Raw genomic sequence first — 70,690 nt, 5'->3', positions numbered from 1 at the left:
GGAGCCACCGCCTCTGGTCATCCCCTTCTATGAGGCTACACCTGGTAACTAATTTCACAGAATATGGTGGAAGTATTGAGGTTTTGCTTCTGAGATTAAATTCCAAAGGCTCTCAGGCCTTCCCTTCAGCCCACTCATTTGACTGATCTGATGAAACTAGCCGCCATGTTGTGTGGGTTGCCTTACAAAAAACCCATGTGGCTAGGAACTGAGGTGACCTCCAGCCAGTGGCTAGGGAGGCACTGGGCAATAAATCCACGGCAGTGTACATGGGAGCTAGTTCTCTTCCAGCTGGGTTTCTAGATGACAGCTGGGCCTTGACTGACACTTTGGATATAGTCTTGTGAAAGATACTGAGACACAGGCCTAGCTGTGGTTCCCTAACTCAGGGAGATCATTGGTATTGGGGTTTTAAACTGCTCAGTTTTGGGGTAACTTGTTAGACAGCTATGGATAACTCATAGTCCTTCTTATTCCGTGTTTTCTGACAAGTTGTAGAAACTGAAAAGCTAGTAGCCATCCTATAGCTTTGACATACTGACCGCTTTACTCAAATCTGCTCCTTTTATTACTTTGCATTAATTTTCTTTGTTTTTCTAGAAAGGCAGATTTGAGGATATAGAAGAAAAACAAAACCAGTTTCTCTGAGTGCACTCTCACAACACAGAAATGTGAGCACCAAGAGAGACAGCCGTTCTGCAGCGAGGCCTGCTGTCCTCTAGTTCTGATGCTCTCTACCTGGAGGTAGTGTTGGTGCCCACAAGTGGAGGTCTCAGTTGCATGAGACTGTCTCCTGCTTCAAACACCAGCTGAAAGACCGGGGTTCTGCAACTTCTCCCTGTCCAGGCTCTACAACAACAGATTTTCCACGACTCATTCTCACACCACCCTCTAGGAACTTCTACGTGTTCAGCCAGCTGGAAGCCCTCCAAAACCAGTATTGGGGAGGGGGTTCATGGAAGTTTAATTATGTAGACATGACCATCAGCGATCAACTCAACCTTCAGCTTCCCTCCAGGAGATTGGCAGGCGGAGCTGAAAATCAACGTCCATCATGCTAGGTTCTTCCCAGTGATCAGTTCTCATCCTGAAGCTTCCTAAGGGCCCAACCACCAGCAACTCATTATCACACCAAAAACATATCACTTGGGAAATCCTGGGGTTCCTAGGGGTTCTGAGGCAGGAGACATGGAGAGTGACCAAGTAGATATTTCACAGTATCGCAGCAGCCATATTTGCAGATAATTGCCCCCCAGTCTTTTCATTTATGTTCTAATTGCATTAAGTAGGACCTTCTGAACAGTATGTGCATAATTACCTAACAAGATGGCTGAAAGCATCTCGTATTTAACTGGAACCCTTCCTGATTCTCATTCTGTTGGCGTTAGCTATCCATTTGAAATTTATTGTGTTCGTCTGTGTGTATATATGTGTACATGCACATGTCTGTATGTGGAGGTAGAGGTCTGTTTATGTTTAGTGTTTTCCTTGGTCACTCTCCACCTTATTTTTTGTTAAGATTTATGTGTGTTTATTTCATATGTTTGAGTGTTTTGCTAACATGTATGTCTGTGCACTGTGTACATGCAGTGCCTGTGGAGGCCAGAAGAGGGTGTCAGAGCCCCTGGTACTGGAGTTACAGACAGTTGTGAGCCACCAGGTGGGTGCTGGGAATTGAACCTGGGTCCTCTGTAAGAGCAGCCAGTGCTTTTAACTGCCATCTCTACTTTTTCCTTCTTCTTCTTCTTCCTTTTTTGAGACAGGGTCTCATGATATAGCTCTCCCTAGACCAGACTGGCCTTGAACTCACAGAGATCCATGGAATCAACGCCGTGTGCTGCTACTCCCAGCTTTCCACCTTATTTTTTAAGAGAAGATCTCTCACTGAACTTGGAGCTCACAAATTTGGCTAGGTTAGCCAGCCAGCAAGTCCCGGGGCTCCTCCTCTCTCTGTGTCCTCTAGGTACAGGCTCACACTGCTGTGGCTGGCTTCTTTGTGTGAGTTCTAGCAGATCAAACTCATAGCCTCGCACTTGCACGGTAAGCTCTTCACTGACCTAGATGTTGTCTCCCCACCAGAGATTTATTATAGTTCACATTTTGTGAGATAAGTATATTTTGACTGAAAGAGTAGAAATAGTTAAGTTTACCAAACTTGTACTCAGCACGAGAGATCGCCTTTTCTCTTTTGACCTATGGCAGAGATAAATCAGTTTGCCGAAGTCCCCTACGGAAACATTATGCTTCACAGCAATGCTTGCTGAGTGTATTTTTTTCCACGTATTGTTGGATATAGGTTGACCTTAATCTGATTGTGTTCTTACTAGGACTTGGCATTCCAGTGAATGAGACTTGGTGTATGAGATGGATGCATGACTCATTCATTCACTCTGTGCTTTGTGCCACTTATTAGGTTTTAGCATCAGGCTTATTCAGACACTATAGAAAGAACCAACAAATCTTTGAGGCAGGCTTCTGTCAAGAAACACCCACCAACAATGGTTTAACTGACGAGACCTTAACAAAGGGGCAGGTTACACGAGTGCCTTTCAAGATAAGGGAGCAGAGAAGAGATGGCGAGACACTTGGGGATCAGCAACAGTGGGACACATCACAGTGCCTAAGCCTTCAGGGGCCAGAGGAGGGGCCAATGGGAAGCGCTAACTGCAAGCTTGGGGTTCAAGGAAGGGCCAACGCTGTGACAGGACAAAGCTGTTGACTGCCCAGGAGATGGGACACAGCACGGCAGAACACAGCACGCCTTCTCTCCTCCTGCATCAAACTCACCCAAAATTGAGGAACCAGGGCCCCGGGGGACAGATGTGATTCACACATGTCAGCCTCCTGTGGCGCAGGGCTGGCGGCAGAGGATGTGGCTCAGGTGTGGATCTGACCCCCTGACAAACTCATGTGTTTAGCAGGTTTGCAACGTTTATTTCCAGATCTTTTATATAGCCATTTCCCACCGGATTGTTTTTGTTACTATGGTTTTAGTTATTTGGATTCTTCCTTGTTAACTAAGAGCGAAGCTGTATTTTCTCCCCATTAAAGACAGAACTATTCATGACACATACTTTACATTCTGGCATGTAGGAAAGTCCTGTTTTGCTGTTTTTATTCATCAATACGCCTGGCAAATTGTTAACATTTTACATCCCAAAAGTAAACCCTCAAAATTCTGCGCAGAAGGGCTATCGGAGTGCCCTGCCTGCCCTGAGCAATGGTCCTCTTCCCTGAAGTATAAAACCAGATTTTAGAGTTGGCTTAGTCTGGAGGACTGTTCTTCTACACTGGCAATTTAGTAACATGTGGACTGGGGTTTAAAAACCCTGAGAAAGCCTTGGTGTAGAATTTGGTCTTGTTTTGCTTCATTTAGCGTTTCCCAAATTCATTCTGTGGAATCTCTCTCCCAACTATATATTTTAAGAAATGTTGTAGAACCAGGCATGGTGGGGAATGCCTTTAATCCCAGCACTTGGGAAGAGAGAGGTAGATGCATTTCCATGAGTCTGAGGCCAACCTGGTTTACTTATTGAATTTCAGGCCAACCAGGGCTACAGGGTAAGAGAGCCTGCTGCCTCCACCTCCCGCCCCCCCCAAAAAAAGAAAAGAAATGTTGTAGATGTTTTCCCTATGTTACCTGCTACATGGGTACTGACAGAATTATTTCTTTGCCATTAAAATTAGAAGAGATTTTTCTGGTAAGTTCTTCCTCCCCTTCCTCTTCCTTCTCCTGTTTGTAGAGCCAAACTCACTGTGTAGACTAGGCTGGCCTCCAACTTGCAGCAATCCTCCTGCCTCTGCTTTCTGGGCACTGGGATTATGAGCAAGGGCCACTGCGCCTAGCTATTGTTCGTGTCCTTCGATCAGTTTGGCTTGGAAGACAAGGAACTTTTCAATGCTCAGGCCCTAGCTTTTTCCATCAGCTCAGGAATGTTATTTTTTCTCTGGTCTTCCTGGTTCTCGCTTTGTTTATCAGATTTTTCTCTTCGCTTTTTATCCCTTTGGGCTTCTCTTTTGTTTTCTCAGCGAGTTTCTCATATCGGTGCTCCACATTCTCAGATTCAATTTTCTGCCCTTTCCGTTCTGCTCCTCGCCGTCGTGACGGAGTTTTAAATCCCACAGCTGCCTTTGCAGCTTCCTGGCAGGCTCCTGCCGGCCCTGCCCGTGCCCTCGTGCCCATGTCTCTGGTTTTACCTGCCTTTCAGCCGGCAGCAGCCTCCTTTCTCATCTCCAATGCAACATTCAGTCCTCAGTCACAGAACGACTTGAGCAGATGCCATCTGAAAGGTTGCATATTTTCGTGATAAATCATTTGAAATTGTTTTCCTTTGCCTGTTGGTCCCCCATTAGTTGGCAGGGGTCTTCTGCTCCACCCAGACAGAGATTGTGGATAGGCAAGGAGAGTCTCTTCCCCTCTGTCCATCTCTGGTGGGCAAGTACAGTGTCTGTGAGCTTGGCACCAATTGAAGGACTTATACCTCCAAGCCCTGAGAGCTTCAGGCCAGCAGCTCCAGGCTTTGGGAGTCAGAGCCCTCTCTGGCTACGCAAGCTGAAGGCTAATTTAATTGCTAGCAACTATTGGAATGTTGACTGCAATATCTAGGTAGACCCTGCTAGTGTTACAGCTCCTGGTGGGCCTTGGGTGTTGGGACCCTTGGCTCCCACCTCCTCCAATAGAGTTTTCAGGTCAACAGCACTGGGATCTTTGGCCCTTAAGGCTTGGGCAGCTCCTGGGAACTCTTCTGGTGACGGGAGTGTACATCATCTTACCTCTGACCCTTCCCAGTCGTCTCTCTCACTCTTAAAGCTTGGTTCTTTGCCTCTCCTGTTTTCTCTCAGAATTAAATAAAAGTATTTGTTGTATGTGGGCATGAGCAGGGGCACCCACAGAGTGTGGAGGTCCCAGGACAAATGGTTGGAGTCAGTGCTCTCCTTCCTTCTAGCGTGTAAACGGGACTGAACTCAGGTTGGCGGACTTGGTAGCGAGCACCTTTACCCACTGAGTCCTGTTGCCAGCTCTCTCTTCCCTTCTCTGTGCTTCTGTGATCCCTTATCTCTTCTGCCTTCCTGGGCCCACCATGTCTACCACTTCAACCCTGCGGTTGCCTGGGCAGCCACTGCCACCCCCAATGCTGCTGCTGCTCCCCCACTCCCGGTCCCCTGCAGGAGAAGAGCACTGCTATGTCTCCTCTTTGTGTTCTTGTCTCTCCTTTGTGTTCTGGCTCAGCCTGCTCTCCCAGTGATAAAGACAAAAATAAGCAAGGAAAAAAGAAAAAAAAAAAAAAACACGCTTGAGAGAAGCCTTTAATGGGCATAATGTTGCAACTTTGGGGTGGCATGGGAAGTTGTCGCCAGCTGACTAGAAGGCTCAGCCGAGGGGCTGGAGAAATGGTTCTTGATTAATAAGATGGGCTGCTCTTCCCGGAAGACCTGAGTTTGGTTCCCAGCACTCATATCAGGAGATTCCCATCTGCCTGAATTCTAGCTGCAGGGGACCTGACACCCTCTTCTGGTCTCAACTAGCACCTACACACATATGCTCATGCACTCATGGACACGGACACACAGACACACACACACACACACACACACACACACACAAATAAACAAAAATAAATAAAAAAATTTTTTTTTAAATGAACTGAACAAGAACTAGCAAGAAGGAGAGTGTGGCAATGATTTTTTTTTTTTAAAGACAGGGTTTCTCTGTGTAGCTTTGTGCCTTTTCCTGGATCTCGCTCTGTAGACCAGGCTGGCCTTGAACTCACAAAGATCCACCTGGCTCTGCCTCCCGAGTGCTGGGATTAAAGGCATGCGCCACCACCGCCCGGCATGGCAATGATTTTTGTACCAATCATGGCACAGCTCTTCATGGAAATACAGGGTTTTAAAGTGCACCAATCACAAGCCTTCTTGCTGGACCTCCGGGGAAGGTGTACCCCCTTCTAACTTAGGTGAATATGGCTGCAGGGCCATTCAGAGTTCACAGACCTTCGTCTTAAAGTGCTGCCTTTCAAAGCCTATAGAGACTGTCTGGAGTGGTCAGGACTGGAGCATGTCTTCAGTGGTCCTTGTAGCTGTTAGAGCAACCTCGGAGTGACTGTAAATGGCCCAAGCCGCTAGGCTGCCTTTATGGTAGTCTGGCTGGTTGCCAGTAAAGCTGCTTGACTGATAGCTCCCCATTCAAGGCTACCAGGCGTAATGGAAGGCCCTGTCAAGCGTCTGCTCTTGACTGTTTTAGCCGTTCTTAAAAAGCTTAAAAGTGTGTTGCAATAAAGACGTAATGGAAATCCAAAACAGAACTAACATTTCTAATAGTATTTCACAGTACTTAACAGTATTCAACTAACTCCCTGACCAGGGAGGAGAGGTGGGTCCCTTTGGTCTGCCTCACTTTGAAAGACACACCTATCTCCTTTCATGATAAAGAATCTTTTCAAAGGCTCCCAGCATTTGTGTGTGTGTGTGTGTGTGTGTGTGTGTGTGTGTGTGTGTGTGTATGTATGTTTATATGTGCAGGTGTATGTTTGCTCTTCTATACAATCCTCCTTTAAAGATAAGCACTTATAACATTCTATGATTTTTTTTTTTCAGGGCTGGAGAGATGGCTCAGCAGTTAAGAGCACTTGCTGCTCTTGCAGAGGACTCAGGTTCAGTTCCCAGCACCCACCTGGCATGGATGTAATTGTCTGCAACTTCAGTTCCAGAGGATCCAGTGTTCTCTCTGACCTCCAAGAGTACCAGGCATGCAATGCACTTACATGCAGGCAACACACACACACACACACACACACACACACACACACACTGAAAATAAAAAAAAATCTTTAAAAAATTTTTACAATTTCCCCCCAAAGCTCAGGGTCTGTGCAAAACTATGAGGAGGGGGCGGCTGTTGAAGTTTGGGAGAGAGAGAGCTCTGCAGAATCCCATCCATCCAGTGCTTTTTCAAGTTGTCCTGTTGTGTTTTAAGCTAAAGGACCGGTGACAGAACCACATAGCACCAGATGGCTGTGACATACAAGACATATGTCTTCAGCTCTTCACCAGCACTGACCTGTGGGGTGTGTGTGTGTGTGTGTGTGTGTGTGTGTGTGTGTGTGTGCAGGTGGCAGGGGCCTGTTCAGCAAGGCCTCTTACCTGTTAGCAGGGCCAGTTCCGTGTGCCCAGTGTCCCAAGCTGCCAGGCTATTCCTCCAGGTACAGTCCCTCTAGAATTGTGCTCTCTCTTTCGGGGAAGGAGGAACATAGTATCTGGAAGGAACCCATCTCAGGAGTGGTCTAGAGTGTTCATGACTGGAGCATGTCTTCAGCCATGGTTACAGTGATATATCAGCCATGTGGGTCCTCACTCTCAGACTTCCCAGTCAGCGCCTTCAAAACACTGAACTCAGTCCCAAGAGACACTGCCAGCCAGAAGATGTGGTCTCAGCAAGCACAGTCTTCCACCACCTGGCTCCCACCTCAGGGACAGTAAATTCTACCAGGATCTCACCTATGACTCATGACACAGTTCTTCTGTCTCAGAAACAGGAACCACGCCTCCATCCTAGAGGACAATGGAAAGCATCCTCCAGTCCAGACCTTGCCCATCTTGTAGAATCTTCACAGTCCTGGCATGGGAATGCTCACCCCTGGCTTCCAAGCCCACTGGCTCCCCCTGCTGGTGCAGGCTTCTCACCAGCACCAGCGGGGTCTAGAGGAGGGGGTCTCTGCAGATCTGGAGAGGGCTTTGTGGGGTTGGACTGTGGCATAAGGAATGTCTTTGTGCTGGACTTTTCCTCCTGTTCTAGAACTGCAGCTGGGAACCAAAGCTGAGTGCTGAAGCTGCAAAACAAACAAACAAACAAACAAACAAACACACACACACTGTGGCGCCATGCCCTGGGCATTCAGAGGTACCTGTAGGCTACTAGAGGGTCCCTAGTATCACTTCTGAAAGGACAAGGAAGGGTGCAGGCATGGGAAGCAGCCCAACAGTATTTTACAGTACTTAATAGGATTTAGCATTTAGTTAACAGTATTTAGTATTTACACATGGAGAGTGCAGAACAAGGGTTGGGCACTGGCCGCTTGCTCCCCTTGCTGTGTAAGGAGGACTGGGTCCCTGTAGTCACAGAGCATTTCCAATAGGGAGGGACATGTTCCTCTTTCCCTGGGTGGGGCTGCTAAATTAGGGACTTGGTGCTAGACCTCTGAGCTTGCTGAGCAGGAGCAAGAGGAAATAGGGCACTGATGACCAGGGGAAAGAGAGTGCTTTGTGAAGTAGTTGGCTGGAGTCGCTGATGTCCTCACCTCTTTCAGGGGCTCTACATGAAAGTCACAAGTCACAGAGAGCATGAAGGGCAACAGCCAGAGAAACAGGGACCCTCTACCCAAAACAAGACAGCCATATGGCTCTGTTTCCTCCCCAGTCTCAGAGAAGCCTAGAAGGAGAGGAAGGATGGTCTAGATCAGAATTCCGTGGCTTTGGGCTGTGCATCTGGGGTGGGGGTTAACCAGCTCCAGTGTGAGCAAGGGTAGAGGTCGTGGTTTGAATAAGAATGGCCCCTACAGGCTCATATAGTTGATTACTTAGTCATCTGGGAGTGGAACTATTTGAAGAGGATTAGAAGGATTAGGAGGTGTGGCCTTATTGGAGGAAATGTGTCACCCCCACCGTGATAATGAACTAAACCACTGAAACTGTAGGCCAGCCCTCAATGAAATGCTTTCTTTTCTAAGAGTTGCCTTGGTCATGGTGTTTCTTCACAGTAAGGGTGACAATGGTGGGTGAAGAGGTTTGGGGAGTGAGAGGGGACTCTTGCAACAGCCGAAGGTGACAACAGAGTTATGTCAGTGTCAGATGTCACCTGGATCCCCACCACCCAACGAGAAAGACTAAGTAAGGGAACTGAGCCTATCCTGCTGGCTTCTTGGTTTTGCTCCTTGCTGCTTTTCTTCACAGACTGAGTTAATCCATGGCCGCCGGCTGTTTCCAGTAACTTCAGGTCCTGTCAAGGGGAAGAAGTGCCTCTTTGGGACCACCCCTTGGTGGAGTCTGGGCCAGATGCACAGACCCGGGTGAGCAGAGCAGCCCAGGCAGCAACCTCAACTGAGAGAGAGAGAGAAGAGCCCTGCACAGGAGCTGTGTTAGCCAGCCATGGCTGGCACTCCCAGCAGAATTCTCGACATGTGACACTGTCCACCCCAGCCATCACCCACCTCCCAGGTGTCATGCCACTTGCAGGGCCTGGGACAAAACTCCACCCTTCACCTTTGGTGCAGCCCATGGCCAAGGCAACATGATCATAATAATAGCCACACTTATGGTAGAACTACTGTTATTTCACTCTTGTGGCAACCACGTGCTTCCTGATCTTTACAGATACACAGGTTAGAAACCCAATCACGTAGCTAGTGGTGGGCAGGGAGGTCCCTGTGTCTGTCTGGCTCCTTGTCCATATGTTCTATCAGGACTGACAGTCTGGCCAGGGTTTGGCTTTCCTGGAAGAAGCGGGAAGGTGCTTGGACCAGGATACAGTTCTGCTGTTTGAGTTTGCAGCCTGAGGCCTGAGTCTGTCATACTGTGCACTGTGACCCCCAGAAATCTCCAGAAGGCCATTTTGAGCTCCTGAGGAGTTAATAGGTGTAAGTGGACCTTAATCCTGGTGCCTTTGGGAACAAAGTGTTCCCACGTTCTCTTCTCATTCCTCACCCCCTTTCTGTCCTCTCTCTCCCTATCCTAGGCATCTTCAACTTGCAGTCTTGGGTTTCTTTCTCCCCACGGTTGATGTAGGCTGCAGGCAACATTGTCGTCAGCAGAGGGCGCCAAAGCCTCTTCACACACCAGAGTCCAAGCCTGGCCCAGGATGGGAGAGCAGGACCCAAGCTAAGGCTCTGTGCTTCAGGCATTCCTGCTAGGGCTCAGTGTTCCATGGACCTAGGCCTCCATGCCTCAGGCTTCTGTCACCCAATGGGACAGTGTACCTGCACAGAGCCAGCCATTATGCGTGTATTCTTGCATGTAGATGACTGCCTGTGTGTTTGTGCACTTGTGTCTCTGTGAGTCCACACAGCGTATGTATCAGGGGCCTCATTTGTATCCATTCTGGTATGCTGCAGGTGTGAGTCTGCGTGTGCAGTTTTGAACAGCTGGATGTACCTGACCTCTGTGTTGGTGAGCATCTGGGAATGCTTGTGTGTGAATTGGCATGGTAAGAATTTGTATGTTGCACGTATCAACTATCTCTCTGTGAGCTTGCTTGGCTTCATATGCGTGTGGATGGTGGGGATGGAGATGGGGTATCTGGTTCCCCAGGAAGCACATATGACAGCTGCGTAGCGTCAGAGAGTAAAGTCAGGGGCAGAAACTATGTGTGTAACTGATCTGAGATCTCAATGAAACCACTATGAGACAGCCTAATTCTAGATTCTATCCTGTTGTGGGGCAGGCATGAATCGCTTTCCATAAAGGCAAGTGAACAAACAGCTGTTCATCCCTGCCCCACACCCAGCCTCGGCTAGATTCCCTGTATCTATTATGGTGATCGGCCATCCGAACAGTCTTACGAGTGATGCGAGGCTAGCCCCACCATATAGACGCAGACAACAGGGCTCAGAGAGATCTGGCGGCTTACCTAAGGATGAACAGCTAGAACATGGCAAAGCTAAAGCTCAAGCTCTAGTCTCTGGTTGCGAAGTCTACGCTGGTTTCACACTCCCGAAGGCTGCCCCTTCAAGCTGTACTTTCTCCGCCCCAGCAAAGATGGGCCAGAGTTCAGCTCAGAGCAGCATTCCAGGAGCAGCAGCTGCTATTGGCGAGAATGACTGAGCTGAGAAATTAATGTTGATGGACAGTTCTTAGGAGTGAAAGAATAAGGGACTATATTTAGCTGTTTGCTGTGGGCTAGTTAGCTGGTGGGGGGGTAGGGAGGGAGGAAAAGAGAGAGGAAGGGAGGGAGAGGGAGGGAGAGAGGAAAAGAGAGAGGAAGGGAGGGAGGGGGAGGGAGGGAGGAAAAGAGAGAGAAAGGGAGGGAGGGGGAGGGAGGGAGAGGAGATTAGATAGATGGATAGATAGGTAGGTAGGTAGGTAGGTAGGTAGATAGATAGATAGATAGATAGATAGATAGATAGATAGATAGATAGATGGGAGAGGGGGAGAGAGAGTGAGATCCAGTTGTCTTCTGCCTGGCTGAGTGGATAAGGCCCTAGCTCTCAGAGTTCTGTCTCTGCCTCGTGGAACAATAATGGACAGGGGCCATCTGATGAGGGACATACCTGATCATGTCGCCAGGCTAGTCTGGGGGGCTCCTCTTCACATGTCTGACATTGGTATATGATCCATTCTGAATGTGGAGGCCAACACTTAGTAGAGCTAGGGCCCAAGGAACGATTTCTCAGCACTACAAGTCTATCCTCAAGGGGACTCAGGGTTGGATTTGTCCCTCTGATTACCTTATCTCAGTTTCCCCTCCCTGTGGGCCAGGATATCCTTCTCTGACCTCACAAGTGGAGAGTGTATGAACTGGGGCATGTTGGCCCAATCAGGCACTTGCCTAGGGAACGGAGTCGAGGGAGCCTTCTCTCCCATTGAGTCTTGGTTCCCCAACTCTCACTCGCTTTTCTCCTCACCAGACTTCGTCTCTCCTCCGTAACTTGGGGAGCTGGCCCCTCACTCTCTTTTCAAGCTGTCACATCTCTTCCCTCCACATTCCATCCATTGGAGACTTGAGTGAGAAGGCCAACAACCTGGGCAGTGGTTCTGGAGGACCCGACATCCTTTGCAAACGTTTTTCTCGAGCGCTTCCCTCCACCCCTCACCTGGGTCTCCCTGGCCCCTCTTCTTGTCACAGGGGATTTCAGTCCAGAGGGCAGCTGTGGGAGTGTGATAGTCACAGGACAGGAGGTAGTGTCTAGAGAAATACAGAGGAGTATGGAGGTATGTGAGGCCTGGCCTGGGCTCTGGCTCTTAAGAGAGAGGGCCAGGGGAAGGGCTGCATAACTTTGTGAGGGTCATTTACGTAGTACCCATCTAGTGAATTCGTGAGGGCTTTTTGAGCATGCTCCCTTGCCTGAATCAAGCCCAGGTAGGCTAATGGTTTCCAGTTGTTCCTCCTCCTCTACGTTTTCTCTAGAATCTCTTCTGTGCATTGGGTTGAAAGCATTAATAATACACTCAGTGTCACCAATAATGCATCAGTGTGTGTGTGTGTGTGTGTGTGTGTGTGTGAGAGAGAGAGAGAGAGAGAGAGAGAGAGAGAGAGAGAGAGAGAGGGAGAGCAGCTTCGTAGCTTAATATGAATGGCCCGGAGTCAGGCCTCAAAGTAGTTGGAGGAATGGTTTTGGTCCCAGTCAGGAGTATGTGGTGGATACTTGTTGTGGGAGGACTTTAGGGAAGTTTAAGATGTGTAGAGGAGATTGTGGACCGGTTTGGTTTTGGGAGAAGTGGGGGTCTTCACTAGAGGTCAAGGGGGCTTGGCGTCAGATTTGTTGCTGCAGTTGCGCGCTGTCTCTCTCAAGCGCTCTCTCCAGCTTCTTGTCACTCCAGCATCTGCAGCTCTTTCGTCGTGTGTGTTTTAGCCACGCTTCGCTTGCCTGTGGTGGGAGCGAGGGACAGGTAAAAGCGCTCTTTCAGGCCTACCGGTTGTGGGTTTATGGTGTGCTGTTTGAGTAGGTCACCATTGAGTCGAGCGGCCTCGGAGTGTGCCCTACGCTTAGCTTCCGAACCCACAGTGGTCGCGTCGGGGGATGGTCGTTCAGCGCCTTTATAAGTCTGGGTTGAGAGGTTGGGGAGGATGGTGGCTCGGGATATTTATGAGTCCTGTGTGGTTGTGCGCTGTTGGATCTGTATTATTTATTTAGAGTTGTGTGAGATGTTGTTTGGAGTACGACGTTTGGGCTATTGGTTAGTAGGGGTGGCTCGGATGTCATCTCGGTCACGCAGGAAGGTGGTTTGGGGGAGTACTCGGAAGCAGGGTTGCTGCTGGGAGGATGTGGGTTGGTGGGGTGACGGGACGTGTTTAAGGTGAGAAGGATAAATCACAACGGGCTTTCTGCCGTCGGGGTGTTGGGTGTATTTTTTAGACACTCAATGAGATGAGAAGCGGCATTATATCGATGTGACGTTCAGCGCTTGGGCTTTGAGGATTCATGTTGTCTTCTCGGTCAGTGCTGGTTATGTTTTCTCTAGAATTCGTAGTGATCTGTTGCTTTGTCGCCTGCAAGTCAGGCCATAATCGTGTTGAATACTTGGTCCCCGGTCGCCAGGTAGGTAGGTTGGTCTGTCCTTGTCACGGAGAGGCTTTTGCTGCTATTCTTGTGTTATTGTGAATCAGCACAAGAAAATAGTCCAACATGGGGCAGAAGGAAGTGAGGGGTGTAGGTGGGTGTAGCAGAAAGTCTGGTGAGCGCATAGAGTTTGTAGCGAAGGGATTGAGAGTTGTCACGTGCACTGACTAAGCTCTGAGAAACTACCACGAAAATGAGCCTAGGAATAAGTAAAGATCAAACACTCGATGATCTGAAGCAATTGATCAAAATGGCTGCTTTCTAACAGTATTTATGTTGGGTATGGTATCTTCGAGTATAAGGGTTCCTATTGCTGCTTGTGGGATCTGAGACAGGCAACCGATTGATCATGGCAACTCTGTAAGAAATACATTTATTAGGTGCAGTGCTCTGCTTCAGTTTCAGTGGAGGCTCATCCATTTTCAGTCAGCGGTGGGATGCATGGTGTTATGGCCAGGCAGACTGTGAGTTGCTGGTGCTACATCGTGATCAGAAAGCAATCAGGAAAGGCTGGACTGGGACGTGTCACAACGTGGGGTTCTGGAGTGAGAAAGCTGGGAGTCAAAGGCCAGAGCGAGAGGAGCCAGGCGGCCACCGTATGTGACTAACATGAGTGCGCACGTTCGTCTACCATGTGAGGCGGAAAGGCCACACGATCCGTGCGAGGGCGTGGTAGCTAGTGCCAGGATCTGTGAATCTTTCGCGTAAGTACTCTTTGGGGGGTAGTTCATTTCGCTTCAAACTCACGCACAATAATTGGTTAGATTATTCATTTTCTGACCTAACTTGCTGTTTCCATTAAATGATTATCATAACTCACATGCCAACGACAGCATGCTTGTTACTTTTGGGTCGAGGGAGTGCATGGTAGAAGTACTACATATATATAAGAACTAAAGCTAATACATTGTCGAGCTTGAGGTATACAGGCTGATTAACATGGGAAATCCAAGGCAAGAAAGGCTTGGGGTTTGTTACATGGTTTCTTGTCTTAAAAGCGCAGGGTTTAATGGTCAATACAGGTTGGAAGAGGTATGCGCGACAACTGGTAGGATAGTGTCTTTAAGTGACTCAAGGGTGGGAGGCTTCCAGCAAAACTTCCAAGTGCTGTTTAGAATGTGAGAAATGTTTTCATAAGTATTGCATTGATTCAACTTACACCCCGATCGATGCTGTTCACCCTAGTCTCTATCTGCACCGTCGCAATTTACCTGATGAGTTATAGCTCCCCAGAAATCTTGATTGGGTACAGCCAAGAGAAAGTGTAGATTTCCATCTTTCCCTATAGGTTAAATGAGCGTCATTATCATGGGTAGGATAGAGACATGTGCCGGTAAAGGGATAACAGACTCCCTAGTCGAAATTGCGTCACCTCTTTTCGCTGTCTTGTTTGAAGGGAGGCTCCATTTCACACGTTCTGGTCTTTTGTACAGCACACATGATCTTCAAAAATGTCATTGTGGATTCGCAGCGAAAACACAAGTTCAGATTTATTTGGCTGTTTAGAGTAGCAAGGTCTGAAGCCGTAAAAGCACAAGCTAAAAATGAAGAGTACTGAAAAAGAAGTCAGACAGTGGAGGTGCACACCTTTGACCCAAGGCACTCAGGAGCAGAGGCAGGGGATGCTGTGTGAAGTTCCAGGTACAGCCAGATGCTTACCAGAGAAACCGCGAAACAAAGAAAGAAGAAGTTCAAAAGCCTCCATGGTGATTTTATTACCCATTAGTCGACCGCTCCTCAATGGAGATCAACAAGAGAGTCCTAGACTGTTGAGCTCTCAATAGAATAATTAAGCAGTTAGGTTTGAGTGATACAATGAAATTATACGCTTCGAATTTTCAGTAAGCCGTCTTTCCTCTGTTTATTAATCCGAAAACCACAGTCTCTGTATAAGCGTTTCACAAACTCCTCTGCAAAACTATCTGCCCAGAACCATTGTGTGAGAGCACCAAGGCCTTTCATTGTACTTTCAACTAGCACATAGCGCCTCTAATGTCTTTATATAGTGAACAGCGGCAGGTTTTGACACAGTCCCTGCAATGTAGAAGCTCATTATGTGATGGAGAAAAGCTCTCAAACCATTAACTCGCCAACCAGGCGGAGCAGCGCGAGAGCGAACTGGGATTGAATGACTAATGCTCAGGAATGTCTGAGCTACCCCAGTGGCCAGTTATGATAGGCCCCTTTTTCTATAAGAGGGTTAACAGGAAGATCTTGAAGAAAAGCCCCAAGTAGTAGTGAGAGAGGAGGAGAGATCTGCTCTTAGGTATATCTTTAATTAGTGTTTTTGCGAAGGGTGGATACAAGGTACATCGACCTGTGCCATCTCTGAGGCGGAGGAAAATATTCTTTGTCCAGCAGTAAGACACATTCAGTGTTCTATATAAGCTTTACAGGCAGGTAGTTGACCGCCCTGACCCAAATAGTTTGTATATGCCATGATATAGAGAAAGGTTTAAAAAGAGACGAGAGATTAGAGACGTCTCATGCTTCCCAAAGACCACAGAAGGGACCAGGTTATCTCCAAAAGAGAAATATGACCGCCATGTTGCATACTGGTATGACGAAGAGGGCTATCATGGGCGGAATTGTCAGCCCAACATCAGGTTGACTGAAGGTGCAGTTTTGAAATATTTTGGAATGTGGAGAAGATACGCTGGGGTAGCCCGTCGCTAATGACTGTATGATAACAACAACAAACAATAACAGAGCAAAACAAACACACAAAAAGAAACCATTCGTTCTTGACAGGCATGCAAAAGCATCCAATACTTGCCATTAACTATGGCAGAATCAGCATGGTTTACTAAGAGAAGATACGGAGGACACGAGAGAAGATTAGATTTACGGAGTTGAGCGCAGCGCGAGAGCGGCACTGTGTGTCCTCACTATGCCTGGTGTAATACACGTGACAGTTGAACAGAGAGACATTGTAGACATCTTCTATGAGTAGGCTGCTTATGTCGAAAAGGAAGAAAACAGAATTTTGCCCCTTTCTTGAGGTGATTTTATGTAGCCCTACATGGAGGTCCAAAGATTGGCCAAGGAAGCAGCTTGCCGGCCACGTGAAATGCCTTCGGGATTGGGTGGCTGATCTCCCTACTCCATGGTTAGAGTGTTATCATTCTACAGGGTGTATGGACCGCAACTGAACGCTGTGGCCTGCACTCACCACGGCCTGAGGTGGGCAGTCTCTGAGAAGGTAGTTTACTCTGGAGTAACAGTCAATTTAGGACAGAGAGCCAGTAATCAGAGATCAGTAAACTCAGCCATTGTAAATGGAACAGGAGATGTCTTGTTAAGTTGTAGAAATCGGAGGAGAAGAAGATGTAAATAGCAGGGTCAAGTTGAGTTGTACCTTGGTTATTATGGGGCAGGGCAGGTCTTCGTCGTATGGCAGACAGATGCTGTAGGGGACAGGCACTCGCAGAGAGAAAGCAGGTAGGAGTGCCTGAGAAGGAAATGTTTTAAAAACAGTCCAGTCAGAATGAGCATACACACAGGTGTTGCGTTTATTTTTGAATTTTGAAGATGGAGAGACCTTTGAGATCTCCCATGGGTCATTCGCCAGGAGTTAGGTGTTTTTCCTAATAGATCTTCATATTTTGAAGTCATGGTTTTGTCCTTGGAAATGTGAACTCAGCTGGAGTCCAAACCCCCACCCTGACATCCCACAGTCATGTGCGTCTATTGAGCTCATTCCGTGGATTAAGGGTCCGTCCTCGCTGAGGGACCCTACTCGTATTTAATGGGGTCCTCTCTTAGTTCCATTTAAAGGAGGACCGAGTCTCCAGATCTAACAGAGTGCTTTGTGGTCCCATCCCATTGGACTGGGGCATGTAGCCCTACTTGTGGGGTTTTTCTTTGTGGTTCCCCTGTGTTTCCTGAAGTGCAGCTTGCAGGTTAGCGACTCTTGCCGATGAGGTAAATCACTAATGTATTTAGAGTCACATGGTCTGACCTCACCCGATCGTAAGGAGCCAGCATTTGTAGAGTGTGCAGGGAAGGCTACTTCATAGTATGGTTGCAGCGACGGAATTAGCTTGTGGATGATTTCCAGCAGAGTATAGTCCTATGGGCTCATGAGTGGGATGGGTGGGGCGATAATAAGTTTTTTTTCGGCATTAAACTATTGGTTCGGAGGTTTCCCTGGATGGAAAAATGAGCTTAGGGATCCTGTTAATTTCGAGGTCATGTTAGGTCCTTTTCCACATTGGACTAATGGATATTGTGGCGTCTAAAAAAAGTGGTAATCTTTAAGAATTGGTCTTATCTATGAGTCCTAAGGTATTGAGAGCTAAGTCACGCTGTTAATTTAAAGAATGGTCAGTATCACTAGACCGTAATGAAGAATGAGACAGAAGGACGCTGGGATTATTTCCAATCTGCTTTAGGGTGGTGGAGAGGGTTTACCACTTTAGGGGACTTTTGACATCCCGTAGTTGGGGGAGAAGACTGTTGAAGTGAAGTGTCTCCAATACTAACCAGGATCGACTCTGAAAGTTGGACAAGAGGGGGCACGTAAGTAAAAGCGCTTGTCAGAGCGTCACGGCGGCTAAAAATGCTACCTCTGGGTTTCTTTAAGAGCAGAGGAAGGATAGAGAATGGACCAGTGTGATAGAGACGATGAACAAGAGTGACAAATATTTTAACCCGCGGTACTTTACCATGGAGGATGCAAGGCCTGCCCTGCCGGTCTAGGAACATGTTTGGAGATTAGCACTCGGACGTCCAAACAATTAGCATTTCCCAACCAGAGTGAACGTATAGAAGTTTGTGTGTGATTCCGCGTGTGACCATGATGTAGTATCCACTGTATATGCTGGGTGAATGGGAGAAGTCGTAGCGTAATGCTCTACCACCGAGTCCATGATCTCTTGTGTGTGCCCGGCGCTAAATAGCTCGTGTTGGCCTTTTAGATTGGAGCGCGCTCCCGTTCTCATCTCCCAGCGAAAGGAAATTGAAATATTGTTGTGGAGTGCTACGAAGTCGCAAATCTGGTTCTTGCAGAGGGACGTGCGGGGGATAAGGTACTGCGGACGTCGTTAAGCGTGGCAGTTTGAGAAGAATCTGTCTGCTTGTCTCGTTGTCTGCCAGCCTGCTTTTTTTTTTAGACACCATGGTCCCTCATGAGTAGGACCGATCAGCCTGACTAGTAAGGTTATTGGCGACGTAATATGGAAGGAACATGTCTCCTGGTACTTACGCGCCAAGTTACGGTATTCCGCCAGTTTGCAGGGACAATGGAGGGATAGTCTTGGCTGCCGGAGAGGCCGAGCTACGAATAAGACTTGGTATGATTAGTCTGTGAAGTAGGTACCGAGATTTCATATGTTAGGTAGATCTCGAGTATACTCAGGGGGCTTCAGAGGGTTTATATGGGTGTGACAGCTCTTGCGCTCGGTGTTTATATCAGCTCCTCCGACTGCTTTAGAGCTAGGGAAAATGTATTATCAGAGTGGCTCAGGGCAGAGTGTATCAGACGGAATTGAGGAGTCAGACGTGATGGGAGGCTCGGGAGGGCATCTTGCTGCCAACCTTAAATTATTTACTGGAGGTCAATTTCGAGAACCAACCGGAAGAAGGGGGAAAGCTGGACTTCCATCAATTCGGTCGTGGCGCTCATCTTATGCGTCTGTACATGGCCATGGGTGTGTGCAAACACGAAAATAGACAAAAATAAATCACATATTTTAAAAGAAAATCTACTCCTCATGTTCTTAATAACGACGGTATGGTAGATGACATGCAAAACCATAAAGGCACAACATGTCGACTTCAAACCAAAAGATGTGAGATCTTTCAGCTTTTCCCCGAGTCAGAATGGAATGAAGCGCGTTCAACTTGATGCTAGAAGACATTTAATTTGGCCTTATATGCTAGGGTAGAAGGGGTTGGATGAAGCACTTCAATCATTGTTCTCGTTTCACGTTGACCACTGAGAGTAAGTCAGGGTAACTCTGGAATTATCACAGGGGCCTAGTCACTTATGTCACGGGCCTGGCACTGGGTGATGAAATGTCTCATATCAATGAAAGTGTGCCAGATCCAAAAGTGTCCCAATGGGAGCCCCAAGTAGATAAGCAGAAGGGAGTGAGTGTGAACATAGAATTTTGCTTAGTTGTAACCGCTTTGGTGACGTCTGAGGAAGAATGGCTCATGAGACAAGATTTTGCTCGTCGGGTGTCTATGACCTCCGCCACATGCTAAAGCGGGGCTGCAGTGGAGTTCGAGAGATGTATGGTCAGGATCATTAGGTGGTGGTGCGCAGTTATGACGGCTGTTTGAGGTACCCTTACTTGAGGCATGTTCTACGACTGCTGTGATATAGTTATGTCAAATGTGCTGTTCGGAGCTGCTTAACTTGTGCTCACATCTATAACCGGAGATTAGCGGGGTTAACCTTAAAGAGACGACGGCTTCTAAATTGGAATAGCCGCTTCTAAAAGATAAGAGCGTGCGGTCAACAGTTTTTTTCAACATCACTAGCGTTGCTTGTGGGCTTTAGGCAGGCTTCAACTATGTCTAGGAGAGCTCATGCACGCACGGGGGGCTGCGAAGTTCCCTGATTGCACACGCTAAAACCCATAGCGCTCAGAAGCACATCGCAACTGACGACTTTATCTTTTGAAACATATGCTATTAGACTCAGGTTCTGGTCCTTAGATTGAAAGGATAGATACGGTGGTATGGTAGGAAGATTTCTAGCTAAACCCCACCCTAAGGTAGCAGGGCCGTAGTGTTTCTACTACAAATTAACAAACAAAAAGTGCTTTAGGAGAGGGGGCGATGGTCGTATGGAACTGCGGGCTTCTGTGAGAAATCGCACTTTATATCGTGTTAGGTGGATAGTTAGAAGGATAGACATGATCTGAGCTAGCTCAGTTTGGGATCTTTGATGACCTAGTTCAGTTAAATGACTCAGGAAGTTGGGGGATAGACGGCAGTCCGCAGAGTCAAAATAAATCCATAATTTTGGGTACTGCCAGATGAGTATCTCAGCGCGTTCTGGGATGACTTGGTAGCTTCCGTTGAAGGTGGGTAGGAAGTGCTAGGGAATTGTAATGGTACCTAGGGGGGGGAGAGGGGCGGAGGGGAGAGCGGGCCTGTAGGCTACTTGTCATATATAGTCAAAAATACGATCGGTCCAGATTCAGAAATGGTTACCCTGACTGGAAAAAGCTGCGACGTCCCGTAAGATGGGACGTTGGCGGGATTGCCATCTAAGCCCACGCACTATTAAATCAGGAGGAAAGAAGTTCCAGAGAAAGGCAAAAGATTCACGTGTAAGGTGGTCCCAGTCATCGTATAAACAGATTAATTTCTTACCTCTGGGTAGCTTGAGTGCGTTGCAGCGAATAGGTCAAAATATCAGACTGGAACCAGCCCGCTCTCCGCGGACGCGCCTCTGTCACTATAAGGTGCTGTGGATATGTTTGTGATATGACACCACTATTATAACGTTTTAAAACGAGGGTGGATCTAGCTCCTGTCCGTGCCTGAGAGGCCACTTAAATCTTTTCTCAATTGAACAGGCTATAAAGGCGACATCGACAGTCACATGGTTCAGGGTGGATGGCTTTGTGAGTATTTCGTGAAGCAAGGCCTGAGGTGGGATCTTCTGGTCTATGAAGGAATCAACTTACGGGGGTCGCCTTATGCGAGGACAGATATCTATGGCAATAAGGCTCGCTCCGATATGAGGCGAAGCATTGAAGTATGGCATTATTCGCAGGGTCCTGTGGCTCCTTTTGTAGCTACCAATTTCCGTGGTCTTCTTGTCCCCAGCCAGAGCTTTGGTTTGTGTGAAATGAGAGCACAGGGGTAGATGTAAGTTCTAGAAGAACTGCTGAAGAGAGAAATTGAGATCCAGTGGAGTGTGCAGGTTGCTATGCGTGGCACTTCGTAATGATAAGAATACCGCCTATACAAGTGAGGAGGGGGCTTCGTGAGTTCTGTGTGGGGAGGAAGGTGAGGAGATCTTTGTGGGTGGAACTTCCTTGAGAGGGAGGGCGTGCAGAGTAAGCGTGTATGAGAAATATAGAAGCAGGTATTTGGGTGATCGCGCGTTCCTTGAGGTGACTGGGTTGCTCTGGATGCGTGTGGTGATATGGTGAAGCTAGGACGATCTAAGGTTCCGCGAATATTTGATATTTCGTGCGAGGTAAGCGCCTTTTGATCGTGGCATGTTCTTTTCGATACTTGCGTGGAGTTCTGCTTGCAGTGGAGGAGAGGTTATACTGTAATCTGATGCAGTTGTGATTTTGCCTGTAGAGTCTGTGCGTAGGAGAAGTGGGAGAGCGAGAGCTGGATGGGCCATTAGGTACTGAGGAGAAGCTCGATGGCTGCATGCTTTTTAGGATTCGCTTGTTCATGGATGCTCCTTTTCCCTCAGTGGGTACAGCCAAGATAAGTCAAGGATCTGGGGTACAGATGGTCTTTCTGTTTAAGTGCGCGCAAAGCTAGAGTTAAGGTCGTGGTAAGGGTTAACTGGGTAAGTGTCTGGATGAGGTTCCACTTCAAAGGACTCTTCAGTCTTTGTTACTGTTTTAGAATGTTGTGACATGGAAAAAGATTGTGGAACTTGGACTTGAGGCGACAGCGACAGCCAGGGCGCGCTTAGCCTTCAGGGGCCTGAGACAACTGGGGTGAGGGAGGAGAGTCCTGCTAGTATCACGACATCTCGTGAGGGGATATTTCTCTTCGTGTCTAGTGTAGAATAGCAATCTCTAGTAGGTGAGAGTAGAAGCTTCTGTTGAGGACAGGGAACAAAAAGCAAAAAACGAAACAGAGCAACCTCAGCCCAGAAAGTAGGTAATAGGCATAGAAATACAAAAACATATGGCCGTGGGGCTAGGTGAGAGCCTGAGTTACTAGCTTTTTGACGGCTGGGGCGACAGCTTCGAGCTGTAGTGTGAATTGCTTTGGCTCTTTGGTGTGTGAGATATTGGCCCTCTAGGGAATGCAACTAGCTGTATAGGGTATGAGGCTATACCGGCCAGAAGAAGAACAATCAGGAGGTTGATGCCAAGCAGCCAGTCTTACAGTGGCAGGCTGCTAGAACCTGGCAGGGATCGTAGACTCCACTTCCAGGGGCGATCTGAGTGCCGGATGAGAAGTTCTGACGCTGCCAATTAGGTGAGCCCAGGCCTGCACACAAGCATGGTAACACACATGAAGCGTATGGCATGCAAAATACTCAGTACACATAAAGAATAACTAAATTTAAATTAAAAAAAACATGGCAAGTGGGTGGCCCTTTCCGTAACTTGGGTCTCTGAATGGTGTGTATCGGTCGCCTGGGAGGAAGTTAATGTCGGTCTCATGGGGATAAGACTGCGGTACAGTAAAGATGAACGAAGGCCAGGAATTAGAGAGGAAGGATTAGGATATAGCAGGTCGTCAGAAGTAAATACGACATGGACTGTAATAGGGGTCTCGTAGATAGCCACAACAAGCACCTATTGTTGTGTAGCTGGACTTGAGTTGCTGTGACTGTCCCAAGAAGGGAGTTAGCGCTTCAGGGCCAGGAGGGAACAGGGACGGCACTCAGATCGCTGGGAGTGGTTGCTGAGTTGTCCCTGGTAATCTATCGTGTTGTCCACGTCTTTGAAAGCATGTTTACAGGCTGCATGAAGGTAATGGACTGTTCAAGATTCTCAAATGCGCTCTGTCCCATGGTAGGCGGATTATCCCCATGGGAGAAGAGAAATGGAACCCTGGGGTGCACCAGGAGGTGTAGCATGAGGAACTGGTGGGCAGGGAAGGAATTCTTGCCAGGGTAAATTGGGCTAGTTGCTGTCGCGAATTATGAGAACGTTGGGTACAGAACATTCTCTTCTGCCGAGCCCCTTGGAACCTCAGGCGAGGGGCGATGGTCAGTCGATGGGTGGAGGGGCTGTCCCTTCAGGTGTGAGAGGAAGGCAGGTGAAAGGAGGCTTGTGTGATGGTGACGCGTTCATTGGAGATCTGCTTTCTGGTGGCCCAGCCTGTTTCTGGTCGTAGTCGGTGAGTGGCGGCGATACTGGAAGGTGAAAGTGAGAGTAAAGAGGGGAACAGAAGGAGGACAGAAGATTAGTAAATGGATGCCAGCTTAAGCAGCAGGGGTTAATCTTTAGGGTGTAGGTGATCATCATCGGACTGCAGTGTCCTCACGTGAGTGAAGAGGGAATGTAATGGCAGGGTTTGTGGTGAGCTCTCCACTGGTCCATCTTGTTTGTCTATTGCATGTGATGCGTTAACTAATCTTCGCACTTTACGCTGATCATTGCCATCTTTAGTTGATCGGTTGGTTAATGAGTGCCGCATTTCTATGGGATGAGAATAATTACCCAACAGTTTTGAGCGCCAATTGTGGAGAAGCTTTATTTAAATTATATGAATACCGCCGCACAGGATGATGAGACTTCTGGCAGGACTGTCCATTCCTGAGGTTCGTACCAGGAATAGCAACCGAGGTTAACCTTTGGCAGGTGAGGCGGTTGTATAGAGGGAGGGCACACCCGTAAGGCCGACTGGGTGTGAATTGTATTTCATCATAGGCTCACATGCTAGGGTCAAGTGCATATATGGCTGCCTGACATAGCTTCCAGTGGCCGATCGTACGTCCGCAAACCATACATGTGATTCGGACGAGGGCTCGTTACCAGTGAAAATGATGGGCTCAAACAGAGCTTGTTAGGAGATGTGGAAAAGCATGGACCTTATTATCTATGGCCATAAACAAAAAGCCTTCCAGGGATGTTCAGGGAGTGTCGTGTGGCTTGGGCAAAGGGCTGTACAGGTTTAGTGGGGGTCAAATTTTTGGTGTTTGTGGTCTTGTATGGTCGATAATTAATAAACTTAAAACAATAACTTTGTACTCTCTACTTGTGCACTAGCGGCAAGATTGAGAGCATATGCGTGTGTTAGATGGGTTAACTGTCTGAAGGCGGTTGGTGATTATACTGGGCAATGTGGATAGTGTCAGACGCGTGGTGTGATATGCTTGGGCGGCGGTGACGACCCGTGGAGATGGTCAGCCGTCCATGATAAACGATGAGCCATCTAACCCACCAACGCCGCATGGTGGAAGATCCAGATGTCACAGATTAAATATGGGACAGCCACCTTGGCAGCTGGCCCTCCTACTGCTTCAAGTCTGGGCCTCAGCAAGGGGCTGCTGTCAATGGATGCACTTTTCTCAAGTAAGGTCGCTCATGGAAGCCGGATCGGCTTGGGTCCCATTCGCTTGAGCCGAAGCCATTAGAGCGAAGGCTGGGAGGAAGGAAAAGGGAGGAGCAGGAGAAGACAATGTTGTGGAATGGCGTGCTGAGATTCGCGACAAGGAGAGCCATGATGTAAGTAATTCACCTTCAGGTAAAGTCTGCCTCTCAGTGTGTCCAAGTGCTGTGTCAGCTGAAAAGGGGAAAGTTAGGGTTGAGGCAGCGTGGGCGCCGGGTGTTGAGGTGTGCGTGAGAGAAAGGAGGTCCATGGGGTACATGGGCTATTACGTGGTGGCCATTCTGGGTTCGGAGTGTCTGGCGTGTATCTAAGATATCCAACAGGGTGGTTGGATACTGAGTCTGGTCTCTACGAGAACGTAACTTCGCCTGAAGGTACGTTCAGCTGTTCGGGAGGGTCCGCGTGGAGATCACTCGGGAGACGACCCTAGAACTGCCCCTGTGGCTGGGCTGCGATTCATAAAAAAATGGGGTGCATCCTGGTCTACCTGTGTCACTTATGTTCCGTTTCTTTTGCGTCCTGTACCGTATACCAAGAGTCCAAGTGTTCTCGAGTATGCCCAGGTTTACGAAGAACGAGATCATTTTGTCATGCCTAGGAGACAGGACTGAATGTATAACGAGATATCGTGTAAGCTGAGGAAGCAAGGGAAAGATAGTTATCTACAACAGGAGAAGAGTATTGGGAACTGAGACTGTAGTGGAAGTGGAGGCAGGCCCTCAGTCCCATTCTTGGCCCTTGCTGTCGCAAGGAGTAGGGAGGGAGAAGAGGTAAGGGGTTAGGAGTGAAGGCGCGATTAACCTTATGTGTCATTTACAGGAGCGGAACTTGGGTGAAGTCCGTCTCGCAAGTTAGTCTTAGAATGTGCTCGGTAGGGAGCTTTTTGAAGCAGTGTGGCGCGTGATGCCGGTTGGTTGAGTTTGTGATGAAGCCCAGGTTGGGCTTAGGGAGTTTCCAGGCGCTTTGGCATGTTGACGTGTCCACCTGTCGACATGGTTAATCGGTGAAATCTCCATGCTTACTATTGTCCCTATTCGTCCAGCCGCACGCCTCGGTCGGTTGGCTGTGTCATTCTGACTTGATGGCGAAAGTGGCATACAGGAGGGCGCTAAGGGACTGGCGGGTGTTGGGGATATGTTTGATGACGGCGTGACGGGGCATGAGTGAGAGATCGCTGTATCTGCGCGTTGGGGGCTGGTTAGGGAGGTTGCCTGTAGGTGGATGGGTGATCTAGCGAGGCGTGTTTAGTGGGGGGTAGCGTGGGATCGGAGCGCTGAGAGTCGCGTTTCGGCTTGGGCGCAGTGCAGAGGCTGCGGGCGCAGGCACTCTAGAGAAGTGGTGGGGATGATTGATAAAGTTTAGCATTACAACTTTCCTATCGTATAGAAGAGTGCGTGTGCAGCTGGGGGGCCGGGCATCACAAGCTCCCTGGGCTTCTGATCTGATGGGTGGCTTAGATTGGCTTCAGGTCAGGAGCTCACTGGGTCCTTGAGGAGAAAAGCGTGGCTACTCATACACCAAGTGGCCAGATCTAGGAGGCTTCCTAGACGATAAGTTGCCACAGGGCCAGACCTAGGTAGCTGCCTAGCACCAAGCCACACAGGTGTCGAAGAAGACACGCGACTAAAAGAGGACTAACTAGACCACCTCAACAACTGCGATCCTGGGTAGGCATGCCTATCAAACACCAAACTCGAGGGTTGGGTGAACCCGAATAGGCATTCGGGAGATGGTCCCAGAATCATAAAGAACGTGAACAAGGAAGTGAGAGAGAGGATGAAGAGTGGTCGGATGGACGAGTGTGTTTATACACGGGGCGAGTGCAGCCACGCGGGGGCGGGAGCGGGCAGTCTGGAATGGTCACCGGGGGTTTTCAAACCGCAGAAGCAGGGCCCAGAACCGGACCGTATCAGCATTTAGGTGAGCAACCCATGGAGATTTATCCATCTCAGCACTCCCATCCTCGCCAGTCACAGGTAGCTGCTCTGGGTGTTTCCCCAATCTGTACATTTGTTCCAGTCCAAACTTTCACTGTGGGCTCACTAGGTTCAAGGAACCAAGACCGAGAGCAATGCCCGTGCCTGGAGAAATTAGGTTTGGGCCTACGGAGAGGCTGGGGAGCTGCAGAGGATTGGCCAGGGTGGAAAACGGCAAGAGCTGTGGTTTACTAGATCAGGGTAGTGTCTTTGTGTGGTAGCTTCTTGGGGAGGACTGATAGGGACACGAAGTCAGGAAAAGCCTTGGATAGTGGAGAGAATAAAAGGGAGCCTACCAGAACCCCGCCCGGCCACTCTGAAAGAGAAACAGGAGAAGAAGACGTGCTCGGCCGAGAGAGGGTATGCACACCCACACTGGGGAGAGGGGAGCCTGGGGCAAGACTGATGGGTGTCTGAATAGGGCGGGGAGCCGAGAGAGCTAGAAGTTAGGCCTAGGCCCTGCCAGGAGCAACCTCAAGATCGCCCACACCATCCGCAGCCACCTGCTTTGGCTTGGCCACTCAGGAGGCCCAGCAACTCGCAATGGGATAGGAGACGAGCAAGTGCGAGAGCCCTCAGCTGCCACCTTTAGCATTGCACGTTGTTGTCCACTTTGCCTTGGGAATGGCCTGGAAGGGCTCTTGGACACCTGACCCGTATCTGTAAAGCATGTGTTTTCGATGACTTGGACTAGCTCAAGAGCGGAGGAGACCCGTCTAGCCTTCCGAGGAGCAAGAGACTCACATGGTGGCGCATAGGAATCACCAGCTGCGGAGGTGGGAAAGGACAGGGTGTGTAGGTGGTGAGAAGACCTAAACAAGATGTAGTAGAGGTGAGTTGCATGCAAGGGTTGTGAAAAGATAAAGTGAATTACACATGGTCGAGGCAGGTGCTGAGTGGGTGAGTGAGACCCAGACAGAGGGGATACAGCGGGGTGGGAGAGGTGGGTGGGGTCAGGCGCGGGCCGCTGAGGGGGAGCGGGCAGCACTGTATTCTGTACTGTGCACGGAGGAAAGCATGAGTGAACGCAAAGGTCGAAGGCCACTATGATGGAGTGGTAAAATAAAAAGGAGGCAGGCTTTGTTTAAACGCTTCCGTAGGGTACGGGATCGGGTGCCACACACAGCGCAGGATCAAAGGGGGTTGATCGAGTGTAGACGCGCAGGCGTTCAAGGTACGTACGTGTCAAGACCAATACCCCTCATCTATCCTGTATAAAGATGCAGGACGGGAGGGGCTAGTATTAACAGTGGGCAGGAGATGAGTAAAAGCCATAGCAAGGAGGGCAACTATTCCGTACCCAGAAACTGTTGTTATTGGCTGAAAGTATTTTGAGGCCACTAGTCCCGACTGCAGTTAAAAGAATAGTTATTTTAGAATGGTAGGTAACTCGCAATTAATCTAATAGGTAGGGGTCGCGAGGTCTGGGAAGTGGGTATCGCAGTCCATGTATTCATCTGGACCGGCTCGGTCAAGGCCTTTCCACCGTTCAGGCTGTCCCCGCAGCAGGAGAGAGCAGTCTCTTCGCCTACACAGGGTCTTCGTGGTTGGATACTCCGCAAGGGGGCGGTCGTCAGTGCTCCCTGGCTCCTCCGAATGCGCCATCAATAGGCAAGAGGACAGTGTGCAGAGTTCTCTAATGGGGGTTGAACTTCCAGATCCAAGCGGAATGGCTTGACCCCGCACTATCACTCGTTTGCTGGAGGGTTGGTAGCAGAGGAACAGTCTCAGGTGGGGTTTTGGGTTCAGAGAGATCTCAGAACGGGTGTGCTTGTCCTGTGTAATTGCTAGGTGAGGAACCCATGAAAGGTGCAACTCCAACAAGAGACTTCGCACCATAGAGGGGCAAAAGGTGAGAGAGAAGAGAGGAGGCTGAGGAATGCAGTAAAGCGAGGTTGAGAGAAGAAGGAAATCGATGCCGGGGCCAAATGACGCACCGGCTGCAGAAGTGCGGGCATGCTAAATAGAAGAGCGAGGAGGAAGGACCAGGACAGGGCAGTGGGAGAGACATTGCTGATGTGGAAGCGTGGAGGACGCCTAGTGCCAGACCCCAAACTTCAATTCCTTCACGAAGATATAGAGAGCTAACATGATGATGGAGATTTTTGACTTGGTCTGGGAGCTGGCCTGCCTGGACCATCCATTGGCCCAGCATGAACGGTGTGGTTGTGCCCCGCATCTATCATACGGAGCTCTCGTGTGAGAGTTCAGCCGCTCCACAACTAGTGGATGGACTTGAGAGTGACTTAGTACCATTGCCGGGTAACAGGCCGCGCCTCGAAGGCCGCGTGGGAAGCTGAAGGGAAGCGACCGGGGATGCTTGAGTGCGTCGAGGGCCTCCACCAGAGAGCGAACGGTGAGAATCGACGATCTAGACCCCACTGTGGGCATCTGGGTTAGTGGCTTGGACACGAGTGGGCACGGTCTGGGTTCAAGAAGGCTCAAGGTCCAACAGAGAGCGGGCCGAGACTTGTTCTCCCGACACGAAGCATAGCGAAGCCTAATCGCCAGTAGTGGTGGGATGCAGAGTCGTGAATTGTTATAGCTGGTTGCCAGGGCGAGATCAGGCTTTCTCGAGCACAGCACCTCAGCTAGGCACCGTCGGGCAGCCAAGCGAAGAAAGGACAGGAAATGATGCTGATAGGTGGGGATACGGAAAAGCAGGAACGGCCACATCTGGATCTCAGCTGGTCAACCGGCAGAAGAAGCCCACCTCAATGGGAGGAAACTTTCCAGGATAGGGCCTGGACGTGGCGCACCCTGAGGCACAGCAGAGGAGGAAGCCCTTGCCGAGTGAGGCTCCTAGGCGACTGGTCCACCTCCAAAAGTCCGTTGAGCCTCTCTGTCTTGCTATCACGATCGAGACTGCGGTCGTTGCAACAAAGGCGATCGACCGTGGACTTAAGCCCGCGCTTCAAGGCCAACTGTCAGAAGGTTGGCGGTGCGCGCATTATCATCTTCACGGACGAGGCATAGGCGAGTAGGCACACTGATCCCGACGAGACATGTGTCCCTCGGCCCAGGCTGTCCTGGTCCTCGTCCTGCGTCTCGTAGGGCCCAATCACACACGCTCTCACCGATCTTCCCCATCCGAGTGATAGAGCAGATCGAGGCGGGGGAATGTCGGCTTTGGGGGCCGAGGTATGGCCTCGGGGGGACGGGGGCCTGGTACCACCCTGGGCATCGGAGGGGGTGTTTGGTGTCGGTGTATGCTGTGTGTGTGTGGGGTGTGTGTGTGATGACTCCTCACGCAGTCTAAATAATCCCCTCTCCCTCAGACTCGACTCAATGCCCTGCTGTCACTTCCTGTCCCACTACCCAGTCCCGACACTACTACTTGCCATGTGCTCGACCAGATATCGATTTCTTCCCGCATTTAAGCGCTTCTCCCTGCCAGGGCCTGAGCCTCCCGCCCATCGAGGGAGGGTGTTGGTCCAGGCAGGGGGCCGGAGGTAGCAGATGGTCACAATCTACCACCTGCACGTAGACGTGTGCGCACTCCTAAGCAGAACTCAAGACGAGCCACTGTGGACGTATCCTTTCCACTGTGATCTAGGCCTAGAGCGCCGGCACAATGGGCTTCCATCAGGAGGTGAGCGGGAGAAAGCCTACTATGGAATGAAAACAGAAGGGCTGCACATCTTAGGGTTCCAGCAAACCTTTTGATGGCTTACGAAAGCTGCCTTGACCCTTTGCCACAACGCTACAGGAACTTTACTGTGACAGGAATTGTGTATTTACGTTTTACGATGTACTCTCATTTGTTATGCAAAAAACACTAGAAGGAATTGGACTAGGCTTCATGATCTTTAGAGTTGGGTGAGTCAAGGTTTCTGTTTGATCACGGTCGCCGAATGTTGATTATATGTGTTACAGCATTGGTTGCGAGATTTTTGTTCGTTTTCTTTCTCTGGTTCTTTTCTGTCTTTTCTTTCTTCTCTCTCGTCTCTCTCTGGCGTGGTCTGTCGATCGCGTTCTTGCTCGTTCTCTCATCTCTCTCGTCTTCTCAGCGGTTCTGTCTGAAGTCACAATCAACTGTGAGCTAAGTCACTACAGGCTACTGTGAGACTAAACGTCATGGCCGGTATAGGTGCCCGCAAGTTAGGGCTGTAGCATTAGCAGGGACTTCTAACCAACAGCCTGGCGAATGTTTTAGACGTATTTTGGTTTTCTTCTAAATAGGGCTCTTCCTAAGCTGTGGGCGCCTTAAAGCTGTGAGTAGCATGAATGTGTAAGGAAGGTAGATGTCATGTTTCTGTTTATAATGGGACTGTGTCCAAGCATAGTGCTACTCCACAAGCCTGAAGAGTGTGTCATCAGTTCCTTGTCTGGGGTAGCAGTAGAGAGGCATTTGTTTCGGCCTCCCTAGGAACACCCCAAGTTAAGATCTGTTTGCAATCAGTGCAGTTCCTTCTATCTGCGTGAGTGTTGAGTAGGGTGTTGTATGTTCCCGTATGGAATAGTGGTCACAGCAACAGTGTCAGCCATGTTTAAACTGAACCTTCAGAACCAGGACCCTCATCGAAAAAGCATCCTCGCCAGGGGTGATTAGACGCACCCAGAACTTCTTCAGTAGCAGTAGGGGTAGGCCGAGAGCCTGGTGTCTGAAATGATCCCCTCCGACCCGTGAAGAGCCTAGACGACTGTCCTCAGGGGATGCTATCTACAGGAGAGGATTCATTCAGATCAGTCTGTCAGCCAACTCTTATCGCCTTTGAAAGAGAGGCCAGCTGCTGCCGTGTGGTTGAAGGTATGGGGGGCGCATGTGAATCACATGGGAGTTGGGTCGGCGATTGTGTTTGCATTAGATGACTGGTTGGCATACTATTTGCACTCTGATTCTCTCCGACATGCCCCGTGAATATGGTGCAGCGTGTGGCTGTTCGGGTACTCGTATTTTGCATATCAGCTGCGCGAGGAGTGGTAGGGCAGGCTAGAGACTTGGGGTTACTATATTAGAATTCCCCGACCGAATCCAGTAGATCTTTGATGTTTGCTTAATGTTCAGCAAAAAAATAGAAGCGTGTGCTGATGCTTAATTTCTGAGAGAGAGAGAGCGCGAGAGCGAGGTAGTGGAAGGGTGTATTGGGAAGCGCGAGCGCTGCCAAGTGTGATTCCATCGGCTGAACGTCGCGCAATATCTCGACCGTGACAGGTATGGTGTTCTGTCACAGCCTGCGCTTCCCCATCTTGTCCGCGTCGTAGCCATGGGGCAGTTTAGCGCGCAGCTGCTAGTTTCCTGACGGAGCCCTAAGGCCTTGGCCCCTTCAGAGTCCATGTGTTCACTTCTCAGCCACCTCATTGTGGGGAGCTTCTCGTCTGCTCCACCCTGCAAGGACTTGACTGGTCTGTAGTATGTACCGGCCTAGAGAGCCCGCAGCCGCTAAACATGCTTTCAGGCAATACGAGTTGCATCAGCTTGGGCAGTCCTCCCCTCCCATGCGCTGAAGAATGAATGTGGCAGAGAGCTTGGAACGTTGATATAATGGGTGTGTTACATGTGTGGGACTACGTAGGGGTCCTTTCCGTCAATGATGACTAGTCTGATAAGCTGGAAGTACTTGCCTGATGAGAAGGGATGAGGAAGGATGTAGGATGGAACTTGACCTCCCTTGCATTCCACCCTAGTGTACCTTCGGTAGTGATCAGAGCTAGGCTCTTTTCAGGAGCCGTGCCTCATTCTAGCCGCAGCGTTATGGATGTTTGGGTCCGGTTTAGTTGTTGATAGCATAGGGGGCACGGTGTGAGATCCGGAGGGGTGTAGTCGAGAATGGCCCTGAGGAGGAAAGTACCAGGGATCTCGTGGTGTAAGGGAGGAAGAGTATAGCGAGATTCCTCTGAGGTTGAGAGTCTGCCAGGGAAGGGAAGGCTGGTTAGAGGAGCTATCATGGTTGGTAGTGGGAGATGACCTGTACGTGCCGATTCGAAGCCATAATGGTCTGTGCCAGTGGGCAACAGTACTTGGTGTGTCTTGCGAGTCCAATATAACAGCTTGAGAAAGTCCTCGGTGACGAGTGCCTCAGAGGCGCTCAACATATCCGAGATTAAGTTACTATCAGAGCGTTATCAGGGAGGGCGCTCTACGCTGTCTGATGTAGTGTGGCTTTAGTAGCCTGGGGGTTTGGCAGGGATTGTGTCTGATCGCAGGAGTGTGAAGGATGGGTGGGGCTTGGGGGAATAGTTAGCTGGACATTGGGTAGACGGGCTCTGCCTGCAATATATTGCATGACGGCCCCTGTGCGTTTGAGTGTCTTCAGGCACTGAGAGAAAGGTCAGGCTGTGGTTGGCATACAACCTGATTCACGGTCGCAACGAGCACTGAGGTGCTAGCAGCGGAACTGAGAGGTTAATGAAGTGTTTGGAGGTCAGAATCCTAAATAGCTAGTGTAAATGGGTAGTATTCAGGGCCATGGAGCCGGTGGGCTGACATGAGGTCGAGGCTGTCGTAGAACAATAATAGAGAGAGAGCTTAAACTAGTTGGTTTGAAGAGGAGCTGCTTGTATCCCTTTGTGCTGAGTCATGTGATACTAATGTAGACACCATCAGGGAAAGAGAACGATGCACGCTACCGCAGTGGTCGATTCAAAGACAAGGCCAAGATGTATAATGTAATGAGCAAGAACAGTGAATCTCAATAAGCCAGTTTTTTTATTCATGTACACAGGCTGCCTCTACCTGCTCAAAAGGGTTTGAGAGTTCAGCCTTGGGATGAGGAAGATAAGAGCTTTTATAGCTCATGGGTAGGGTGTTTCCAAGTGGGGGATTTGGCAGGCAAATAGACAGGGTATAGAACAGAATACAACAAAGTGGTCGTAACAAGGTAGTCATAACAACAAGTGGTTATAATAACCTTTTGAAACCAAGGTAGGTTTGCAAGATGGTCATAACAACATTTTGGAACAAAGACATGGTTGCTGGTTTCTGGAACGGGCAGTACAGAACCATTTGTAGTTAAGCTTACAGGTAGGGTAGTGCCCAGTCCTTGAGAAACAGATTTAGTCACAAACCGGAATGAGCCTAGCTTGCCTTCACTGTAAGATGGCTTTCAAGCCTAAGATGGAGGCAGGCTGGTTCATCAGGAACAGCCCAGCTTTGGCTGAGGTATTTTGTTATTGAAGTATGGACACATTAAGATAGTACTCAATATATATTGAAATAACCTTTTATACCAAACAGGCCCTTTAATGATACTGACTTTAGGTGTGATGACTCTGGGGCTTTTCCTAGGGAAAGCTCATAGGGAATATAATTGATCCTAGACTAGGCCTTCCTAGGAAAAGCCCACTGGGTGATAAAATTAATCCAGTGAGCAGAAACCTGGCTGGGGTTATATAGAACAAGAAAAGAGGAAAGTCTCAGTCACGGCCTGCTGGGAGTGTGGCAGGTGAGTGGGGTCTCCAAAGATCTCTATGTCCCACTCCCAGTCTTAGGCTTGACCTATCTGCACCTGGATTGTTCAGTGTCTAGGCTCAAACCACCTCATCTTTAAGACCTCACAGAGATTTCAAACATGTTCTCCACTAGGCCAGAGGATCTTTGAAAGGACTGTCAGGAAAGATGTGAAATTCAAGGGGGATCGTAGCAAGATGGGCTTTGGAATCACCACCCCAGCTTCAGCCAAAGGCGGAAAGACTGTAACCATGAGGCTCCAGTGATGTTTTTTAAAATATTTTGTTTATATATTTAAAATATTTGTGCATGTGCGTGTGCATACGTGTACGTGTGTATGCACACGTGCATATGTGGTGAATGTATCCACACCACAGCACATATGTGGCAAGGACAGCCATTGGGGTTCAGTTGTGTCCTTCTATCATGTGAGTCCCAGGGATCAACCTCAAGTCGTCAGGCTGGAAGGTAAGTGCTCTACCCACTGAGCCATCTTACCAACCTCTCTAGTGACTTTCAAAACAGATTAGTGGGGTTGGAGAGGTGGCTCAGTGGCTAAGAGCACATTATGCTTTTCCAGAGGATCTGTTTAAGACCCTGTTGGGTGGCCCACAACTGCTGGTAATTCCAGCTCCAGCAGATCTGATGTGCTTTTTTCGCCCCTCGGGCACTTGACTCACATACGTGTACCCTCACACACAAACACATATAATTCAAAATAAAAGTAAATATGAAAAAAGAACAGGTTGGGAGTCATGTCTCAGAAATGCTGAGATTTTCTTTCATTCTTGAGCTGGGTAATATTGTGTGCATTACCAATATGTATGTATTACCATGAAAGTCATGGGCTAACTTATGCCACCAAGCCAAGGGACCATGAAAGAGTACCCATCTGCTGCTCCGATGCCAAGGTTAAGTCAGGAAAATGTTTTACTCTGTGTGGTTATTTGGGAAAATAAAAAATATGGTTTCCTTCTTGGAGAACCGTTTTCCATGCAAGAACGCTCATCTGCGTTGTCTTGTCTTGAGAACACAGAGCCGAGGAGAGCACACACAGTACATGCATTCACCCATATGCTTTGCTGCTTAGCAAACACTTTCTTCTTAACTATGCAAAGAAAACCCTGTTGACGGGACAGGGCTCCATCATTCAGCACCTCCACCTCCATCAAAAACAACAGCAAAGAGACTCGGAGTCAGCTATGGGTGGGAGACTGTCGCTTGAGAAGAGAAGACCAGAAAATACAGAGAGGCATAATACCTTCTGAGAGGTGGTCAATGAGACTGACATTTTGAAAACAGGAAAGAGGGGTTGTTGGCTGGAGAGTGGGAAAGATGGTTGTGCCTTACCCTTGGGGGCCAGGGTCTGTAGCAAAACCAACGGACCCACCGGACCTCCTGAAAACTGCAGCACCTGGAAGTGTGCGCATGCACACGTGTGTGTGTGTGTGTGTGTGTGTGTGTGTGTGTGTGTGTGTATGTGTGTGCCGATGTGCACCCAGCCAACCCCAACCCCTCTATAGGTCCATCTCCTTCTTCATGCCTACTGGCAAGATGACTCACCAGAGCCTTGGGAGGCTGGGCATGGAGCTTGAGGGCTATGGCATGGCCTGGGAGACCTGAGCCAATTGCCCCAGGAGAGAATAGTTCCCTGGGCAAGGGCAGAATGAAGTCTCAGGGGAGGATGAGGAAGGCTGGGAAGCCCAACTTCAATCAAGGAGACACGTGGAGGTGGAGGAATAAAGGTAGAGTCATGAGGAAGACTTTGAGACCAGGAGGGGACAGCCTGATGGCCAGAGATTTCGGTTGGTTCTTCCAGAGTTGGTGGGAAGTCTAGGGTGCAGGAGAGAATGTGAGGACTATGTTGAGAGTAAGGGGGTGGTGGGGACAGATGCAAAGGCCAGAGCTCATCTCCCCTTAGAACTTGAGTCCAGATGTAGTCATTTCTGTGTGTTCACTCTTGTCTGTGGCAAGTGTCTGGGAGGCTTCAAAGCTGGTCCTACCCTACCCATTTGCTTTTAGGTGTGGACCTCTGAAGACCCATCAGTCAGGAAGGGTCCCACGCCGTCCTGTCCCAGTATGCCTTCTCCATAGTCTCACAGTGGTCTGTTCACTTACTATATGGCCTCAACTATCATGCACTCCAAGGTCAAAAAAGACTCGTGACCACCACAAACCAAAACTTCAAAGACTGTTTCCATGTGTTGTATTGTCTATGCCCTCATCCCAATACTCATTGAACTTGACCCTGACCGCATGGTTGAAGAATTGCCTTCATCCAGTCCATTGAGGGCATGTGTCCATTGTGAGTGTTGGCGTTCTCAGAGAAAGAAATCCTTTAATGGCTGAGGAACCTGGGGGTGAGGAGAGTCATGAAGGTGTGATATAGACAGACACTATCTGATTTGGCTCTCACCCTTCAGTCTGTCCAGCCAGTGACATTCTCCTGAGCCCCTGGGGGTCCAGGTTTGTACTTGGACCCTTTGGGAAGGACACAGTGAATGAGAGATGAAGGCTGTGAGCCCAGGGATCAGACTGCCCGTGAGGATATCAGCAATGAGGAAACAAAGCAGAACAGCTTCTGTAAGCTGGTGGGAGGGAGCGCAGCACAGACTGTCTCTGAAGCCAAGTGTGGCTGGTAGAGGGCAGGCACGAGAAACCAGGGAAGACTTCTTGGAGGAGGAATACAGGAAGAGGAACAGAGGAGGAGAAGGAAGAGGAAGAAGATGACAGGAGAGGAGGAGGCCAAATCACTGGGCAACTTACCTCCTTTTGCATGAGCTCGGCATAAACCATGCAAGCAGCAGAGATCAGCTCATCAGCATCAAGGTCAATGAGGCTGTTGCAGGCCTGGAGGGAGACACATGTGCTTGGGATGTGTGTGTGTGTGTGTGTGTGTGTGTGTGTGTGTGTGTGTGCATGTGCGTGTGTGTGCATATGCGTGTATTGCGTGTGTGCTTGTGTGTGTGTGAGTGTGTGTGCCTGTGTGTGCGTGCGCACACGCGTGTGCATGCATGTGTGTGTGTGTGTGTAAGCAAACACCTCTCCTGTGCTTTTGGGCAGAGGCAACACAAAGGTAAGAAAGCTACTACTCCCAGCAGTTACTGGGGGCACCTCGATGTCGCCACAACCCACCACAGTGCCTACAGATCATTTGGAGGTATGACAAACACAGCCTTCACATGGGGCATCTAGGAAGCCCGGGCACTCTGCTACATGCCTCAAGCTCCTAAGGAAGACCTGGTTTATAACTGGCATACCACCCAAGATTTTTTTTTCTGGTACTTCGGCTGGCCTTTAGGCACCTCTGAAAACCTTAGGCCCTTCTGCCGCATGGCCAAGGGTTCACTTCAAGGCAGTAGAATCTAATGGTTAGACCTTTGGTGTCCTCACACGCTTACTGGGATGACAGACCAACACAGCCTCTGTCACGGTCGCAGGGCCTTTAGAGCTGGTCTATTAAGAGCCATCAGCATGGAGTCCCACACTTCAGCACTCCTCATTTGTTCCTCTCCGGAGGCAAAAGCAGCCATAAGCTAGCACACCATGGGTCTCTGCACTCTTCTACGAAATGGGTACAGGCACTTGGCTCTGGAGGCTGGAGAGGGATCCGGCCCAAGGCACTCACCAGGAGGATGGCATCACCGCTCATGCTCTCCACCAGGGCCTGCTCACGCACCATCTGTAGCATGCTGTAGGCCACCAGCACCTGGAAATTCCTGCAGGGCTTCCCTGTCAGCAAGACCTGTGGGCAGCCAGCAGGCCTCAGCCCTGTGGTCTGAGACCGGGATGCCCTGAGGGTAGCAAGCTGTCAGAAACTACACACTCAGAACGGGGTAGAGAGAAACTAGAATTTGAGTGGGAGCTCGGCAATCCAGGGCTCCCCCAAACGTCGGTGTCGGGGGGGGGGAGGTGGCCATTTGAGATTTGGGAGTAGAATGGCTGGCCAAGATGATAACGTGGGGGAGGTGGAAGCTGGATGGTGGGACGGTACATGCCAGGCTGCAGCCGGGCTGGATCTTCCATTTAGAAACAGCCGTGAGGCGAGGCAGGACAGCGAGAGGTGGTAGGCTCCTTCCTAAGGAGGATCATGTCCTAGGAACTGTGGTTGGAAGACTACAGGTGTCCTCAGGGCCTGCTTTGGGGGAAATCAGGTTCTAAGAGAAGCTAGCATTCTAGGGGAAAGGGAAGACCAAGGAAAGGCAGCAAAAGAGAGCAGAGAGCAGGGTGCTGAGCTGCAGGCCAGCCCAGGCACATCAGCAGGTGCCCTGTGCTAACTGCCCTGTAGATGGTCAGTGGGGTCTGGCATCAGAATTGATGCACAGATGCTCTAGCCCTCTACAGCAAGGCAGGAGTGGGGATGCTGACCTAATTAAACCCCAGACCACTGAGCGCCATCGGAAGCCAGGAAGAAAGGGATGCAGGAGAACTTGTAGCTTCTCCTCCTGAGGGGAGAACAGTCCACAGGAGGGGTACAGTCCACATCAAGTGTCCCCAGCTGCACGCGCCTCACCTCCCAGAGCCTCCAGACATCGTCGAAGGATTTGAAGGCACGCTGGAAGCAGAGGCAGAACCAGGGGAAGAGAGACTGTACAGCTCCTGAGCCCTTCCCTTCTGTGAGGAGAGAAGCAGGCGTGTAAGCCGCCACACAGGCAAGGCCACACAACCGATCATGCGGGACATGGGAGACATGAGCATTCCGGCTGCTACTTTCCCAACAGGCCATGGAGTCTGTTTGGAGCAGATGTTCAACATCAGAGACCCAGGCTCCTTCACATAGGCCTGAGTATGTCGGCCATGGGCCTTGGCCCTCCCGTAGTCTCCCTGCTGGTGTGGGAAGTAGTAGTGACTGTGGACCACTCACTGAGGTGTTCAGCAAATTCAGGGTCCAGCAAAGTGATCACACTGTTAAGCATGTCCAGGTTCTTGCCCACCCCGATGTTGATGACACAGCTGTGTTCCTGTACAAGATGGGACCAGAGAACAGTCCTCCTCAGTTCAACTTGAGGGCGTCACAGAATCAAGCCCACCTCACAGTCCCAATTCTGTGTGTGTGTGTGTGTGTGTGTGTGTGTGTGTGTGTGTTGTTGTTGTTGTTGTTGTATCTGGTCCCTGTGTGCAGCTGTGCCTGTTTGCCTATGTGTGTGTACATCTCGGGCAGCCATGTATTCATGTGCATCTTAACATATGGGGGTGGGGGTGGAGCTGCGAAGATGTCCCACATGTGACCATGACCCTAGTTATTAGGTCAGAGCCAAGAAAGAAAGTTTAGCAAGCATATTTTTGCAGAGGTGCAGAGAGAGGTAGAGGTTGTGGGAACCTTCTAGAAGGTGACAAAGAAAACCTTCCCAGATGGTAAACCCCTCATCCTGGGTGCAGAGTAGGGCACACCCTGGATACTGCTGAGTCCTCCAGGGTGTCTGGACTATGGGTCATGTGGAGGAAACAGGGGGAGGTGGGAACAAAGAGGCAGCCCTGGAGGCCTGACAAAGGCTGCTGGGTTTTACTCTGGAGGCCTGGGAAGCCACAAGAGATCTGCAGGGAGATTTGTGTGTAAGGAGTGAGAGGCCAGCAGAGGGTCCCACCACGGGGCTGGTGAGAGTGGGACTCTGAATAGTCCTTCTGAATTCTAATGCTTCCACTACCCACCCCCTGACCTACAGATGTTTGGGGGCCGGGGGAAGTGACTGAGGCTGGTGGTGCCTTGGTTTGCTGGGCGCTGGGGAGTAGGAGATTTGAGCTTGGCTTGGTCCTCACTGTTTTCTGCAGGAAGAACTGGAAGAGCCAGAAGGTCTCATGTTCGTGCCCCACCATCAGCTGGAAGAGCATCACCATCTCATGGAAGCCTCGCTGGTACTCTGTGGGGGAAGGCGCCGGGGAGGAAAAGCCAGTGGATGCTGGCCCAGGTTCTAGGAAGGAGCTGGCAAGCCCGGGCTGGGGCCCTACCCTCAGCTCACCAGCCTTCGTGTTGCAGACATAACTCAGCAGCAGGGTCTTCTCCAGTTTCTTCTTGTCCACAAGCACATTGCCCAGGGGATCTTTGTCATAGAGTCTCTGGATGTCATATGCTAGATTAGAGCAAGGGACGGGAGGTGACATTAGACCATCTCCAGCGCAGAAAGCATGGGTGAATTCATCACACATCCTTAGAGGACAGATCCTAAAAAAAATCCTAGCTGGGAGGGGGGCTACAGCCCCACCAAGCTCAACTCATCACCATACCCTGCTGCTCTGGGCTCCTCTTTGCCTCCAAATCTCTGACTAGACCACACCTTTTGTCAAGGAATGCCCCCTCCCGATCCAGTTCAGATCCAGTCTACGTCAAAGTCATGGCTTGGGGGGAGGAAGACAAAGCAACAGGGGTGGCATGTGGCAGGGAAGCCTCTAGCAGCACCTGTGGCCAGGGGTGGGTGGATTGACCCAGGTCCGGCTAGGAAAATTTCCGGGCCAAAGTCAAGACCGTTGTCAGGCCCCAGGGGTCAACCTGTGCCTAGAAATGACCAAGAAAAGACCCTAATGGCATCTACCCTCTCCTCCGCCCTGCCCTCCCCCCCCCTCGCCCTCTGCTCACCGATGTTGTTCCTAGTCTCTGTGAAGTTCCCATGCAAGTTTTCCAGCAGGGGCTGGATTTTCTCGTACATCTGGCACAAGGCTTTGTAGTTCCTCCTGAGAGAACACATCGGGGCTGGGTAAGGTGGCCTTCCCCTCCCAAGAAGGGACAATCAGAGCGGCAGCAGCTGCTGAGCTGGGGGGGTGGGGGACCGGGTAGCCTCGCCTACCTGGTCCCCACCTGGTCCCTGAGCAGCCTGAAGTGCTCTCCGGCATGCAGCTGGCACCCAGTGTGGAGACAACCTAATGTGGGGTGGGCTCTGTGCTCCAACTGTAGCACCCAAACCCCGGAGCCACCGCTTAACAACCGAGTGTCTGCAAAGGGATGTCACCCTCCCTCTCTAAGCCTCAGTTTCCCCACCTGCAGAGTGGGGACAGTCTTCTGCGGACCACTGCAATTTGATTAGCTGGTGCGGTAACTGACTGGCGGGCTCTAAAAGTCGTCCTCGTCGTGTCCTAGAAGTAACCCCTAGATCCTGTAATGTGGGCTTCTTTGTAGACGGGGTCTCTTCCAGTGTGATTAAGGGTCGCAAGATGCGACCGTTCTGGGTTTTCCAGGGGACCCTAAATCAGATGACAACTGTCTATATAAGAGACACACAGAGAGGTGAGAGGCCTTGTGTCCACTGAGACAGAACGTGAATGGATGTAGCCTCAAGCCAGGGAAGCGTTGGTGGGAGGTGTGGAGAAGGACTTCTGTCTCTCAGAGAATTTCCCAGGAGGCCAGCATGCTGCAGCCTTGTCCTGTGCCTCCGGAATGCCAAAGGAAAAAAATCTGATATTGTCAACCACCCTGTTCATGGCACTTTGCTCATTTATGGCTTTTTGCCTTAACAATGATGTGTAACACACACGAGGCCTGTTCCCTGGCTTGGCACCTAGTCCGACATTCACATCCCTACCGTTCCAGACTATTCTCTGCTGGTCCCTGTGTGGGTTGTCTTTTCCACATCTTGGCTGGGAGCTGCTTTGGGGCTGAGCTCAGCTGCTCAGGCCCTAAGACTTGGCCAGGCAGCCCAAGACAAACCCCTCTAAGAAGGAAGCAATCCACTGTGGGGTCATTCAGACCCAGTCCACCCTGAGCACTCATGTGGACAGGTGAGGCCTGCACTGAGCTAAAGAAAGGTGATTTGGGGAGGACTCGAACTCTGCCCTGGTGTGTGCTCCACCTGAGAGAGATGAGGCAGGCCCAAGTCCCAGGGTCACAGAGGCGAAAGTCCACAGTCTCCAGTTTGGGGGAGCATCCCTACTGACATGAGCCCTAGCTGCTCCTCCCCTGGGCATGGTGACGTGCCTGCTTCTATAATTAGATCTCTGTAACCACTCTGTGAACTGTATTGTGACCGCATTGGACAGAGGAGGAGACTGAGCCTTCAGCAGGGGAGTTCGTGGGCAAGTTCACTCGGAGTGTGATGTTAATACTAGAATTTGAATTGAACTCACTCCCAAACTTAAGACTGTTCCAAGTTCAAAACCTGTGTATACTTACCTACAAAAATCCTCCAATCAGGAGGAAGTACCCTGTGTGGTCCTGGCCTTGAAGCAAGGATGGAGTTTTATTTATTTGTTTGTTTGTTTATTCACTGTGTGTGTGTGTGTGTGTGTGTGTGTGTGTGTGTGTGTGTGTGCCACACACTTGTGGAGGTCAGAGGACAAATTGTGAGAGTGAGTCCCTTCTCTCCACCCACCATGGGTTTGGACACAGATTGTCAGGCTTGGTGGCAAGCCCCTTTATCCCCTGAGCAATCCCACTGGCCCAAAGTTGGGGTTTTGGGAGACAGCTAATAGGGAGACCAGTGTGGGTGGAGGGAGAAAGAGTGAACCAAGAGCAGAGACAGTAGGAAAGAACATGCAGCTCTGCTGGAGTGGGGTGGCCGAGCTGATGGGGAGGGAGTCCCTGTGCTGGTCAGTTTTACATCACCTTGGCATAAGCTAGAGTCATTTCAGAAGAAGGAACCTCAGTTAAGAAAATGCTCCCACAAGATTAGCCTGTGGGTAAGCCTGCTATGAATTTTCTAGATTAATGATTGATGTGGGAGGGCCCAGCTCACTGTGGGAGGTGCCACCTCTGGGCTGGTCCTGGGTGCCACAAAGAAATTAGATTGAGCAAGCCATGAGGAGCAAGCCAGTAAGCAGCATTCCTCCATGGCCTCTGTATCAGCTCCTGCCTCGAGGTTCCTGCCCCAGCTTCCCTCAGTGATGGACTGCAATGTGGAGCTGTAAGCTACGAAACAAATCCTCTCCTCCACCCCCAAGCTGCTGTGGGGCACGACGTTTCCTCACAGCAATAGAAACCCTAACTCTAAGGTTGTCCCCCAGGAACGGTCAGATGGAGGGTGTTGGGATAGGAGAGCTAGGATTAAGAGAAAATAGGCTATTTGAAATGTCAGCAGATGCCTGAAATGTCACACCTCTGGGACTGTTTAACCCGAGCAGCCCACAGTGGGCACTCGGAGGAGATGTGGGCAGGACAGAGAGGTGGAACCTAGCCTCAGGAGACACTTTGGCCATAGGGTTTGGGGGTAACAGTTGGCAGGAAAGGGGATTAAGCCCAGGAAAGAAAATTCCTAGGGCCCTTCACAGGAAGGCTAGGCAGGTAAGGATGAGGTTGGGAGCAAGGCGATAAGGGAGTTTGGGGACAAGCCTGTGCCTGCAACTGCTTACTTGGTCGGTGAACTGGAGAGGAGATGCCAGCTTAAACTTAAACCTGGCTAGACCCACTGCATGTGGGTCCTGTGTGGGAAGCATCAGAGTCTTCTCAGAATAAGGAGTCCATATGAAGAAGAAACCCGAATTTCTAGGTTGAGAGGGTGCCGCCGGCCCCCACTCCCCCCACATCCCTGACAACTCTCCACAGAAAGAGGTTCTGGAACGTTCTACCTTCTGTTGCTGTCCACCATGAGCCGCTCATCCCGGGAACTCTGCCATGAGTAGTAGCCTGTGAGGAATTTCCAGGCTTCCGTCCTCACGAAGGGGTGTAGGCCCTGGGCACGGGAGGTCATGAACTCTCAAGATACCCAATGGCATGCCTGGTCCCTGCCATCTGTGCCGCCCCCTAGTGCCAGGGCAAGGCTGAGGATAGCCTGGGAATCATACCCTTTCCAGGATGTTAACACAAATGAAGTCCCTAGACTTGGCCAAGTGACCATTCTCATCGAAGAAGCTGTCCCATTCCGTCTTGTCAATTGGGGGTTTTCTCTTCTCCTGGCAAGGATCAACAGATTAGTCCTCTGCTAGAGGCTTTGGGCTTTCCTTCTAATTCGTGGTGATTTTCAAATGCTAGGCTCTGGACTCTGTGAGGGATCGAAACTCACAGCTGCTGGCTCACAGCTAGGATACTTTATCCTGAGGAAATTGCTGAAAATAAGTAGAAAACAAAAATCCAGGGTGGACAATAATGTTCACTGCACAAAAACTTGCCCAAATTAAAAATGTAGGCGCTCTGAACGCGCTGCAATAAGGGAATAGTTAAGTAAACTGTTTTATACACACCGCGCAATACTGGCAGGCATATAAATAGATGTTTACAAGGCCCGAATAACGATCTGGAAAGATACAAATGTTACAGGAAAAAGCAGAACACATAGTTTGTTACTTGACATTCTCCCTATGTACTGGTGCTACCTCTCCGTGAGTCTGTAGTCCCACAGTGACACTGCCCATCTACACGCTGTCTCTCCATGAGTCTGTAGTCTTACAGTAGAACTACCCAGCTACACGCTGTCTCTCTGTGAGTCTGTAGTCCTACAGTAGAACTACCCATCTACACGCTGTCTCTCCGGGAGTCTGTAGTCCTACAGTGACACTACCCAGCTACACGCTGTCTCTCCATGAGTCTGTAGTCCTACACTACCCATTTACACACTGTCTCTCTGTGAGTCTGTAGTCCCACAGCGACACTATCCATCTACACGCTGTCTCTCCGGGAGTCTGTAGTCCTACAGTAGAACTACCCAGCTACACGCTGTCTCTCCGTGAGTCTGTAGTCCCACAGTGACACTGCCCATCTACACGCTGTCTCTCCATGAGTCTGTAGTTCTACAGTGACACTACCCATCTACACACTGTCTCTCCGTGAGTCTGTAGTCCTACAGTAGAACTACCCAGCTACACGCTGTCTCTCCGGGAGTCTGTAGTCCTACAGTAGAACTACCCAGCTACACGCTGTCTCTCCGGGAGTCTGTAGTCCCACAGTGACACTATCCATCTACACGCTGGGCCCTCCAGTGCAGTCCCATCAGTGTTCTCCACACTACTGTTTGGATACTGTGTCTGTTATATATTACAAAAGCTGTACCTCGTAAACTCGGAGTGTACAGGCATTCTTATAAAAAAGACTGAAGGCTGGGTGGATTGGCACATGCTTGTAAATCCATCCAGCACCTGGGAGGCAGAGACAGACAAACCTCCAGTGTGAGGCCAGCCTGGTCTACAGAGTGAGTTCCAAGCTATGTGAAGCTATACAGTGAGACCCCGCCTCAACAACAAGTAAACAATAGGAAAAATACTGAAGAAAATCCCAAGAAGACATTCTCCATTAAAAACAACAGTGGGAGCCAGGTGCTGGTGGCATTCGACTTGAATCCCAGCACTTGGGAGGCAGAGCCAGGCGGATCTCTGTGAGTTTGAGCTGAGCCTGGTCTACAGAGTGAGTTCCAGGACAGCCAGGGCTACACAGAGAAACCCTGTTTCAAAAAACCAAAACCAAAAAAACAACCAACAAAACAAAACAAACAGTAGGACTGAGGAGATGACTCATCAGCTAAAAACACTGGTTGCTCTTCCAGGGCACTCAGTTCAATCCCTAGCATCCAGATGGCAGTTCACAACTGGCTATAACTCCTATTCCAGGGTGCCTGATTCCCTTTTCTGGCCTCCTTGGGCACAAGGCGCATGTGTGGTACACAGACACACATACAGGCAAAACATCCATACTCATAAAACTGAAAGAAAATGAAACAATAGTGATTGGCGATAAGGATGTGGCTCAGTTGGCAGAGTGCTTGCCTGGCACACAGGACTCCGGTTTGATCCCCAGCACCACAGACTGGGCATGATGACACACACCTGTGGAGGCAGGAGGCCCACAAGTTCAAGGTTATTCTCAGCTATACAGTGAATTTGAGGCTAACCTGGGATGCACAGGGCCCTGTCCCAAAATAAAACAAAAAGCTACAGTGGTTATCTTTGAGTAAGCTGGGGAAATAGAAATATTATTTCCTTTTTCATGTATTTTATGTTTTTCTGTGATTGTGCTGCCTTGATAATGGAAAGATATAAGATAAGCACAAATTAAACAATTCTTGTGCTCTACTTTATCTTCCCTGAAAATGTAAAACAGCCTGTCACAGGACCATTCGAATGAGGAGATGTGTGTGTGTGTGTGTGTGTGTGTGTGTGTGTGTGTGTGTGTGGTGTGCATACTTCTGTGCCATATACTCGTGCGTGAGTGGTGAGTACAATGCCTGCCAAGTGTTTATAAAATGACAACTAAGAGTGAGGCTGTGGGGTGAGCATCCTTTCCTGCTGAAGAGAAGGGGACCTTGAAGTGGCACATCGGAGAGAGAGATTTGTGCTGATGGACAGAACCCAACAGCTGGCCAGAGGTGTCCCCATCTTTCTCTTAATACCTGAATGCGTAAACACAGGACTCTAAATTAAAATTGTATACAAGTCATTGAGGGTCTTCTGGTTCAGAAAGTTTGGGGAACAGCCTACAGAGATGCAGTTTCCTGGGCAACTGATGCTGTGGTTCACAGACTGAGAGAGGAGCCAGGCTTCAGGCAGTAGAAAAACCCTTGACACCAAAAGTAGCAGCTGCCTCACTGACTGCAGGTGGGGTAGCTTCACTACCTGCATATCAGGCAGGCTTGAGAGCTCCCTTTTTGTTATTGTTGTTGTTGTTGTTGTTGTTGTTGTTGGTGGTGGTGGTGGTGGTGTGTGTGTGTGTGTGTGTGTGTGTGTGTGTATTGGCACATATGTGAGCACATGTGTATGAGTACCCATGGAAGCCTGAGGTTGATGCCAGGAGCCATCTTTGATTGTCCTTCCACCTTGTTCAGTGAGTCAGGGTCTCTCACTCAAACCTAGAGCTCACTGATATGGCTAGATCTAGTCAGCTTGGTCTGGAGATCCCCTGTCTCTGCCTTCTGAGGCTGGAATTACATCACACCCACCCAACATTTCACCTGACTTCTGGGATATGAACTCCAGTCTTCATGTTTAGTACTGAGCCATCCCCCTAGCCTGAAAATCCTTTTCTTGATAACTCACACATGCTTCATCTACAGGGCCATGAGACATGGGGCACAAGAAGGTGCCGGGAACTTGAACACCGGTCTGCCCTTGGGAAGCAAGTCCTCCCTGATGCTGGCAATCAGCTCCACACTTGGGAGTTCGTGAGTTGAGGAGAAGGACTTGTCAGCCCACAGTCTGGGTCTGGAGAGAAGCTCTGCCACTGACTGGATACCTGATTGTCAGGATGCTAAGTCTCTAGGATCCATTTTCTCACTCATCAAAAGATAATAGCCCCCATCACATCCCATCTCAGAGGGCTGGGAGGAGAAGGAACGACTATAAACAAAACATTTACGACTTCATTTGCACACACCAGCTGCTGTATGGAAGCTTATTCATTATTATTATTATTAGCCTTCTCAAAGTTTGAAGAACAGAAGAAACAGAATATTCAAGGCTTGGTGATCACAGGCAATAAAATCATAACATTTAAATTTCAGGTGCTCATTTTGAATTTTGAATGTATCATTCTGTTAATCACATGATAAATGGATCTTGAGATTGGTTAAGGTCATAATAATTAGTTATGATTTTGAAAAATAGTGCATGGAAATTTTTCATGGCTCAAGGGGATTAAGGAATTGTTTATTAACTGTGCTTGGGACCCAGTAACAGAAGCACTACTGCCACCTGGTGGCAATATACCAAAATTGTTGGCAAAAAGCACCGAAGAAAACTCATCAATGTCTGCGCAACTCTAAGAAACGCAGAAAATTTAGAATATCACCTTTGGGGAGGAAGCCATGCTGGGTTCTAAGATCTGCCAATAAGGTAAAAAGGGATGTAGGTATCCGTTCTGTGGTTGGGTTGATGGTGAGACCAGCTAGCCTTGCTCCACCTTCCATGCCCAGCCTTCCCACTCAGCAGGGACCAAGAGCCCCAGTGTAAACCAGAGGTTGTGGGGGGAGGCACCTGGGACTGATGAAGAACATGTGTCAGTCAGGTCTGGTGGCATATACTTGTAATCCAGCACTCAGAAGGCTGAGGCCAAAGGATCCCGAGTCAAGGCCAGGCTGAGCAGCACAGTGAGACCCTCCCTGAAAAGAAATCAAAGAGCGTACCAGGATGAAGGTGGCTGACTGCCTTGCAGAGAGGCTGTTTTCCGGAGAAAGGGTGGTCATGGTTCCCTTCAGCTGTCTTTGGAGTTGCCTGTGTCCAGATCTCCTGGGGAGCCCTAGTGATGCTGAGGGAGCCAGGGAAGGGGATCTTCCTTGCATTCCCTAAAGGAACAGAGCCTCTCTTGGCTTCCCCACTTGAACAGATCCAGCCAGGTGTGTCACAAGGGCCCGGAACCCTCATCACAATGGCCTTGGAAGACTCACAGAAGTCAAAGGAACAAACCTACTGGTCACCCCCCAAAATTACAGCGCACACAGGCTTTGCTCTGGAGGTTGGGTTAAGAGAGTACCAGGATCCGGTGGGTTGGACCAGCCAGGGAAGCCTTCCTGAAAGAGGTGGGCCACAAGTCCCTTCTCCATGTCGCTGGCTCTTCATCTGTTGTTTTACCAGACGGGTACCAGAGGCAAGTGGTAACTACAGTCAGAGCCTCAGGTATAGGGAGGACTTTACAAAACATCAAATCAGTGTGGCTGTTCTGGAGGTCAGGAGTGGATTTTTTTAAGTTTATTTAGGGGGCTAAGGTTTAGCATTTGAATAGTGGTTCCTGGTGTGTGTGTGTGTGTGTGTGTGTGTGTGTGTGTGTGTGTGTGTATGTTATGTACTGTGTGGGGTATTGGGTGGTGTGTGTGGGGTAAATGTATATGGTGTACATATGTGTGGTATGTGGGTGGTATGTGTGTGTGGTATGTATGTGTGTGCTGTGTGTGTATTGTGTGTTGTGTGTGTATGGTATGTGGGTATGGTGTGTATATGTGTGTAGTGTGTGGTCTGTGTGTGGTATATGCATGGATGTGGTGTGCATGTATGATGTGTGTGTGGTATGTGTGTATGTGTGTGTTGTGTGTGTATTGTGTAGGTATGGGGTGTGTGTGTGTGTGTGTGTGTGTGTGTGTGTGTGTGTGGTGCACTTCTGGACACCAGAGGTTGGCCTGGGGTGTTCTCTTCAGTCTCTGCACCTTATTTTTTGAAGCAGGTTTCTCACTCAATCTGGCTAGACTGGCTGGTCAGTGAGCTCCAGGGATCCACCTGTGTCTGTCCTCAGCCCTGGGGTTACAGATGCACACAGCTGTGCTGGAGACCCAAACTCAGGGCACCGTGCTGCACAGCCAGCACTTCATCCACCGAGTCACAGCTCCAACCCTCTGTTTTATTTACTTGTATACCCAGAGCATGGTCTAAGACAGTTGGTGTGACTACCAACTGAATAAATGATTTAATGGAATAAGAATAACTGATACCGCCAAGTGTGGTGGCGAGCACCTTTAACCCCAGCGCCTGGGAGGCAGAGGCGGGTTCCAGGCTAGCCTGGTCCACAGAGTGAGTTCTAGGACAGCCAGGGCTACACAGAGAAACCCTGTCTCAAAGGAAACAAACAAGCAGAATGGCCGACACCCTCTTGGATTTCCCACTGATTTCTGTGCCTTGCACACATCCCTTTCCCCTCTCACCCCGATTTCCTTTAGACAGGGTCACATCATTATTTTGTGTTCACTCCTCTGATGCCCCCTGGTGCCTGGTAAATGCTGCTTCAATCGGATCTGAACCAGTGGTGCCTCTTGGCTCCACAGTCATGCTCTCTACCTCTGACATTGCTTGCCTTTCTGTTTAGGTCCATTCTGACAGGAAAGCACTTTCAGCCATTACACAAACACAGATTACATGATTGCAGTCAGGAGATCCAGGGTGGAAGTTGGAGTCTGACCTCAAATGTGGATGCTACCGATCTCCTGGATTCCCCAGCCATGAAAACAAAACACAATCAAGTCCTGCCTTTGTAGCCTTATTAACTGAATTGTCCAGATGGAAGTCTTGGGTGGACACAATTCATTGTCTTCTTGCTTGCTACTGTTCTACTGGCTGGAGGCACCACAGAAAGACTCTGCAAGCCCAGCACCCATCCTTTCATCCCTCTGCTTCCTAACCACATATAGGAAGATACCGAGGGCCTCTTCACCTTAGCCTGCTGCCCCAAGTCTTCACAGAGCTGGAGAGGTGGCCAGCACCAGCAGGGACTGAGTGGAATAGGAATCAACTCCTTGCACATCAGAGCAGCTTCCTTTGGAGGTCTGTGAGGTTTCCAAGTCAAATGCGGGGAGCAGGAGACACAGCGTGGGCGTTCCGAGGGAGCACAAGGATGACGGATGCCTCTGTTCCTCCACATTAGCAATGCACATTGCGTAGAATTAACTGCAAGCTTCCCTGAGAAGAGGGGGACTGGGCAGAGAAGAGTTGGAACGATCTGAATGCTAAATGCAACTTGGTTTCTAAAATGAGTGTGGTGGACATAGATCATCTGCTGAACTTCCTTTAACCTTCGGCTCCCTGGGTGCAAATGCTGGGTCGTAACTCTTCAAATTAGCCAGCCCAGTCTACTCATGTTACTGAAACCTCAGAGAAACGATGCAGGGGTTTAGTATTCAAACAGAGTCCAAGGATCTGCACAGGGCATAAAGGGCCTGAATCTGACCCACACCTTCTTTTCAGATACTTTCAAAACAATGTATTTATTCATGTATGTGAGTGTATGTTCATGCACGCATGCGCACACGAGCACACACGTGTGTGTGTGTGTGTGTGTGTGTGTGTGTGTGTGTGTGTGTGTGTGTGTGTACACATGTGCACACAATAGTGTATGTATGCACAGAGACAGAATAAGGCATGGGAGGTCCTCTATCACCACCCATCTATTCCCTTAAGGGAGGCTCTCTCCTTAAACCTGGGGCTCCCACTTTCTCCCTTAGCCTAAAATCCAGCAAACCCCAGCTCTTTCTCCTCCACTTCAGAGCTGGGGTTACAGGTGTGCCCCAGAAGCCCAGCTTGTTACGTGGGTGCTGGGATCCGAATCCCACTGGACTGCTGAGCCATCTCTCCAGTATCCTTTGCAGTCTTACCAGCACGTCACATCTCCCGGGGCTAAACAGGCCTTGCGTCCGTTTTTGTATATAATTGAAAAAAAAATTGGATGCCAGGTATTTATTTTTCTTTTATGCATCTCTCTTCTCTCTCTCTCTCTCCTTTCTCTCTCCTCACTCTCTCTCCTTTCTCTCTTTCTCTCTCTCTCCTTGCTCTCTCCTCACTCTCTCCTTTCTCTCTCCTCACTCTCTTTCTCCTCTCTCTCCCCTCTCTCTCTCTGGAATCCAGCTTTCTGCTTTAAACCTCTGTGCATGGAGATGCTTCAGGGCACGAGAGCCACATTTTCTGAAATGCCATTCTTGAGGTCAGGATTACAGACGCTCACCTAAGCCATCTTTTCCCTTAGGAATCTGTTAGCTGATGGGCTGTGTTGGTGAGGAGAGGGGGGGCCTTCCAGGGGTCAGGGTACTCTCACCTTCAGACATTTCAGACTTTTCACCTCTTATTTTTTGCTGTTGTTTTTTGTTTTGCTTTGAAATAGTATGTCATTGACCTGGAATTCTGTAAGCAGCCTGGGCTTACTGGCCAGCAAGCCCAGGCGTCTGCCTGTCTCTGCCCCCCACCCCCAGCACAGGGAATGTAGGTATGTGTCAGCATACACAGATCGTGTCACCTGGGTTTAGGGAGGAGTGACTGAGCTCAGGTAAGAAAGCTCTTGGGTTGTGGTGCCAGGGAGACCTTTGTCCAAATCCAGAGGCAGCTTCACCAACGACTTGACCTTGGTCCCAGCAGTGGGGCATACTGACCGGGTACAAGCAGCCTTTGACTCCTGCTTAGCTTCGGGAAAGTGGCCTGGGCCTACAACCCTTTCTTTCCAAGAGATAAGGTACATTGAGGCTGAGTGGAGCTCATCACTTTCCTGCAACCATCCTTCCCCTGTTCCAGGCTCGAAGTGTGCTCCTTTGTTCTGCTTAAGCTTGTGCGTCATGTGGCTCCTAGCCCGCCCGCCCTGCTAGATCTCTTCCAGGTGGAGAGGGAAGGAGGCCTTTATCTGCAGCACGAAGGCTGCTTTGTGAAGGTCATCATCCTGGGTTGGTGGCCGACTGAGACCCCTGGTCTCAGGGGGACAGACACCCGCTATTGAAATAGCTCTTGCTCCGTCTCTTCTCCGTGTGACTAAAGCGTGATTCCATCTGGTGCTGGGTGACTTGTGTGTTTCTTGGCGACACCTGCCAGCCGTGGAGTGGGTTGACACGCCGAGCCTGCTGCTCCTGGCAGCAGGCATTGTTGTGCCATTTGCCATCTTCCACACAATGAGACTCCTCCCGGGAGGCGGAACAGAAGTCATTTGTTTGACACTCTCTCCTCTTACCCTGTATGAATCTCGGTATCCTCCGGGCGCCTGGGGGGAGGTGGGGGATGGTAATGCCTGTTGGGCCTGAAGGATAAATGAAGCGGTGTCTGTCAAGAGCCCCGTGTGGCTGGCAAGCACTGTGGCACCAGCCACCGGTTCTCACTGCACCTCCGGCTTCACCGCGGCTGTTCCCTATGCCCATGGCTTGTTCATGAAAATCACCGTGATCAAGACTCAGTCAAGATGCCACCTGACTCCATGAGGCTTATAGTGACATCTGTGCCCATGTTCAGAAATCCCACAAACCTGTCAGTTTCTGTTCTTCTGCTCATATCCAGGAACCTAAGACCGAAAAAGCAGTAAGGTCAACGTAAGGAACCGAGGTGGCTGGCATTCCCCTCACGCCAATGCCACGTGACACAATTCCGAAATGCCACTCAGCTGGTTCTCTGTGAATAGTACCTGCCCCTTCAAAGTGTACGTCCCAGGACGGACCCTCGGGGTCTGGGACAATCGAATTCTCCATGTAAGTCATGCACACCGAAGATGTTTTACTTGTACTTTTCGCCCCTCTTTGTGGAGAGCCAGGATAAGTTTAGATTTTGGGTGTCAGGCTTTCTGCCCTCACTCCCACAGAGCGGGGTATTTCTGACAGTGCTAGAGACGGCTGCATGTCATGTGTCACCTGTGTGATAGGAACAGGGGCGAGGGTGGAGCGGGTGGCAGCTCTTCTGAGCACTGAGATTGTTGGAGTCTCCCCAGAACCAGAACAACCCATCCGCACTGTGAATCTACTGTACGACTTGGGGTGCCTAGGAGTGATTTGTTGTATTTTGGGTCACCAGCCAGTTCTTGGGGAGCCCACCTGCCAGCCTACTGCCTACGGACACTAAAAATGACCCACAGGAACCATTCCAGATAAGAGCAAGTTGGGGTGACAAATTCTTTGAATCCCCTGCCGTCTCAGAGGACTTTGCTCCCACAGCCCCATGGGGAGGGAAGTTAGCACATTCCTCTGGAAGTTGCACGTGGTAATGATGGGGTTGGGGGTGGGGTGGTGGATGCTGCAACCCAAATTGTAACAAGGATGGAAAGAGTGAAATGGAGAGGAAAAAGGACAAGACATTCCTGAGAACACTAGGGACAGCTAATGGAGGGAAATAACGTGGCTAATTACATCTCTGAAGGCTATCCATTCCAAAATAAATTTTTAATGAAAAAATAATGCATTTTCCCTGCAACTTAAATCTGGTAGAGAAGGGAACGAGCTGAGCCTCTCAGTGCAGGCAAGAGCAATGATGTGTGTCTAGAAGCAACAGTGACCTCCTCGCTGGCCATTTCCCTGGTGTCCTGGGCATGCAAGTTGGGGTTTCATGGAAGCCATAGGAATGGGCCAAGGGAGACGCACATGCCGGCCAGGCATGACTCTCTCCTGCCATGCAAGCTCAGTCTGTCTGCTCATCTGCTGCAGAGGCCTCCTCCAGGAAAGGACCCTTCCGTTTTCCTCTTCTATTTTCTCTGCCGGGGAGTGCTGGATCTTAAATCGAGGGTATAAAGGTGAACTCTTTCAAGATGATAGCTATTACCCAACAAGCTTTTTTTTTTGTTTCGTAAGTGGGCCTTAGAGGAAATGGGCTCCCTTCCCTTCCCTAAGACAATCTGTAGATCAGAACATGGAGAGACATGCTCCAGGTTCAGGGTCTTACAATGGGACGCACACTCTAGTCTTAGAATTTACTTGTCATATGGTCCAGGGCGATTTGCTGTGTGGTGTAAGTCATATCTCCATAAAGCCTTCAGCCCGCAGCACTGTGCCCACAGCACTGTGCCCTACCACACCCCAAGCATGCAGTAAGCAGCGGCTCTTTGGGGGTAGTGTGTTTTCTAGAACACACTGAAGCAAATCTTGAACCCCGTCAGGAAACTTGTGAGATTTCCAGCCTGTCCGTGGCTACCTGGACGGGGGACAACAAAGAACACTGGACCAGCTAGGGGGTTGCTGAGGCTGCTGCTGGCCCTTGGCCTCGGATAGGCTCTATGATCAAGGGCTCAGCTCCCATTCTAGTACATAGAAGGCCAAAGACTGGAGCCATCGGGAAGCCCTGCGAGCAAAGGGTAGCTGATGTACCCAGGAGCTCACAGAAATCCAAACACACTAGCCTCAGGCATTCTATCACTTTGTGGCATTCTGCAAATGTAGGAGCACCCCTAAAAGTCAGGACACTCTGCTTCCTCTTCATACCTCAGCATCTTCAGACCCACAGACAACCTGTGCATCACACATCGCAACGTGCCTGCACTTCCACATTTCCCCAGACAGACACTTCCCTCCACAGACAGCTTGCACTCCACAGCGTGTCGAGCATACATGCCCACAGCATGCACACATACCACATTTGTGTGTGCACACGCTCAACACACAATAACTCACAGGTACCCCCACAATGTGCCCTTTACGAGGACAGCACCTCTGGACCTTGATGGTCATGGTGGCAATTTCCAAGAGAGGTCGTCTTCCCTAAGTGGCCAAGGAGGGAGTGGGCAGGAGAAGGGCTCCTGAGGGACACAGCAAAGGGATCCCAGGACTACTGTGCTGTGGCTGGGATAGGTGAAGGAGGATGCTGAAGGTCAACAATGACACCTTGGGGACCTGAAGGCAAAGAGAAATTTCCAGAACTGTCCTGGCTCACTTTGGCACATTGCAGAAGCTTAGGAAAGGGAGATATTTCTTTCCTGCTTCATTCTCCATTCTTTCCTTTCTTCTGGAAATATTCTACTCTTCACACCCTGGGCAGCTTTGGGAGAGTACTTCTCTGGCCTAAGGAGACCTATCAAGCTTCACCACAAGCTATAAAGTCCCCACCTTCCCACTAGGGACTCAGCAGCTCCTGGGACCTGGGGTTCTAATTCCCATCAGCCTTGTCTTCATGTAGCTCATCTCAAGCCAAGGCCTGCTCAGTGGATACTGAGATCACTCCGTTGCCCATACACAGCAACTGTGTTGCCGGGACTCTCAGCCATTCATGGGGTCTGTCTGAGAGACAGGAGGTAAGCAGGGCACCTGACTTGATTTCTGAGTTTGAAATGCTTTCCCTCTGCAGCTTGGAGAGTGAAAAACCCCACCACACCCGTGTCCGTGAAAAGACATTTGTCCTTCCCCTCCTGACACCCAGCGCCTCCCCACCTGCCTGTTCCCTCCTTCACGTTCTCTCCCTAGCCTTTCAGGACACAGTGATCCTGTAAACCTCTGGTCCACAGTCCCTGAACCAGCTAGAGGCAGTGCTGATGAGAAATGTTCCTGCCATTCCCCAAAGGACAGAGCCTACAGATTTGGGGTGCAGCCTAGCCTGTGGAACAGCCCTCTGCACTAGGGAGATTATGCAGGAAACTGTTCCGTGGAGACACAAAGGAGCCAGGGAGGTCAAGATTACAGGAGCAATTCCTCTACAGCAGCATCAGAGGAAGACAGTTCTACAGCCCAAACCTACCCTGAGCCCCAGCCCTGTCCGCAGGCTGGCCTGGACCTTGGAGTTTTAAACTGGGTCCTAAAGCATTCACAGCAACTGTACTGAATGGAGAAAAGAAACCCCAGAGAAGGGCAGTAACTTGCTCAAGGTCACACAGCCTATCAAAGGCAGACCTGTAACTAGAATCCAGTCTCCTGCCTCCTGGCCTAGCATCTTTAGATCTCAGCAAAAGGTGAGGTTTGAAAGCAGCCTTTGAAGAGAAGAGAGGGAGTGCCTGGGCGAGGCGGGGGCGGGAGGGGGCTGACAGGAGACTCTCAGAGGACCTAGTTTCTTGGCACTTAGCATTCATTACCTTCTCTTCCTTGTGTCTGGCACTGATCCAAGCGGAGGTCAGAAAGTGGCAAATACCACACATGCCCCTGGCCCCAGGGGTGGCAGGGAGGCAGGGCAGGGCTGGTTGGGTACTGCCCGCTCTGCTCCGAGTTTCTTGGCCTGCAGCAGCACATGACACACTGCACTATGCAGAGGCTGAGATAAGAAGGAGGATTGATCTTCCCGCTGCTTCAAAGACAACTGAAGCCAGCCCTGTCCTTGCTCTGGATCAAAGTTCTTCAGAGGATGTCTGTGGGCCTACCCAGCCCCCACCTGAGGCCCTATGGGCAAGAGCCCTGCTCCTATTACGCCCAAATCTTTCCCCAGCCCTACTGAAAGATAGACACCCCCTACCTTCCAACCAGGAACTCGGGAGCCCGGGAGCCCGGGAGCCAGCGTTCCGGTTCCCACCAGCTTGTCTCTTGGGCCATGTCTTCCTGGTCAGTGGATGCTGAAAACATCTCACTGTCCAGAAGACTAAATGAGGCAGAGAGAGGTCAAGTCACTTGTCCACAGCCATGTGCTAGTTATCCCTAGGGAAAACTCCATTCTTGTGTGCATGTGTTCGCGTGTGCCTGTGTGAGTGTGTGCGTGCATGTAAGTGAAAGCCAGAAGACAATCTTGAGTGTTGTTACTGAGGATCCATCCATCTTTTGATTTTGAAATAAGGTCTCTTCCTGGTCTCCACCTTGTCAAATAGGTGATGTTGATTAGCCAGCAAGATCCGAGGCTCCCTGGGGCTGAGAATGAAGCATACCACACTCAGATTATCCTGTGTGGGTTCTGGAGCTAGAACTCTGGTCCTCATGCTTACAAGGCAAGTACTTGACCAAAGGAGCTCTCTCTCCAGCCCTAGAGAGAGCCCGTCTTTGCTGGATTTGTTCACAGCAAGCACATCTGATGGTGGAGACATGTTCCTCTCTCAGAGGCTGTGGCATCAACAGGCGTATAGATGAACATACTCCCCAAAACTACAGGATTAACCTGTGAAAAAGGAAGGTCAGGGCTGTTTCTAGGATGACTTTTTTTTTTTTTTAATTCTCATTGTAAAAGGAAAAGGGGGGGTTGTTGTTGTTTGTTTGTTTATTGAGACAGAGTCTCACTCTGTGGTACTGACTGGCCTAGAACTCTCTTTACAGATCAGACTGGCTTTGAACTTACAGAGATCCATCTGCCTCAAGCGTGCTGGGGATTAAATGCATGTGTCATCACCATGCCCAGCCTATGTTTAATTTCTGGTTATGTGTATGAGTGTGTGTCTGTCTGTGTGTGGCAATATGTGCACATGAGTACAGGTGCCCGTAGAGGCCAGAGATTCTCCTGGAAGGAGAGTTAGAGATGGTTGTGAGCCATACAACATGGGTGCTGGGAACATGGGTCTCTCTGTAATGTACATGCTCTTAACTGCTGAGATATCTTTCCAGTCCCCCAAATTCTTATTTTGTGAGAAACCCTGCTCCTCATGTCTCATTGCCTTCCTTGTCCTGTCTTTCCCAGACATCCCCACAAACTACACCAGACTCATCTCTTTGCAAATAGTGTTCTGCCTTGTAAGAAAAAAAAAATCTCCTTAACTGGGCATCCTTCAAAGCAGTGCAAATCCCAAAGTCCTTAGGCTCTGGAAACCTTGAGAGGCTGTGTGACCTGATGGCCAAACACGGGCTCCTGGCCAAACCTCCTAGTGCCTCAAGCTCCTCGAGGTCACAGTCCGTTGGATTATATGGCAGTGGTCTAATTTTCAGTCCAATCTTGTTCCACATTGTAGTCAATTACTGACCTCATGGATAAAGACTGCCCTGTAAGATTCTATCATCTAGTGATATTAGAGCCATCGGGGTTTCTGTAAGTACAATGTCAAGTTCACACAGTGACAAAGTCACTTAATGACATGTTTCTATGAATACGTGCCTGTCCATTACTTCACCGGGGACTTCCAGACATAGTGCTCCACTTCTTTGCAGTTTGGCTCTGCGTAGTTTCAGTTATGCCTTGTGAACCATGATTTGAAAACACTAAATGAATTCCGAAAGAAACTATTTGTGAAATCATGAACCATTCTTACTAGACTCATGAGCTCTCTCCATATCCTGGACCATCCCATCCAGAACAGGACTGTCTGTTTTTCCAGGACAGGCAAATAGGATGTTTTGAGAGAGGAGGGAACTACATAACTTATCATATTTTATTATAACATTTGTTAAATTGTTCTATTTTATTATTAGTTGTTATTGTTAACCACTTATTGCACCTAATTTACAAAGTTCAACTTCATCAGGCTGGTGAGATGGCTCAGTACATAAAGACGCTGTCACAGTGCCTGGCAACCCCGTTCCACTTGTGGGACATCTACAGCACAAAGAAGACAACCAGCTCTTTCAGGCTTTCCAGAGTGAAATGGTGTCTTCCGATTGTTACAGGACCTCTACACTAATGGACTCAGCAGCTGTGGTTGCCTGAACAAGGTCAAGCCAGTCAACATTCAATAGCCTATTGAGAGCTGATGGAGGAGAGTCCATTTTCTTTAAGGGTGTGGCCCCTGGTAGGTTGACCATGATCCAGTGTATGTTCTCATATTCATGAGTCTATGGAAAGCACAAATTGTGACGGCTGGATTAGCTGGGTTATTAAAAAAAGAAAAGAGTACAAGAAGTGTGGAGAATATGGATAGTGGCGATGAATCTGGGAGAAGTTAGGGAGAGGTGTGGAGATGAATATTATCAAAATACACTGTATACATGAATGCATGAAATTCTCAAAGAATTAATAAAAATAATGTATTTTTTTTTAAAAAAAATCGTTTGGAAAACTTAGTACTACCCACAGTTCCAGCACACACTAGGAACTTGTCCCCCCCTAGACAAGAGAAGGCTAGCATAACTGTTTCATTTTTAGTTTATTTCCTTTCTAGACAGAGCGTTTTTATGTTCATTATTACTTGATTTTAAGTTGAGGTTTGTGTTACGCCTCAGAATGTCTTCTCCATCAGAGCAATTTGAAAAGAATGTGTGCTTTGCTTGTCAGATATAAATGTCAATTCCATTGAGCTTGTTGACAGTGTGTTCACAATTTCTGTGTCGTTATTGATTTCCCTCCCAATGCCTCCCAATATCGGGAGAGTGGTCTGTTTGCTAATTCCTCTCTCAGTTCTATTGTTAGACAATCCTCAGTTAGGACTGTTGTGTCTTCTAGATAAACTAATTCCTTTATCCACATGTAAAATTCCTCAACATGAATCTTACTTCCTATTATATCTATTTTCTGATATTAAAATAGCATTTAAGAAGTTGGTAACATTCCACAATCTATATTTTTGTTCTTTTACTTTTTTGGTATTGAGGGTGGGTGATGGTGAGGTGTGGTTTCATATTGCCAGGTTGACCTCAAAGTCACTATAGAGCCTGGACCTTGAACTCCTGATCCTCCTACCCTGCCCCGCCAAGTGCTGGGATTACAGGCATGTGCTAGCACACCCAGCTTGTCCCTTTTCTTTTAGCCTGCCTGCCTCATTATACTTAGAGTGCATATTTTTGTTTGCTTGTTTGTTTTTTGAGACAGGCCTGACTGTCCTGGAACTCACTATGCAGACCAGGCTGGCCTTGAATTCACAGAGATCTGCCTGCCTCTGCCTCCCTGGTGCTGGGATTAAAGGCCACCATGCCCAGCTTTAAAGTACATTTCTTATGACTAGCATACAATTAGTTGGATCTTTTAAAAAAAAATCCAACCTGGTAAATCTTTTTCTTTTAACTGATGTGTTTAAGCCATTTATATTTAATACATCCACACAACTGGGGTCAGTCCTACCATTTTGCTATTTGTTTCTTCTGTTTTTAATTCTTGTTTCCTCCTTTCTGTCTTACTTTGGATTTTGTTTCGTTGGACTATAGTACCACCTTTAATTTCTCTGCTAACTTGCTGCTGTTTGTTTGAGACTGTCTCATGTAGCTCAGATTGGCCTCAACTCTCTGTGTAGCTGAGGGATAGCCTTGAGCTGTGGATCCTCCTGCCTCCATCTCCCACATGCTGGGATGATGGATAGATACGTACCACCACACCCCAGGTCTCTGTGGGCTTTTTTACTTTATCTTTTTGTACAGTTGCAATTAGAAAAATGTTCAGTTGTTGCTGTGCATGTGTGTGTGGAGGGGTGGGGATATATGTGTCATGGTGCATGTGTAGAGATCAGAGGACAGATAAAGGTGTCACCTTCTACCTTTATGTAGACCCCAGGGATTGAACTCGGGTCTCCATGCTCGTGCTTTTCAACTCACCAGGTCATCTTCTTCTTTTTTTTTTTTAATGGTTACTCTAAGGCTAAAAGATGCATACCCAACCCTGCATGGTCTACTCAGAGTTAATTTTACTATGCAAGTGAAAACAGAGAAACTTCACAGTCACACAGGGCCCCCTTCCTTCCTTTCTCTCTTTCTCTCTTTCTTTCTCTCTTTCTTTCTTTCTTTCTTTCTTTCTTTCTTTCTTTCTTTCTTTCTTTCTTTCTTTCTTTCTTTCTTTCTTTCTTCTTTCTTTCTTTCTTCTTTCTTTCTTTCTTTCTTTCTTTCTTTCTTTCTTTCTTATGTTGTAGTTGTCCATGTATAACTGTATCTTTATTAACTAAAATTTCACCATGTAACGTTAGACTGCTTGCTTTCAACCCTCCTGTGTGAATCTGAAGTACTTGATAAGATCTGACAGTCTAGTTTATCTACCTAGCTGTGCAAGTCAACTTTCCATCACTATGACAAAGTAGCTGAGATAATTATACAAAAAAATAACAGATTATTTTGGCTCAAAGTTTTGGAAGGCTTTGGCCTATGCCTGGGTGACACTATTGTTTGGGAATCTGTAGATGGGAACACATGACAAAGCAAAACTGTTTGTACCACGAGCCAGATAGGAAGGGATGGGAGTCCCGTAATCCTCTCCAAGGACATCTCTAATGACCGAAGGAGCGCTCCCTGTCTCCTATAGGAAGGGATGGGAGTCCTGCAATCCTCTCCAAGGACATCTCTAATGACCGAAGGACTGCTCCCTGTCTCCCAAGGCTCTACCCTGTCCAAATAGGACCACCCTGGATGCCAAGCCACAGAACAGGAGGCCTTGGGAGTCAAGATCCAAACTGTAGCACCAGTAAAGTTCCACGTTTCCTTTAGTGATATTTTTTTTCTCTCTCTCCCAAAGAATTTCTGTTAGCATTTCTTTTAGCGCTGGCATACTGGCAAAGAATTCTCTTCATTTTCATTCATCTGAAAATGCCTTCATGTGGCCTTAGAAAAGATGTTCCCACTGATACAGAACTCCGGGTTAACACTTCTTTTTTTCTGAGCACGGGTGATGCTATCACTGGATTTGGCTTCTGTGGTTCTGATGAGAAATCTTCAGTTATTGAAGTGTTTTCCCCCTTGTATGTAATATATTGTTTTCCTCTGGCTGCTTCTAATACAGTTTTCTTCCAATTTCAGTGGTTTAAGACACATTTGGCTCAGATTTTCTCTGAATTTATTCTTGTTGAGGCTGAACTTCTTGACTCTATAAATTTATGTCTTTTCACTAAATTTGAAAAGTTTTTGCCATTATTTCATCCAGTAGATTTTTCTTGCATCAAGCTTCCCCCTACGTGAGACACTAGTGACTGGAATATCAATGCTTTTGACCTGCAAGCCTCCGGAGCTCTGTTCAATCTTTCCAATTATTTTTCTCTGTTGTTCAGATTAGGTTATTTCCATAGGTCAAGTTTATTGACTCTTCACTTTGTCATATTGAGTGATATTTTGTCAGTTATAATTCTGTGCTTGTACGTTTCTGTGAGTATATGTCACATGTGTGCAGGTGCCTCAGAGACTAAAAGCATCAGATTCCCCTGGAGCTGAAGTTGCAGATATTCGTGAGCCACTCAGTATGGGTGCTGGGAACCACACTCGTGTCCTCTGGAAGCATTCTTAACCACTGAGCCATCTCTCCCAGCCCTTTTACTAAACATTTTTTAGTGATAAAATTTCCATTTGTTTTATATATATATATGTGTGTGTGTGTGTGTGTGTGTGTGTGTGTGTGTGTGTGTGTATCTCTGTGTGTGTGTGTGTCTGTGTGTGTGTGTGTGTGTATTAGTGTTGTCAATAGTTGTGTTAAAGCTTTTATTGTCACTTAACATCATCTGGACCTTCTTGGGGTCAGCATTCTCTAGATGTATCTTCCCTTTGGGAGCAGTTGAGGTTGGACTAAGGTGGGGCATTTTGACTCTGATGTGATCAGTCGGGAAGACCAGACCTGTCTTCTGTTTTGGGTGAGTTCTTACACCCACAGTGTAAAGGTGATTGCACACAGACTTCAGTGAATCTTTTCTATAGCTCTCTGTGAATCCCCTCACATTCCCAGGCTTTCTGAAACTCTTTTCTTGATCCTTAGGCCAGAAGCCTAAGAGTTTAGCCTCCTCGTATGCCACATAGCAACAAGATGGGAGGAAGCAGAAGATTAGAAGAATTTCCCCCAGCTCCTGTCCCAGTCGCTCTTCTGTTGCTGTGGTGAGACAGCATGCATGGCCAAGGCAACTTACAGAAGAAAGAGTTTATTTGGGGCTTACAGTTTCAGAGGGTGAGTCCATGACCATCATGGTGGGGAAGTGTGGCATCAGGAAGGCAGACGTGGCACTGGAGCAGTAGCTGGAAGCTCTTACCTTGAGACACAACCAGAAGGCAGAGAAAGCTAACTAGAATGGTGTGGGCTTTAAAAACTTCGCAGCCCTCCCTGAAAGACACACCTCCTCCAACAAGGTCACACCTCCTAGTCCTTTCCAAACAGTTCCACCAACTGGGGACCAAGCATTCAAATACATGAACCTAGGGGGCCATTCTCATTCCAACCACCACAGAATCCTTCCCAGTTCCTCCGACCAGAGAGCAGGGTTTTTCTCACAAAACTCAAGGACAACTGGAATGCAGTTCCTGATTGGGGTTTTCCTTGGGGCAGGCTCAGAAGAGTTTTTTTTTTTTAAAAAACAGAAGGAGAAGGAGGGGGAGGAGGAAGAAGCAGGTGGTGTACTATTCTATCACTGACTCTTAGTCCTGCAGGGTCCCTGTCCCCAGCCCCTTGGTTACAAAGAGGATTTCTTTTGGAGCAGGTTTTTTCTTATGCTTCTGTGCAGGTCTGGATTTTGGCTTCTTAAAATCCAAACTGGTAGATATGAAAGAAAGAATAACAGCAGCAACAACAAAACACTCCCAGAAACCTCCCTGGTATAGTGGTTTTTCCTTGAGTGCTTGTCTCACATCCACCAGCTATTGTTTACTTTGCGAAGAAGTCTTAGACAGTGCTGTATTTCCTCCTGGGTGAGCAGGAGAGTGAAGTGTGCTCACTCCGTCTCAGCTGTAATCACAAGGCTATAGAGAGGTGATTTCAAGTTGAAAGGAATGGGAGAATTTGACTAATTTTGCAAGCAGCATTGCAGTATTTACAGGGACGTGAAAGTCGCTCTATTTATACATTTAATTTATTAGATTTTACAGCACTTTTCCAAGCACACGATGAAAAGAGTTTGGCTGTTCAATTAGACATTTAAGTTACTTAGGAAAAAAAAATCAAATAGATTAAATGTTTAAATGCAGTTGAAATGGTTTAAACAAATTTAATTAAGTTGTACATGGCACTGATTGTTTAAAAGAGTATAGTTTTTTTCCCAACTCAAGTTAATCAAACTTTAATTGAAGGAAAGCAAAGGTTCTTGTTCTTATTGTATTACATGTATAAATAGAACTGTGAGATTGGTACGTGGAACTTAATTCCTTAAAAAAGCTATGTTTTAATATGTGTGTTCTTAAATTGAATATTAATTCTGAAAAGGTAACTATAAATAGTATTTTTACATGCACACCCCCTCCCCCTCACACCGGAAAAAATCTCCTGACGGGGCCTCGCCACCTCCGCTCTCAGCCAGCTCCCACAGTTGCGAAGGTGGCTGTCTTTCCATCTGGGATCCACAGGTCATGTAGCCTGCAGAGGCTTCTGGAGGCCATCTGCAGAAGTTACTGCTCCTCCTCTGAGCCTCAGTTTCCATATTTATAAAATGAAAATCTAAAGAGACCTATTTGAAAAGGTTTCATTTTGTTTGGCTTTGAGAATGGAGTTGTGTGTAGTCCAGATTGGCCCTGGACTCACAATGTAGCCGAAAATGAACTTGAACTTCTGATCCCCCTGCTCCCAGCTCATACGTACTGAGATTACAGACTCGGAACGCCCCCCCCCCAATACCCACCCATTTTAGGCCGCACTGAGATTAAACCCAGGACTTTGTGCATGCTAGGCAAGTACTCTTCTAACCAGGCTATAGTAAAGATTAAATGAGATGTTGCCTGTAAAATGCATGTATGTGCAAAGGTTGAGTCTGGAAGGCCACAGCAGTAGAAACTAGGAGTAGCCACTTCTGCCCCTGGTTGAAGTGCACCGTGAGAAGCAGTGAAAAGCTAGGCTGGAAGGAACATCTGGGCAGGAGAACCGCTCTTTTGTCCTGCTGCAGGCAGCTCTCTCCCTGGCCCAGCTGTTCCTGACGATGCAGGTGGTTGTCTTGTGTCCTCGGGTGGTGGTCGAGATGGAGAGCGTTGGTCTCAGAGACCCGTGTTGGTTTGGAGCTCTACCATTTCCTCCTGAGGGAGTTGACAAAGCTTCCCAGCATCTCTATGCGTGGGGAGTTTAGGACATGTCACCAGTGAGGTGGATCTGAACATGACTAAGGTGCTGTGCAAGGTACCCAGGCTATGGCTGCATTGCCTCTTTGCAGCATGTCTTGTTCCACGGTGGAACCGGTGGCCTGGGTAATCCAGTTAACCTCTACACTGGGTATCTAGCTTGTCTACATCGATCGAGTCAACCAAGGAGCAGGGAGCTGAGGTTCTAGTCCTGAGCCAGGCAAAGCCCTTCCTCTTACCTGGGATACGGTCTCTTTATCCTACATTGGATGTGACAATCTCCCTTCTGCCCCACAGGCCCCTCATGGCTCAGGCTGCCCACAGTTGCAGAGACCTTAGTTCTGATAGTCAGTTTGCACAGACAACTAGGCAGGGTTCTTACCTCTTCTCGCCCTCACAAGAATGTGGGTGCCTTGTGTTTTGTAGGCCTAGAGACGGTTTCCAGCCCGGCAGGAGCACAGAGCTGTTCACAGGCTCGTGTCTGAGGCACCCATTCATTAACCCCATGCTCCTTCTTTCAGAGGTATTGTGACAGAAGCAGAAGGCTCTATGGCGCGCAGCGCCGCCCCCACGTCCTCTTGAAGTCTTCGCAGCTGCTGTCGGCTTCCCTGCTGTTGGGCTTCTGAGCATGCGGCTCTGGTCCTAAGAACTGGAATTAGTGAGAGTGTTTCCTGGGGCCGGATCTCTTCCCCTTGGGGCCATGGGACCTTAATCCACTGGGTTTGCGCTCACTGCCACAGCAGCTGTATCTTCCAAGGCCTGGATGGAGCTCTTCCCTCACTCTAGCCGACCCCTCTGTCTCACACCTCTGAGCACCTGTACTTCAAATCAGCTCCTGCTCCTGCTCTGTCACGCTCGCTCAGGTCTCTCACTGTTCTCTGGGTGGGTTGTTACCCAAGTAGAAGGTCCAGGAACCCCACTCTCTCTAATTCTCTCACGTCTCTGCTCTAAATTGGGTCAAATGGGAGTGATGGCTGAGGAAAATAAGATGGGGGCGATGAAGGTGGGGGTGAAGAGGCAGGCCCTGGGTGTGTTCCTCAAAGCCCCTCCCACACGCAGAGAGAACCCACAAACAACAGGCCGCACAATGAGCCCTCACCTCAGGCACATATGGCTCTGGAGAGGAAGAGAAAGCTCTCTGGACTCAACATGGACAATATCTCCCTGGTGATTGGAGCCTCAGGCTTTCAGGAGGTCATTCCCAGACCTCTGGCCATTTCACAGAGCAGTCTTCATCACCTTTTACCCACAGTGGGAACAGCCAGCATCTAAAGACAGCTGGACCTCCCAAGGCCTCAGAAATGTCAAGGGCAGATACCTACAGTCTGCTTCCAGCCTCCTGATCTTTGTGAGAGATGGGGGTGGGAGGAGGGAGTGGGAGGAGATGATGGTGGGAGGAGGAGGTGAGGCCAGAGCCAAGCAATGACTTCTCAGCTCCTCTACATCCGCCTAAAATCCTTCCCCCGCGCCTTCCCTGCTGAGGGGTAGACCTGGAGGAGGCAGAGTAGGGAAGCAACAATGTTTGAGCTCCTCTTGTAATGGAAGGGATTTGGAGGCCTGGTCAGCCATCTTTCTTACATCCTACAGCCCTACTCCAGCCTTAGAGACCCCAGGAACTCCTGCCCAGGCTCCTTCCTGGTGCCCCAGAGAGAGGCATGCTTTGGAACTGCCCTGACTCCTTAAGGTCCTGGAGCTGAGCCTGGCCTGAGCTGTGAGTGGTGATGCTGGCAGGAAAGCACAGGAGACTTTGGTCTAGCCCCAGCTCACCCTCTAAACATGGGCCAGGCTGGGCTCTGGCTCCTGAGGTCTTACATCCTTGCTCTGCAAGCTGCAGTGAAGAGGTCCTCCCTTCACTGGCCCATTTTCCTCTCCTCATCTGCCTCTAGAGGGTTCTAAAGAGGAAAAGGCAGCCAGTCAGCATTCTTTCTTACTAGCCCAGCAGAAGCTTCAGGGAGAAGAGCTTCCAGTGTGTGTGTGTGTGTGTGTGTGTGTGTGTGTGTGTGTGTGTGTGTGTGTGTTTCCTGATGATAGGCCAGCCCTCCACCCCACCCACTGCCACCGCCATCCCCCTTTCCCCGGGGCAGGCAGAGACCCAGCCTTGTCCCAGGAGTGCTGGCAGAAGAGGTACTTCCCAGGGCTGGGGCCTCATTATCCCACTGGCAGGTTCAGGAAGTGGAAGGTGCTGACTGTCAAAAGAAGCCAGGCCAACTCATTAGCTGCCGCTAACTGTGCAGGGGCTAGTCAGCAGGTGGGAGACTGACACACAGCACAGCCAGGGAGGAGTGATGGAGGAACCCGGCCAGAGCTCGCCGAGGGCTGGAGACGAGAGCATGCCTCACAGATGCTCAGCGTTGGCAGGGACTGGGGCCAGCAGCTCATTATACACATGGGGAAACTGAGGCTCAGAGAAGGGCAGGCCTCTGCCAAATGTTGTAGACCAGTCAGGAACTGAAAATAAACCTTGAAGGGGTTTCCACTGGGGCTTCGTAGGATGCATTATGCCAAAATCGATAGCTGGAAATGGTTCATCTCGATTCTTTGCCCCGTTAGGGACACTGTGGGCAGCGAGCCCTGTGCAGAGACTTGGAAAGACCTGGGGTTGCATGGAGCTGTTCCCTCTGCAGCCAAGGACTGTTTGCTGTCCCCGAGACAGGACAGCCCCGTGTTCTAAAAGCGCTGCTGCTGAAGTTACTGTCAGAGCACAGTGAGACACAGGGCAGCGGCAGGAATAAAAAGGGGCAATCTTACGCACACCTGGCTGCGTTCTCAAAGGACTCCCGGGGGCTGTGACACTGTGAGCTCATGAAGGCTTCAGGGTATGACCTGGTCTTAAGGGTGAACAGAACTCAAAGAGGGCGAGAAAGGGACAGGCATCCAGAAAGGGACAGCTTGTGCACAGATACAGGGTCTGCAGGAAATCTCAAATGAACAGGCAGCAGAAACGTCCACTGAAGATGGTGACTGCCAGGTGCCAGGCTACTGTGAGCACCGCTGTGAACAAGCTTGTCCTTCTAGAAGCTGGTTCCCCAAGCTTTGGTCACCGCACTGCCGTGTTAGTGCCACGTCGCAGACTGTCCCCAATGTAGTGGCTTGAAACAGTACAGCATGTCACGCCCTGCAAGGCTTGGTCCTGAAAACCCAACTGGAGTGACGAAAGGATGGAGAAAGGACAGACTCACAGACTCACGTACAGAAAAGCTGGGATTGGGCAGTCAGTGCTCACTCTGATGGGGCAGCGCCCACTATGGCACCACCCTGGAACCTCAACGCGTGGACGTTGCACAGAAGTCCACTGGTCCCTGGAGGAGGTCTCTATAGGGGAGCGGTCTCGGGCTGGAAACATCTGGGAAGAGGAAGCTGCAGTCAATGCTTCCTGCACGCTCTGTCAGCATTCGGACACCGGCAGGGGGAAGGCTTTGTTCTGAGGGGTCCTTGTCAATAAACACATATTCACTCAGGACGTCATTCGATCCTGACACCCTCACTCAGGGATACCTCTGCTCCCCACGGTTATAGTTACTATCCCACGGTCAGCAACTCAGACCAGCCCTGATGGCTGGTTCTTCGGGTTTCAGCCGGGCTCTCTCACATCTGGAGGTAGGTTCGCCTTGGCTAGGTTGGGGGACGAGGGTGCCTGGCCTTCTCTGTGTGTCTCATATCTCAGGCCATCTCAGGCACGTGCTTAGTGACGGCAGAAGTACAGGAAGCCAGGATCCTGAATACAAAGCCATCTCAAGCTTTTGCCGACAGCTGTGTGCTGGTGCCAGAGCAAGGGACATTGGTTGAGCCCGGAGTTGAGGAATGGGCAAGTCACTCCATTCACACTAGGAGGCCTAGGCAATGCGGTACAGTGGGGGCCTGGGCCGGGGGGGGGGGCATGGAACAGGGAGCACTGGGGGCTCTCGTTCAGTCCCTGGTCATTAGCCGCGGAGCTATGACACCGGCATCTTGTACAGGTGCACAGTCGACCTCTAGAACTCAGGAGAAACTCGGACTTCTCTGGGGATCCCTCTTTTCCTGGTCGTGGTGTGTGTGTGTGTGTGTGTGTGTGTGTGTGTGTGTGTGTGTGTGTGTGTGTGTTGCTGTTTTCAGCTGCTGCTGGGAACTGGGAACTGGTGGAGGTCCACCTGTTTCTTCATCATCCCCACCATTCCGTTTCATAGATCCATAGAGGTGCCTCATATGTGGTCCCTGCTCTCCAGAAAACCTTGTTCTCTTTAGGAAACGCTCCTACCAGCAATGACAAGCCAGCATGGCAAATACCAGGATCAGACAGATAGGACACAGGGAAGGCCAAAAGGAAGCCCACGCTCAGCCCAGCAGCCAGACAAGTTCAACTCAGAGCCAGAGGCCCCCCAAGGTCTGGGCTCTGGGAAGGCTTAGGTCCCTGACTGTCAGCAGCCTCAGAGGCCCGCTGGTACTCGGGCAGGGGTGTTTGTCTCTTTCCAGCCACTTGTCACAGCCCTTTCTACAACCTGCTGCTTCTTCATCTGACACAACCTGACCACGTCACAGCTCAAGGACAAGAGCCGAGGGAGTTTGGTAAAGGCACCAAAGACAGGTGGCATGAAAGTGCCTTTCCAGCGCGTGCCCCCAGCTTCAAACTGGCTTCAGACGTTCCCTCCGGCTAGTGGCCTGAGGGTCACACTGTTCACCACGAAGGCCTTCAGTCGCATAGCTCTCCCCTGGAGAGCTTCAACAGCAATCTTAGAGTCAACCTCCTGTTTCCCATCAGGAGCTGGAGGCTGGATCCTTCCCACAACCTGGAAGTCCTTGGTATCTTCACCTCTGAGCCTCCGGCTGACACCAGCTTAAGGGGCTTCCTCCCCGCTGCGGGACTTCCTCTCACCTCCAGGCTTCCCCTGGCTCAGGATCTGTCACCCACTGTGCCCATCCGGCCCAGAGCATGGGCTATGCCGCTCTAAGAGCCAAGGTTCCTGCCACTCCTGCGTCTGGTTCAGTATACTGCAGGCCCGGAAGAGCTGGATGCAGCTCCCAAGCAGCTGCTAAGGGACAGAAGGGTTTTCAGCTGGGGTTGTAGCTGGGTAGGAGAGTGTGGCACAAGCAAGGCCCCAGGTTTAATCCCCAGCACCATAAATAGTAAGTTAATTAATCAATTATCTGAGCAAGAACTATGGACGTATTTTCCCTCCTTCCTTATTTACCAGAAGGAGCAATTTCAGACAAGCTCTAGTTGCAGAACTAGGCTCCTAGCCTTGCCCTGATGATGTAGCTTTGAGAAGCCTCTTTGGGTCCAGGTTCCTGCTCCTCCAGAATGGGCAGGTCTCCAATTCAATAAGATAATGCGCCTACCTGAAATTGCTTCATAATGCTAGGCACAGAATAGGTACTCATTTTCAAAAACTCATTCAACAGTCCACACAAACCTTTTATTCCTAGGATATGGGAAAAGAAGGGTCCTAGGGAGGAAGCGCCTTGGAGAGGTTTCAGGTGTCTGCTGAGGAATGTTTCTACTCCACACCAAGTGTCAAGAATGCAGGTCAACACAGCCAGCAGGGGTCATGTGGAAGAGCCCAGAGCAAGAGCATGGGTCGGAGGAGCATGAACAATCAAACGGGACAGAAGATGGTAGGGTGGGCAGGGAGGCAGGAAGGAGCTCTAACGACATTAGTATTGGAAAGGGAGAGAAGATGGAGACAAGTCCAGTGTGCCCCTACCACGGGTCCTTCAGGGACCCTGTGTCTGAAGAGAATAGGGAGAGGATGGAAAGGTGCTCTAACCCATAAATCATAAACGTCTCGATCGACAAAGAGCATGGTCTGCTCTGAGCCCACATTAGTAACTGAAGGCCGTTGTAGCCGTTCTTACGCCTGCCTAGAACATGCCCTTTCTGTAGTTTGCAAGACAGCCTGCTTCCTCATCCCTGACACAAACACCAGTACATCCCACATCTGTTGCCGGTGGTAAAACCTAATAATGGTCAATGCCAAAGTTATATAAGTTCTGCCCTTCCTTTATGTTTTCTTTAGCCAATCTGTATCCACCTAAGGAAAGACCAAAGGATGAGACCTGTGAATTTAACAGAGACACAGGCATGCATGCTCTCTCTCTCTCTCTCTCTCT

At 49.4% G+C, this 70,690-nt stretch overlaps 1 protein-coding gene and 1 long non-coding RNA gene across 2 annotated transcripts; one reads left to right on the top strand and one right to left on the bottom strand.

Moving 5' to 3' along the window:
- Positions 1–36,043: 36,043 nt before the first annotated feature.
- On the bottom strand, positions 36,044–48,024 carry Tbc1d21 (TBC1 domain family member 21). Its single transcript, XM_028892530.2, has 11 exons — positions 47,828–48,024; positions 43,566–43,673; positions 43,350–43,453; positions 40,432–40,526; positions 39,818–39,928; positions 39,618–39,718; positions 38,725–38,821; positions 38,374–38,474; positions 37,489–37,605; positions 36,627–36,710; positions 36,044–36,214 (listed from the first exon to the last, which is right to left on the bottom strand). Exons 1-11 carry the CDS (start codon positions 47,981–47,983, stop codon positions 36,182–36,184), a joined length of 1,107 nt encoding a protein of 368 aa, XP_028748363.2. The 5' UTR covers positions 47,984–48,024; the 3' UTR covers positions 36,044–36,181.
- Positions 48,025–48,106: 82 nt separating this feature from the next.
- Positions 48,107–50,400, top strand: LOC119088408. Its single transcript, XR_005092079.1, has 2 exons — positions 48,107–48,220; positions 49,495–50,400. It is a non-coding gene; the product is annotated as an uncharacterized LOC119088408 (long non-coding RNA).
- The last annotated feature ends 20,290 nt before the right edge of the window (positions 50,401–70,690 follow it).

Source organism: Peromyscus leucopus, chromosome 7 (assembly GCF_004664715.2).
Source record: "Peromyscus leucopus breed LL Stock chromosome 7, UCI_PerLeu_2.1, whole genome shotgun sequence".
Lineage (NCBI taxonomy): Eukaryota > Metazoa > Chordata > Mammalia > Rodentia > Cricetidae > Peromyscus > Peromyscus leucopus.
The sequence above is the reverse complement of the archived record's forward strand: the minus strand, read 5'-3'. Positions and strand labels throughout refer to the sequence as shown.

Bases quoted from the DNA above. Each gene is read 5' to 3' on its own strand.
- Tbc1d21 (XM_028892530.2), bottom strand. From the start codon at position 47,983: ATGCAAGGAAGATCCCCTTCCCTGGCTCCCTCAGCATCACTAGGGCTC. The intron at 40,527-43,349 runs GTAGAACGTTCC...GTGTTCTCTCAG, and splicing joins ATGGTGGACAGCAACAGAAG to GAGGAACTACAAAGCCTTGT. The intron at 39,719-39,817 runs GTGAGCTGAGGG...CTTCCCCCACAG, and splicing joins TGTCTGCAACACGAAGGCTG to AGTACCAGCGAGGCTTCCAT.